Source organism: Ostrinia furnacalis, unplaced genomic scaffold (genome assembly GCF_004193835.3).
Source record: "Ostrinia furnacalis isolate ACB-3 unplaced genomic scaffold, ASM419383v2 OfSCF3206, whole genome shotgun sequence".
NCBI lineage: Eukaryota > Metazoa > Arthropoda > Insecta > Lepidoptera > Crambidae > Ostrinia > Ostrinia furnacalis.
This window is the reverse complement of record NW_021133445.1, coordinates 238395-301115: the sequence shown is the minus strand read 5'-3', so window position 1 is coordinate 301115 and position 62721 is coordinate 238395. Positions and strand designations below refer to the sequence as shown.

At 41.5% G+C, this 62721-nt stretch overlaps 3 protein-coding genes across 10 annotated transcripts; 1 reads left to right on the top strand and 2 right to left on the bottom strand.

Moving 5' to 3' along the window:
• Window positions 1-3048: 3048 nt before the first annotated feature.
• On the bottom strand, window positions 3049-37827 carry LOC114357508 (uncharacterized). Of its 6 annotated transcripts, none has more exons than XM_028311134.1 (21): window positions 37552-37827; window positions 37339-37471; window positions 28861-28973; window positions 28483-28657; window positions 27269-27397; window positions 25464-25734; window positions 23377-23525; window positions 22573-22802; window positions 21287-21320; window positions 19211-19324; window positions 16861-16992; window positions 14103-14239; window positions 13730-13756; window positions 13328-13492; window positions 12280-12370; window positions 10205-10273; window positions 8725-8784; window positions 8392-8535; window positions 5781-6615; window positions 5156-5439; window positions 3049-3251 (listed from the first exon to the last, which is right to left on the bottom strand). In XM_028311134.1, exons 1-21 carry the CDS (start codon window positions 37659-37661, stop codon window positions 3075-3077), a joined length of 3579 nt encoding a protein of 1192 aa, XP_028166935.1. In that variant the 5' UTR covers window positions 37662-37827; the 3' UTR covers window positions 3049-3074. The 6 variants fall into 6 exon arrangements, with proteins under 6 accessions (XP_028166935.1, XP_028166934.1, XP_028166933.1 ...); XM_028311133.1 differs by lacking the exon at window positions 16861-16992 and adding an exon at window positions 15238-15369; XM_028311132.1 differs by lacking the exon at window positions 19211-19324 and having other exon boundaries at window positions 21173-21320.
• Window positions 37828-40240: 2413 nt separating this feature from the next.
• Apf (purine phosphoribosyltransferase family protein Apf) lies at window positions 40241-41116 on the bottom strand. The gene is made up of 3 exons (XM_028311126.1): window positions 40877-41116; window positions 40689-40774; window positions 40241-40535 (listed from the first exon to the last, which is right to left on the bottom strand). The coding sequence occupies exons 1-3, from the start codon at window positions 40986-40988 to the stop codon at window positions 40308-40310; spliced, it is 426 nt and encodes a 141-aa protein (XP_028166927.1). The 5' UTR covers window positions 40989-41116; the 3' UTR covers window positions 40241-40307.
• Window positions 41117-41496: 380 nt separating this feature from the next.
• Window positions 41497-62289, top strand: LOC114357502 (centromere-associated protein E). 3 transcript variants are annotated; one of them, XM_028311122.1, is made up of 22 exons: window positions 41497-41703; window positions 41805-42198; window positions 42964-43152; window positions 43918-44132; window positions 45040-45268; window positions 46212-46309; window positions 46422-47388; window positions 47466-47807; window positions 47956-48053; window positions 48155-50573; window positions 50658-51002; window positions 51475-51804; window positions 51879-52346; window positions 52431-52811; window positions 52895-53338; window positions 53441-54624; window positions 54952-55206; window positions 57778-57877; window positions 58850-59070; window positions 60430-60549; window positions 61763-61867; window positions 62180-62289. In XM_028311122.1, the coding sequence occupies exons 1-22, from the start codon at window positions 41668-41670 to the stop codon at window positions 62222-62224; spliced, it is 8985 nt and encodes a 2994-aa protein (XP_028166923.1). In that variant the 5' UTR covers window positions 41497-41667; the 3' UTR covers window positions 62225-62289. The 3 variants fall into 3 exon arrangements, with proteins under 3 accessions (XP_028166923.1, XP_028166924.1, XP_028166922.1); XM_028311123.1 differs by lacking the exons at window positions 57778-57877; window positions 61763-61867; window positions 62180-62289 and adding exons at window positions 55988-56087; window positions 57002-57165; window positions 59233-59384 and having other exon boundaries at window positions 59014-59070; window positions 60430-60540; XM_028311121.1 differs by lacking the exon at window positions 57778-57877 and adding an exon at window positions 55988-56087 and having other exon boundaries at window positions 41498-41703.
• The last annotated feature ends 432 nt before the right edge of the window (window positions 62290-62721 follow it).

The window sequence follows — 62721 nt, the reverse complement described above, 5'->3', positions numbered from 1 at the left end:
TGCTGCGACTTACTTCTGCGAGCTCCGGTGCGGGAACAAACTCAGGAACGTTCCCTTCAATGAGGGCTATCGTTTTAGCGCTCACCAGTTAGCGCCACTGTAGAGTAAGGTCCTGTCACTTGCTAGTCGCGAAGACAGTGGCACCAACTTGTGAGCGCTAAAGTGGTAGGAGGATTATCGCATTTGCACTCATCAAGATGGCGCCACTGTAGAGTAAGGTCCTGTCAATCGCCAGGGGTGCCAACTGTTAAGTATAAAAACGATAGCCCTCATTACATACATATTGATCTGTCAGCGCCGATGATCAGCGTGCGGTCAGCGCGACTCTAAAACCAGCCTTAAGCTTCATATACTCGAAAGTAATCTATTTTGTGTACACGTGAGTGGCAAGTGCCTTCAGCCTAAACGCATTTCTTGCTTATGCTAGGGCTGCTGCGACTTACTTCTGCGAGCTCCGGTGCGGGAACAAATCGAAGGTATACGCCGCGAGCGCGGGGTGGCCCTGCATGTGCAGTAATAACACACCACACATCTGGCACGGCGCCCAGGGGCCCGCGAACAGGCGAGACAGTTGGCTCAGGATAGTATCGATATTCCATCAATCGCCATACTATCAGTCATCTATCGAGCCACATCTCTTAACCCGCACCATCGCTTTAGTCCAGCGAAAAAAACTGTCAAAACTACACGCTTCTCGCAGCTCACGAACTCGTATCTAGTTTCTAGCTAGGGGTGGGCACTGGGGATAGTGTCTAGGTCTGCTGCGACTTACTTCTTCTCGGGAACTCGTATCCAGTTGAAAGCTAGAGGTGGGACAAGTGGCTAGGGCTTCCGCGACTGGCTTCTTGATGTTCCAGCGCGGGAACAATCCAGCGACAATACTATTAGATAAGGAAGCAGTAAGGCCCGGGCATTTTATGGAGCTTCCGAGCGAGAAAAGTCTAGCTACGATACCAATCGGAACTACGCAATACTTGCTACTCGCGACATGTATCCATTCCTAGCTAGAGGTAGGGTAATTGTCTTGGGTGACTTACTTCTGCGAGCTTAAGCGCGGGAAAAGTCTAGCGACAAAACTAAACAACGCACTTCTTGCTTATGCTAGGGCTGCTGCGACTTACTTCTGCGAGCTCCGGTGCGGGAACAAATCGAAGGTATACGCCGCGAGCGCGGGATGGCCCTGCATGTGCAGTAATAACACACCACACATCTGGCACGGCGCCCAGGGGCCCGCGAACAGGCGAGACAGTTGGCTCAGGATAGTATCGATATTCCATCAATCGCCATACTATCAGTCATCTATCGAGCCACATCTCTTAACCCGCACCATCGCTTTAGTCCAGCGAAAAAAACTGTCAAAACTACACGCTTCTCGCAGCTCACGAACTCGTATCTAGTTTCTAGCTAGGGGTGGGCACTGGGGATAGTGTCTAGGTCTGCTGCGACTTACTTCTTCTCGGGAACTCGTATCCAGTTGAAAGCTAGAGGTGGGACAAGTGGCTAGGGCTTCCGCGACTGGCTTCTTGATGTTCCAGCGCGGGAACAATCCAGCGACAATACTATTAGATAAGGAAGCAGTAAGGCCCGGGCATTTTATGGAGCTTCCGAGCGAGAAAAGTCTAGCTACGATACCAATCGGAACTACGCAATACTTGCTACTCGCGACATGTATCCATTCCTAGCTAGAGGTAGGGTAATTGTCTTGGGTGACTTACTTCTGCGAGCTTAAGCGCGGGAAAAGTCTAGCGACAAAACTAAACAACGCACTTCTTGCTTATGCTAGGGCTGCTGCGACTTACTTCTGCGAGCTCCGGTGCGGGAACAAACTCAGGAACGTTCCCTTCAATGAGGGCTATCGTTTTAGCGCTCACCAGTTAGCGCCACTGTAGAGTAAGGTCCTGTCACTTGCTAGTCGCGAAGACAGTGGCACCAACTTGTGAGCGCTAAAGTGGTAGGAGGATTATCGCATTTGCACTCATCAAGATGGCGCCACTGTAGAGTAAGGTCCTGTCAATCGCCAGGGGTGCCAACTGTTAAGTATAAAAACGATAGCCCTCATTACATACATATTGATCTGTCAGCGCCGATGATCAGCGTGCGGTCAGCGCGACTCTAAAACCAGCCTTAAGCTTCATATACTCGAAAGTAATCTATTTTGTGTACACGTGAGTGGCAAGTGCCTTCAGCCTAAACGCACTTCTTGCTTATGCTAGGGTTGCTGCGACTTACTTCTGCGAGCTCCGGTGCGGGAACAAATCGAAGGTATACGCCGCGAGCGCGGGGTGGCCCTGCATGTGCAGTAATAACACACCACACATCTGGCACGGCGCCCAGGGTCCCGCGAACAGGCGAAAAAGCTGGCTCAGGATAGTATCGATATTCCATCAATCGCTAGACTGTTAGTCAGCTATCGAGCCACATCTCTTAACTGGCACCATCGCTTTAGTCCAGCGATAAAACTAAAAACCACACACTTCTCTCAGCTCACGAACTCGTATCTAATGTCTAGCTAGGGGTGGGCACTGGGGCACTGGGGATAGTGTCTAGGGCTGCTGCGACTTACTTCTTCTCGGGAACTCGTATCCAGTTGAAAGCTAGAGGTGGGACAAGTGGCTAGGGCTCCCGCGACCTGCTTCTTGATGTTCCAGCGCGGGAACAATCCAGCGACAATACTATTGGACAAGGAAGCAGTAAGGCCCGGGCATTTTATGAAGCTTCCGAGCGAGAAAGAAGTCTAGCTACGATACCATCGAAACTACGCAATACTTGCTACTCGCGACACGTATCCAGTTCCTAGCTAGGGGTAGGGTAACTGTCTTGGGTGATTTACTTCTGCGAGCTAAAGCGCGGGAAAAGTTTAGCGACAATTTATTACTATTCAATTAATTTTTAGTCTGCAATCTGTATTAATTTTAACTGTGGAAACTTTGCTGATTTCTGTCCTATTTTTTGTGTGATTATTTGTCTGTATATGAAAATTGTTTGTTTCCCTAATATAAATAAATAAAATAAAATAAAATAAGACAAAACTATCAATACAACGCACTTCTTGCTTATGCTAGGGCTGCTGCGACTTACTTCTGCGAGCTCCGGTGCGGGAACAAATCGAAGGTATACGCCGCAAGCGCGGGGTGGCCCTGCATGTGCAGTAATAACACACCACACATCTGGCACGGCGCCCAGGGGCCCGCGAATAGGCGAGACAGCTGGTTGAGGATGTTGAACTTCTTCTCTTTGTTTGTCACGTGTTCCTGTGGAGGATGCTGATGTGAATGAAAACTTCAACCTGTTAGGCTGGGTTTAGTCACGCTGACGCACGCTGACCGTCAGCGCTGACAGCCGAATTGTATGAAGCGTAGGCGCCGAGCGATCAGCGTCACTCAGGAACGTTCCCTTCAATAGGGATATGTTTCCTGGGTCAAAAAGCAAGTTTTAATTAGTCCGTCAGTTAACTTATCAAAAAATACTCTACACGTATTTTTCACTTTTTCAAACTAATGAAAATTTAAAGAGATAAAGCGCGCCAAAGTTCATAATAAGAGGCCCGTGACGTCAATGCTTGCATAAAACGCCGCACGTTGTGACGTCGTGCGGAACTTCAACGCACCATAACTATGTAATTATTTGTTAGATTGACAAATAAAAATATATGTGTCCAATATTTTTTGATATTAAACATGACGGACTAAAAACATTTTTTTAGGAAACTAGCCTATTACATACATATTGATCAGACAGCGCCGACGATCAGCGTGCGGTCAGCGCGACTCTAAAACCAGCCTTCAGCTTCATATAGGGGAGACCGGGTACAATAGTACCACGGGTCAATAGTACCATCGGCGATATTTCTTCATACAAGCGACGTTAGATTGTGTGCATAGCGTCAGAATATGCGCTTTTTGTGTTTCCATCCGCTCACCAGTCGGCGGCGCTTGTGCTGAGAAACGAAGGTGTACAGGAAGGATTTTTGTTTTTTGCCCAGCCGCAGTAAGTTTTTATGTCAAATATATGAGCCCATAAGTTGCCTAATATGCTATTTGTTACCAAAGTATTGTTGTCAATAGTTNAAAAATAATTTAGATAGATTTTTTTTCTTATTTTTCCTAAAGTAGTCATGACTATGTCCATCCTGCGGCGCCGGCTTATCCTTGAATTTTGGGACACGTTGTATATCATCAAAACCGGCTTGATATATATCGGATATATATCCGATATATATCTTGATATATATCCCTTGATATACAGGGTGTTTGGCGCATTGTGTGCCAAAATGATTTGGCGGATAGAATGGGTCATTTCCTATATTTTCAGCCCCCATAACACGTTCCATGCCAGGCGGCTACTTTTATATTAATTTCACCAAAATACCCAAATCGCATCATTTAATTTCAATTTAAAAAAAAACTACTAGGCGTAGCCTCAAAGTAAATATTTTGTGAAGTTTTTACCTGCTTTGAACTTATTGTAAAGTAAAAAAAAAGTTCAAAATTCAAAATTTGAATATCAGTCCGAGTAGAGTCAATGCACTAATTTAAGGAATTTGTGAAGTTTTTGTTATTATTTAAACAAGATTAGTATACCGGATTAGCGGGGAGCCAGTCGTGGTTGCGCCAAATTTGTCAGTGTGTGCGTGCGCGCCGCATACGTATATTGGCGTGCTCACATACAAACCGCGCTCGGTGCGTTTCTATGAAGATGACCTACTCATTTGTATTTACTCTGCCCAAAGTGAGTCTTGGCCTCCGACAATAAGTCTCCATTTCGGTCTGTTCTGCGCCACCTTTGGTCAGTTATGGTTCAACCTATTAAAAGTAATGTATTTTCTGCCAATAAGCTTTTAAAAAGCGCCTATACATCCCAAGTGTAATTTTAACCCTACCATTGCTTCTGGACAGTAAAGTGGGCGGTATTGACTGAGAAGAAGCAGCTCAAAAGTTATTCTTTTCTACATTGTCTGTTCCTTTCAAGGTCGGGGGGAAAGATTTACATAATCATGTGCAATTGTGACTATACTTAAGATTAGTATGCTAACCTGGAGTTTCACATTTTATTTTAAAAACGTCTTTGCAAAATACTCAGGATCTTTAAATCTAACTGAACTGCAAAAAAAACTACAAATTATAAGAAAAAAGCGCTACTCACTTCAAATACTTACTTCAATCTTCTGCACCAAACCAGGCGCGCAAGTATTCACAAAATAGTCCCTGAACTTCTTTAGCTTATCCGCTTGTTCGGGCGTCAAGAACGGTAGGAATTCCTTGAAGGTGTCCACTAACTCCACGTCGCACAACGATTCGAGGTTCCGTGCTAATACCACTGGGTCGTCGTGGTCTACGTCGAATTTTGTGAACAGACTATTTATCCTTTTTTTCGTTTGTGCATGTTTTGCCAGTATCGCTGACCGAAGTAGTAGTGTTAATTGGAATGAATTCACGAGTTCTGAAAGAAAGTTTCGTGGATATTAGATTTGTTATAATTTTTTTGGTAAATATTACTAATGGCAACATTGTCAATCAAAGAGAGAGAGAGAGAGAGAGAGAGAGAGATTTAGTATGTAAGATGTAAGAAAGGAAATAAAAAATGGTGGATGTGCATGGAATAAAAAGATAAAGCATGCATGATAGCTCTAAAGGTTCTCGGAACACAAGAATTACATTAACATTTTACGATTAATTCAAAATCAAAAATATTATATTCTGTTTTAGCCAATTTTTTTGCACTTATGAACGTCAAAAATAATAATGTGCTTAAGGGACACTTTGTATTGTATGCTCGCTCACCTAAATCTTCTGCGACATTGCTGTTATCTAAATGATTTTCGTCTGTCTGTCGTTCTGATTTACCAGTCCCTTTCAAACGCTCCAGCCTTTGGTTAATATCTTTGTAAATGCAATCAGATTGCCTTTTAAACTTATTGACTAGTAACTTTAACCTATTCGTTATCCTTGGATAACTTCTATTCGTACAATGGCACATTTCTTTTCTTTCATTTTTATTCCTAAAGTAGTCTGTGATTCTCTTTTGCTTTGGCTTGAAAAACCTCCTCATTATGATGCAACATTTGCAATGATTTGGGTCTTCTTTCTGTGTCTTTTCTATATTTGAACTATTTTCCGTGAGGACCTTTTTATTTTCGACTGCACTACTAATGGGCGTTACGTTACAATCCACTGTGTTGGTTTGGAGACAGCGAACTTGTGGAGTTTCGATTGAGTTCATTTTCAATGGTTCTATCGTCATCAATTTCATCCCAGTGTTGCATCCATTTTGTTTCAAGGGTTGTATCACAATATTCGGTGTCGAATCTTCGATTACCGTGTCGAGAGGAACCAAATTGATTCCTTTGCTCGTTTCGACTAGTTTGAAAAGGCTCGAAGCGTTGTGTGCGCCATCAATGGAATCATTTATGGGTGTCATGGGTAGAGTGTTGATTTTGATGTCGAATTTGTCTTTGAATTCAGGCTTCGCGTCTGTGCTAATGACCTGCTCGGTGTAGTTTATTGGTAGAGCTGTTTTGGAAGGCACGACAGGGATGACGCCATTTAGATTTTCGAAGTCGATGTCGACTCCTTTGGGCGCTGTGCCCGAGGCGTGGGCTCGGCGGCGGAGGAAAAGCTGGAAAATGGAACGATTCGAGATGTTAAGAGTTGTTTTGTTGCAACAGCCAATAGGGATGTTTCCTGGGTAAAAAAGCAAGAGTTTAAATTAGTCCGTCAGTTAATGAGGGTTTTCGCGATTGAAATATTCACCGAATTCGCGAAAACCCTCATTCATAAAAAAAACTTGACACGTACTTTTCACTTATTCAAAATAATGAAAATTTAAAGATATAGCACGCCAAAGTTCTGAAGAAGAGGCCCGTGACGTCGAATGCTAAAAGTGTAGCACTTTGTGTCGTCACGTGGAACTTCAACGTATCATAACTTCGTAATTACTTGTTTGATTGACAAATAAAAAAATACGTGTACAATATTTTTTGATAATATAATTGACGGACTTAAAGTTTTTTTAGGTAACTAGCCTATTAGTGTGCTCTTTTAAACGATTGTACAGCCAACAGCACATTCAGACTGGACATTTTGTTGCAAAATAATACCTATTCTATTACATCGAAATAAGATGCCACAGTGTTTAGCTTGATGTGCTATCGTCTGTACAAGGTTTTAATTATTGCCATTTTAACTCGTTGGAATTGTCTCATATTTGGGGTACATGTAAAATTTTTAAGTAAAGTTTTATTTTAAATGTAACGATGCATGTAAATTGATATGTTGTTGGTAAATCTTTGACAATAAATAAATAAAAGGATATCAACGATTTAAAGGACAATGACCAAAAGTGGTCCAAATTTCCACCACCAATGAGACCTATATTGGCTTATAGTCCATTAAATAGAGATTAACTTTCAGTGCCGTGTGGTGACGGCAGAGTAGAATACATTTGTCACCAACCCCTACTCTTCCCGCGGGTGTCGTAAGAGGCGACTTAGGGACTACACATCAAACAGAGAATGGGCAGCAGCGCTCTCTGAAAAACATCAATCTTTTAAACTGCGATCTCCAACCCGCCTGCCTAGCGTGGAGATTATGGCAAAACCCTCCACTATAGTGGAGGAGGCTCATAGTCCAGCAGTGGACTGTAAAGGGCTGTTGATGATGATGATGATGAACTTTCAGTATGGGACGAAAAAAAAAAAGCTGTCAGTAAAAAGTTATGACTGTTTGAAAAATTGTAGTAGTTTACGCGCTAATGTCAGGAACTACTGGTCCGATTTGAAAAAATCTTTTTGTTATGGATAGCCCATTTATCAAGGATGGTTTTAGGATAAATAACATCACCCTACAACCAATAGGAGCGGAGCAGTAAAGACAAATGTTGTAAAAATGGGAAAAATTATTCAAACTATTTTCACGCGTACAAAGTCGTAGGCACAGCTAGTATAATATTTAATAAACTTCATCTATAACCCCGCGCCACATGCGACATGACATAACATTCGTAGATTAGTCCAAATGTGCAATGGATAGAATGATATCAAGAAAATTTTTCGGATGAAAAGGTAAAAAACAGACTTTTCATTCAGTCATAACTTTTTACTGACAGCATATTTTTGATTGCGGTTTGGTTATAATGAATCAGTGTTTAGTAGACTATTTTACTACATTGGTCTCGTTAGTGGTGGACATTTGGACCACACTCCATACATTTTTGGTCATTGTCCTTTTAACCTGTATACAACCCAATCGAGCTAACTACGCACCAATGGAAGCTGGAATATGACTCTCCCTCCCACTTACTCGCACACCGTCAAGCGTCGTACAACGTCGCACAACGACAACGGTTAACTCGACCGGTATTTGAACTGTAGGTTCCTTAAGGTTCTCCACTTACCCTAAATCGCTTGCTGGTCTTGGCCAAATACCGGAGCCATCGCCTCGGCATTTCGTACTCGGGCTGCTGGTACAGCGTCAATGAAGGGTCGAATGCCAGCAGACGATGCTTCACTGGAGTCACCTGCTGCGTTCTGAAGAATACCTGACATAATATTTAGAATAGTTTTATTGTTGCAATGCCAGCTTGAATTAATACATGACTTACTAAAGCTAAAGATGTATTAGAAACTTCCTAGTCACAGAACGTATTGTTTTTTGACCATATCATGTGTCTAATTGAAAATTCTATAAGTATATTCCGCGGTGTATAATTCCTGGTGATCTTACTCACTTGTATAGGGTTGTCCCTTTCAGAAGTCCTGCGCACCTGCTGTAGATGATTGTGCAACAACTATGAAGAAAAAATAACAGAAATTATGGATAAATCCTAATAAAAGAAATAATCGATTTATTAGAGACAATAAATAATTTCTGAAAATAGCCAAGGCGGAGCAAAGCGGAGAAAGGTTTTCAATAACCAATCAGATTTCACCCACAAAACGCATGCGCGCGTCATTTCATATATTAGCTGTCACTAAGGCCGGCAATACACGGACCGCTTGAAGCAGTCAGGGTCGACAGCTTCAAGCTGCGACTGCACAGTGAACTGAAGAGTTCTATGGACGCACATACACGAACCGCTCGAGCAGTTGCAACTGAATCGGGCGGTCGACAGCACGGTGAATTTTCATCGTGCGGTCAAGCAGTCGCCAGCCATACACTGACTGCTCGAGCTGTCGACAGCTCTCGCGCAGTTACCTCCGCCCACTTTCTTCATTTCACGGCGCGCGCGCGTGATTTGTTGAGCAGTTAATACCAACTGCTCGAGCAGTTATCGCTGGCAGCTTCAAGCTGTTGATTCTTGACTGCAAGAGCGGTCCGTGTATGTTGATCACTGACTAACTGCTCGAGCTGTCCGTGTATTGCCGGCCTAAGGGTTTCCAACGCACCGAGCTGGACAGCCAAGGCATCATGTGTTTGACGACCAGATCGACCGCATACATGAGTCCCCAGCGGGCCTTGCTTGGCGGAGTGACACACAGGGACCTTACAAAGCTCTATTCAACGCTGTGCGTTCGACTTCGTATAGCGTTGCTGCTTCACTTAAGCAAGCATCGTTTATTAATACGGGTAGTTTTATGTTAGTTCGGTCGGATGAATAAAATTTTTGCATTCAAAAGTGGTTTTGACTAACGCGCTTGATTAAGTGGTTTTGACCGATTATGAGTTTTGACTGTAACATTAAAGCCATGTATTCATTAGGCAACATTTGTTTATAAACACGTTTATAAACTGTTCATACTATCCGTTCGCGATAAGTTTGCCGCTGGCGATATGACGTCACTCGAAAGAAAACGTCTATAACTTTAGCAAACTATATGGAAATTATTTTTTATTTATTAATATTCATAAAAATTGTGTATTTGCGTAAAATAAAACACTCATTTGCGTATAATCACCAATTATTTGCGTTTAATCGCGGTTGGAGGAGGGGATGCGCATTCCACGGACCGGCAACTTAGCGCGAACGGGTAGTACACAATGTTTCATAATGTCATCTCTGTAAACAGTTTATAAACAGTCCATGAACATAGGTGACGAAACATTGTTTATGATACACGTTGCCGTGCCCCCGCTATGAGTGGAGAGCAAGTGTGGACGGCCAAGTTTCAGAAACCTGTGTTTATGGTAAACTTGTTTCACACTAGTCATAAACAGTTTATCAACAAATGTTGCCTGATGATTACGGCTTAGCACTGTTTCAAACGTACCGAGCCGGACAGCCAAGGCATCATGTGTTTGACGACGAGGTCGACGACGTATATGAGTCCCCAGCGGGCCTTGCTTGACGGAGTGACACACAGGAACCAATCCCAAAGCTCTATTCAACGCTGTACGTTCGACTTCGTATAGCGTTGCTACTTCACTTAAGCAAGCATCGTTTATGAATACGGGTGTTAACCTCGTAAGTCCCCGCGTACTTGTACAAGTACATACTAAGCATAGTAGTTCAGACCTGACATTTAAACTACATAGCAAGAGTAACTGCCTAATGTACTTACCCAAGTACAAATTTTTCTTTCCCCATTTACCGGGTAGTTTTTTTACAATGGCAAAAATTATACGACCATACTCATTCAATACTCTATGGTCAATTCCGCCATGTTAGACAGGTAACGTCAACTGTCAGTGTCAGAGTAATTTTTTCGCAAAATGGTTACGCGGTCGGATTGCTGGCCGACACGAGGATAGTTTATCTGTTTATATCAAAGTAATCTTATGTTTTTTGTCTTATTTTTTAAATGTATCAGTAAATATAAGTTATAGTTTTTGTAAATAAAACAAAATTCATGATCGGTCAAAATAATTTGTACTTGATATAGAACGTTAGGCGTTTGTTTCAAAAATTATTGTATGAAAGTTGTATTAGGTATGAAATTAGCGTTTATTTTTCTTCAATGTTCATTAATATGTAATTTCTTTCATAGTATAGCTATGTCCATCATTCTTTTTTTATTTGAAATTTGAGTTCAAGGGCCTATTTTTGCGTATAAAATGTTTAACTTAATTTTATTTTTTAAATTAGAATTTAATCTTCAAAGACAGCTCGTACTAATTGTCGTCCGTTTCCATTAAACAAAAATAAATTATATTTTTATACAGATACCAATTTTCAAAAAATGTCTTAATTTCTTTTATAGCTTAATGTTGTTTTAATCTACCTACAAAATTTCATAAAATTTTAATTTATGGCTTTTTAAAAAATCCCAAAAAATTAATATGGAAAAATTAATTTTGGTGAAAATCTCCATATAAAACGCTGAGGACAAATAATTTCGTCTTAAAGACTGAATTTAATAATTATTGCTTACTTAAGTGACGTTTAGAAGAAAAATATGATTTATTTTTAATACTTAAATAAAACCTTTGTCTTAGTAATATTATTTTTTTACACTGTATAAAAAGCCTAACGTACTTACAGGAGTACAAACTATTTTCAATATTTTTCTTTTGAAACAGGTGCTAAAGATGCTAAACTTACAGTAAAAAATACAAAACATAAGGTAACACTTAAGAAACTATGTAAACCGTCAATTTTTTATCTCGGTCTGAAGCACATTTCTTAGTTTGTACTTGGTATAGTACATCCGGCAGATATGAATACTGCTGTTGAAAAAACACAGGACTTACGAGGTTAATGTTACAGTCAAAACTCAGAATCAGTCAAAACCACTTTTGAATGCAAAAATTTTATTCATCCGACCGAACTAATTGATAATTTACAAAACTTTTACCTGACGAATACACTGATTTCTTAAAAGTAGTACCTAAGGTAGATCATTTTGTATGCACAAATCACAAAAACGTTACACTTTAAATGGTTTTATAGCACATTTGTATGATTTCCAAGTAATTTTCACTTTCAAGTAATGAATTTTGACTGATTTTTGCCTTTTTTTTCTTGGTGGACTATCCCGCGGATTTATTGCCGCGGCGATTTTGCCAATGTCAAGTGTTCAAGGAGACTGACTGATGGTTAAATTTTAAATCAAAGTCAAAGCCACTTTTGACTGATTTTTGTAGTCAAAAGTGCTTTTGAGTGGATTATGAGTTTTGACTGTAACATTAAGGCTGAGTTGCACCACCTAACTTTAACCGTGACTATTACGATAACTGGTGCATTTTTTATGGATTTTGACGATTTTGACAGATTTTTGACGTTTCTTAATGTCAAAGTAAGATGGTGCAACCCATCCTAAAGCTGTTTCAAACGTACCGAGCCGGACAGCCAAGGCATCATGTGTTTGACGACGAGGTCGACGACGTATATGAGTCCCCAGCGGGCCTTGCGTCCGCACGGCCGCGGCGGCCGCTTGTATATCTCGGGATTGGCCTCCACGTAGTTCCAGAACTGCTCTAGACCTAGGGCGATGTATCTGAAAAAAGTATTTATTTATTAACTAGCTTTTGGCCGCGGCTTCGCCCGCGTGAAATTTAGTTTGTCACAGAAAAACTTAATCGCGCGCGTCCCTGTTTCAAAAACCGGGATAAAAACTATCCTATGTCCTTTCCTGGGACTCAAACTATCTCTATGCCAATTTCATCAAAATCGGTTCAGTGGCTTAGGCGTGAAAGCAAGACAGACAGACAAACAGAGTTACTTTCGCATTTATAATATTATTATAGAAGTATAGATAGTATAGACGAGGCATTGTGCAGGTATAGTTATAGAAGAATTTGTAGTTTGATAACTGCTTGTTCAGTAAAATTACTGGCTAGCCACTAAAGCTAAGCTAAGTAAGTTGCCACACTGGCGGATTGCAAGCATTTTATAAGCGGAGCGACGCAACAAACACGCCGCGCGTGTGTGAAAACGCTTGTAATCCGCCAGTGTGGCAAGGCCCTAAGTTTTAGTGACTTGTGAGGACAAAATGACGAATCCCAAAGCACCCTCGGGTTATCTTTCCCCAGCAACGCAGGATTTTAACTACTGTTCTGTGAAGTTATGGAAGCCGACTATGGCTAAGAAGTAATAACATTTTAACTGAAAGAAATTAAGTGAGGGTAGTCGCAGCTATTGTTGTCTTATGTAGCCCCGCGAATCGAGATACAATAGAAATCAATTGTTACGCATTCTTGTGCGACCGCTAGGAGTTTGATCGGATAGGGTAAATATAAATTTATTTGGACAATCTCATACAGCGCCATCTAGCCCCAAAGTAAGCAATTAATATGCTTGTGTTATGGGTGCTAGCTTAACGGATATACTACTTATATACTTTAAATAGGGTACCGTGCTGAAAGTATAATTTGGGTTATCCTCGACGAGCAAAGCCTTAAGCATAGGTTTGACTAGGGCCACCTTTGAATATTTTCAGAAGGTAGGTACTTACGAATCCTCGCTAGGCATGTATATGCAGCGGCGGTTGTGGTGCGGCCGGTAGGGCATGGGCGGCAGCAGGTGAGGGTAGACGAACACGCAGCTGTTGGCCACTACCCGCATTAGAGTCTCGTGGAAATCCCCGATGTAAGGGTTGTTGTTCGCGTGCCGTCGGCGACTGGAAATTAGTACATAATAAACATTGTTGGAACTAAACCCTGGGTTGCACCATATTACTTTAACTATAACAAACGTCAAGTCTGTTAAACTCCATATATTACATCGGGTTAAGGTATAGTTACGGTTAAAGTTAAGGTGATGCAACTCACTCAGCCTATGTATTGCCATGAAAATAAGATAATCTTTAGAAATATCAAGTTTGTTTAATTAAATTAGATGAAATATAAAGACTTACCATCTATCTGATTCTTTCTGGATGAACCTGAAAGAAAAAAAAACAAAACATTTCTATCGGAAGATATTTTTAACAATTTAAAAGTGCACAAAACTATATGTTTTTATTTTGTGTAAATGTTTCACATTCCTTTGTTGAATTTATGACGTAACTAAATAGGCACAAACTATGAATGCTTCCAAAATCAATCAAAATAAAAAACGTGACAACACATTTTGACACGTGTTTCTGACTGAAAATAGCCAATCTGAAAAGCAAGTTACTATTTTTCGTTGTCTTTGTACTCTTAACACAAGGCAATAAAGTACAAAACAACGTGGTTACTATATTACCATTGACAGATTGTGGGATAGAATAAAGAAGTGTCACTTACTCAACCAGCTCAGTATTTTCCGGAGTGTTCTCCGAGACGGTCTCCGCCCACGATTCGACCAGTTCCATGGCGGGCCGCAGGTTGCATACATTCACCACCGACTTGGGATTCGCGGTTGCCATCTTTGAGAAAGTTTCCTAGGACAGAGGTCAGGTTACGACACTTGTAAACATCGTGGGTAAACGTAATAAGTAAAAATAAAGAAAAGAGATTACGAAAATCTTTGATGGTTTGACAAAGGAATAGGAATAAATATCCTTGACGCACTGTACATTGCGCCATTTGATCCCAAACTGAGTAAGTATTTTGAATGACAAGGATATATCCGGACGTAACCGTCAAACTTTGACGTTTTAAATCAAACATCAGGGATCGAATCAATTCAAGCCTTAATCAGGAAGTCGTTAAATAAAGTCAATTTGAACTTTAGGCCTCAAAGATAAGGTATAATATTTTTTTCCATAGCCTACCGGGCTAGGATGTGCGTCATAGCAGGCCTGTTCATCTCCGCGAGTTTACATCGAAAACAAAACACGCACGACGGCCCACCTACAGGATACTATTCGACAAGGCCTCACATACGAGCGAACATTGACTCACGCACGCGTATTCATGTGTATGATGGAAGAAAATAAAGAAAATGGTGTACTAAATACTGTGCAGTATTTAACTGCCTAAATAATAATAAAAACATAGAATGTACTTTTTTAAGTTGTCTCTAGACACTGAGAGGTAAATAAGTAGTTAATATTATTCATGATAATTCATGCTAAATCATGTATTTCCTCCGCCATTTTCCGCAGTTTGGCACCTCACGTCACATCATTTTACCGAAGTCAGCCCTATAGCTTCGGCGCAGTGCCGAACACTGACGTTTGTCAACAAAATGGTGCTTGACTCTTGAGACAGGCTAAATTACGCCATATTGTTAATGACATTGAGCATACATTTTTTTAAATACCTTCGCGAAGTAAAATTTCTGTACGTAGTACTTATTATTATTCTGTGGTCATAGTAAAATCTTATCAATGATTATAGACGACAAATGAATGGGAAAATCGATAAATTGCCTCGCTAAAAGGTTATCATACCGTGCGTTCTAGGCTTACTGGTCAGTGGTTCAAAATACACTTACCAAATACTCCTTGTAACTTGGCCCGTAAGACCAGTGTATGGGGTGCACGTAAAGTTGCAAGAAGTTGGATGCTGCTAACTGGATGTGCATTCTGAGCTGCTGTTGGAGAATCAGGACTTGCTCGGGCAGTATCTGAAACAATATGATATTTCATTATAAAAAAAAATTCGCTATATAAGAAGAAAAAATACGCATGTGGTGCGCTAGATGGCGACACAGTAGCTTTTTTGTAGCAGTCAGCCCTATCGCATCGGCATAGTACCAATGACTGACGTATGTAAACGAAACGGTGCTCGACTCTTAGACAAGCTAAATTACACCATATTGTTGACGGCATTGGGTAAACATTTTTTAAATACTTTCGCGAAGAAAACTTTCTGTACTAGTTTATTATTATTGTGTGGCAACACTGGCGAATGACAGAACTTACTCTACTGTGGCGCCATCCTGGTAAGTGCAAATGCGATAGTTGCACCTACCGCTTCAGCGCTCACCAGTTGGCGCTACTGTCTTTGCTACTAGCGAGATTTGGCAAGTGCTGAGAAGCGCCGCAACAAACTCAATCAATACTGACCGTCCATAACGCCCCCTGTTGCGCGCCATCTTGACTGGTAGCCTCAATATGGTCCCGGTCAAGAGGGCGCGTAATCCGCAATCTTCATCGTGTTGGTTCCCGCTGAAAACCAGCTTCTCGACATGGCGCTTGTTATGTCGCGAATATAGCTGAGCGGACGCCTCTTCAGCATAGCTTGTAGTTTAATGTTATATGTACTGTATTTTTCAGGGTTCGAAAATATCGGATATTTATTATAAATATCAAAATATCGGATATTTATGATATATATCCGATATATATCAACTTTGATATATATCAATTTTGTATGAAAGCCATAGTATTATCTTATTGTATTATTCATGAATACTATTGCATATGTGTTACATAAACATGTTTTTAATGTTTTTAAAACTTAAAATCAGACAAATAAAGCAAAAACATAAAATATCTTTGAAATACGGCAAAATCAACTAAAAAAATAAAAATCTTATGTCAAAAAGTACAAATACAGTAACAAATTTTTTAAAAGTTGATATACNAAGAAAAGTAGTACGAAAATCGTTGATGGTTTAACAAAGAAATAGGAATAAATATCCTTGACACACTGTACATTGCGCCATTTGATCCCAAACTGAGTAACGCCCGTATTCACAAACGATGCTTGCTTAAGTGAAGCAACAAATCGAACGCACAGCGTTGAATAGGGCTCTGTGATTGGTTCGTGTTTGACCCTGTGCGTCCATGCGCACTGTGAGACCTCATAGTAATGTTTGTGAATATGGGTGTGAGACTTGACAAACTTTGACATTTTAAATCAAACCTCAGGGCTCGAATCAATTTAAGCCTTAATCAGGAAGTCGTTAAATAAAGTCAATTTGAACTTTAGGCCTCAAAGATAAGGTATAATATTTTTTTCCATAGCCTACCGGGTTAGGATGTGCGTCATAGTAAAATCTTATCAATGATTATAGACGAAAAATGTATGGGAAAATCGATAAATTGCCTCGCTAAAAGGTTATCATACCGTGCGTTCTAGCTTACTGGTCAGTGGTTCAAAATACACTTACCAAATACTCCTTGTAACTCGGTCCATAAGACCAGTGTATGGGGTGTACATAAAGCTGCAAGAAATTGGAAGCTGCTAACTGGATGTGAATTCTGAGCTGCTGTTGGAGGATCAGGATTTGCTCGGGCAGTATCTGAAACAATATATTTCATTATAAAAAAAAATTCGCTATCAAAAGAAGAAAAAATACGCATGTGGTGCGCTAGATGGCGACACAGTAGCTTTTTTGTAGCAGTCAGCCCTATCGCATCGGCATAGTACCAATGACTGACGTATGTAAACGAAACGGTGCTCGACTCTGAGACAAGCTAAATTACACCATATTGTTGACGGCATTGAGTAAACATTTTTTCAAATACTTTCGCGAAGAAAACTTTCTGTACTATAGTCTTTTTCACGTAAGATGATCCGTATGACACTTCAAGGTTATCCATATTACGCATACTACATATGCAGAATATTTTTGAAAAAATATTTGTATTTTATTAGCAATATAATAAAAAAAAATTAACTACTTGTCTTGAAATATATAGTAAAATCTGAGTCTATTAATTATATTTTAATTAAATACGATGTAAAAATATTTTTTATTTAATTTACGCAATGTGTGAAACGGAATAGATTTAGTGCTGGGGTANCGCCTGGCATGGAACGTGTTATGGTGGCTGAAAATATAGGAAATGACCCATTCTATCCGCCAAATAATTTTGGCACACGATGCGCCAAACACCCTGTATATCCTCGAACCCTGGTATTTTTATTTTATTTTTCTATGCTGAATAAAGTATTCTTATTCTAAGTGAAGTGTATAAGCTCGTCTTATTTGCCCTCTTCCTGAACAAGACTGCCCTTTTTCTGTTCCAAAAACTGGGTACGCCCATATAGGCTCACCGTGTTCGGCAGCTGTCTGAAGGAACTTATTTAGCATATCTATAGTATGTTTGCATGAGATTCTTCACTAGACTTACCGGACCGACGACCTCATAAAGGTAGCAGGAAGGCGCTGGATGCAGGCCGCTACTAATCACTGAGGGTGGCCTATGTTCAGCAGTCCAGTCGACGTTCTATGACTGAAATGATGATGAGACTCACAGTGTTTGTGTCGTTGACCTCGACCTGCATGCGGTGCTGGGCGGGCGGCGCCTGCAGCCCCCGGACGGAGGGCGGCGGCGCCACGTCCAAGATGTCCTGCGGCGGACGCTGCTCCTCCATGCATAGGCTCACCACTTATAGGGCCCTTCTTAGGTCAGTCTGCCTCTCCTTAGGCCAGACTGCCCCTTCTCAGGCCAGACTGTCCCTCCTTAGGCCAGATTGCCCCTCGTTAGGCCAGTCTGCCCCTCATTAGGCCAGACTGCCCCCACTGGCCCAAGCACACGGCTGTCTAGAACTCACTCACTACATATTACTCGTATAAGCTAGTGTTCCTTCACAGACTGCGGTCATAAGCTGTGTGGACCGCACGATGCAAGCTTCCGCCCACCGTCTTCCTCACCGCGTCTGACCATCTCGTCGGTGCCCTGCGATGTGTTTCTATGGGACGCTTGACAGCTATAGTCTGGTCTGTGAGCACGTAGAATTTTATCGCACACTCACTGCGGGCGCCCGTCGCACAGTCGCGACAGCAATATAATTACGCGCGAGCGATAAGGATGGGTAGCTTGGGGTCATTGGACAAAAATTCTACGTGCTCACAGACCGGGCTTCAGACTCACCGTGTTCTGGTCGTTGACCTCGACCTGCATGCGGTGCACCGCGGGCGGCGCCTGCAGCCGCCGGACGGAGGGCGGCGGCGCCACGTCCGAGATGTCCTGCGGCGGACGCTGCTCCTCCATGCAGAGGCTCACCACTTATAGGGCCCTTCTTAGGCCAGACTGCCCCCACTGGAGATTGTAAGCCACTAGCTACCTTATGTTCCGTTCTGAAGTGTCTAAGGTCGTCTTATTTGCTCCCTCTCCTGGTCCAGACTGCCTCCCCTAGGACAGACTGCCCCCTTTTTGGTCCAAAAGCTGGGTATGCCCATGTATACTCACCACTTTCGACTGTTTGGAAGAACTTACTTAGGCTATGGTCTACTATAAACACCGTAGATCACGTAGAGCGTCACGCCATAGGCTGTGTTACAATGCTTACTATAGAAGTGTACTGTTGTGGTCTCTTTCAGACGTTGACGTTGGCATATGGACACTTTGGACGTCAGCGTATGGACACTTTGGACGTCGGCGTATGGACAATTTGGACGTCGATAGGGACGTTTGACTCTGACATCCTAGTATGCGTACAATAGCGTTTAAAGGAGACCGTAGCCTTAGCTTATAGTATGTTCGTATGAGATGCCTCACCGCTAGACTCACAGTGTTTGTGTCGTTGACCTCGACCTGCATGCGGTGCACCGCGGGCGGCGCCTGCAGCCCCCGGACGGAGGGCGGCGGCGCCACGTCCGAGATGTCCTGCGGCGGACGCTGCTCCTCCATGCATAGCCTCACCACTTATAGGTTCTTTAGGCCAGACTGTTTCTCATTAGGTCAGGCTGCCTCTCCATAGGTTAGACTGTCCCTCTTTAGGCCAGATTGCTCCTCGTTAGGCCAGTCTGCCCCTCATTAGGCCAGACTGCCCCCACTGACCCAAGCACACGGCTGTCTAGAACTCACTCACTACATATTGTAAGCTAGTGTTCCTTCACAGACTGCGGTCATAAGCTGTGTGGACCGCACGATGAAAGCTTCCGCCCACCGTCTTCCTCACCGCGCCTGACCATCTCGTCGGTGCCCTGCGATGTGTTTCTATGGGACGCTTGACAGCTATAGTCTGGTCTGTGAGCACGTAGAATTTTATCGCACACTTACTGCGGGCGCCCGTCGCATAGTCGCGACAGCAATATNACTTTAAAAACGCATTGAAAATAAATTAATAGTTTTTAATTTAGAGAAACAGAACCAGTACTTTTTAGGAATCGTTTTTTTGAACACGAACCATGAAATTTGAATATTATCAATAAAAAATTGTTACAAAAATTGTGTAATAACAAATTACAATTTTTTTTTTTTTTAAAAGATTATTATCTTTTAAAAAAAAAAAAAAATTGTAATTAAAAAAAACATGTTTTTTTTTGTTAAATAACACCTATACAAAATATTTCTCTAAAAGTAGGTTATACTAACTCTTCGAAAAAAATCGATAGATAAATCGCTATGGTTTAGTTATGTGACTATGGCTAGACAAAGTGCCATTATAATCGCAAACCAGTCGAAAAGTGGTCGAAAAGCCCCTTTTTTGTATGGAATTTGACGGATTCGATTTTCGATTCGATCAAAAAGTGCGTTTTGTCTAGGGTAGGACATCTCTAAATCTTTCAAACTCGAAACGTCATACGGATCATCTTAGGTGAAAAAGACTATAGTTTATTATTATTGTGTGGCAACACTGGCGAATGACAGAACTTACTCTACTGTGGCGCCATCCTGGTAAGTGCAAATGCGATAGTTGCACCTACCGCTTCAGCGCTCACCAGTTGGCACCACTTTCTTTGCTACTGGCGAGATTTTGCAAGTGCTGAGAAGAAGCGCCGCAACAAACTCGGTTAATGCTCAATCGTTTATTACTTTCCACATTAGCGTATTCACATTCGGTCTTACAATTTAGGCAGTTATACAATGTAGACCCAGTAATCACTGTCTGTCTGTAAATAGAAAAAGTAAGGGACTCGTATTTTGGGAAGTATGTCAGCTGGCTGATGATGATAACCAAAACTTTTCAGACTATGCCTTCTTAGGCCAGACTGCCCCTCATTAGGCCAGACTGACCCTTCTTAGGCCAGACTGCCCCCACTGGTCCAAGCACACGGCTGTCTAGAACTCACTCACTACATATTATAAGCTAGTGTTCCTTCACAGACTGCGGCCATAAGCTGTGTGGACCGCACGATGCAAACGTCCGCCCACCGTCTTCCTCACCGCGTCTGACCATCTCGTCGGTGCCCTGCGATGTGTTTCTATTGACAGCTATAGTCTGGTCTGTGAGCACGTAGAATTTTGTCCAATGACCCCAAGCTACCCATCCTTATCGCTCGCGCGTAATTATATTGCTGTCGCGACTGTGCGACGGGCGCCCGCAGTAAATGTGCGAGCGCGACAATCCTNCTATGGGACGCTTGACAGCTATAGTCTGGTCTGTGAGCACGTAGAATTTTATCGCACACTTACTGCGGGCGCCCGTCGCATAGTCGCGACAGCAATATAATTACGCGCGAGCGATAAGGATAGCTTGGGGTCATTGGACAAAATTCTACGTGCTCACAGACCGGGCTTCAGACTCACCGTGTTCTGGTCGTTGACCTCGACCTGCATGCGGTGCACCGCGGGCGGCGCCTGCAGCCCCCGGACGGATGGCGGCGGCGCCACGTCCGAGATGTCCTGCGGCGGACGCTGCTCCTCCATGCATAGGCTCACCACGTTCGGTGGCTGTCTGGTGGATGAACATTAAATTATCATCATTTTAATAACGAACGTCCGACCGGAGAGGCCGCGCAGCAAGAGTTGTGGCGATCAACAAGCAAATATATACGACTAGCGGCCGCCCGCGACTTCGTACGCGTGGATCCCGTTTTACTCCCTTGTGGGTGGAGTTTCGTAAAATCCTTTGTTAGCGGATGCCTACGTCATAACATCTACCTGCATGCCAAATTCCAGCCCGATCCGTCCAGTGGTTTGGGCTGTGCGTTGATAGATCACTATGTCAGTCAGTCAGTCACCTTTGAGATAAATATATTTAGATAAGTCATAAGTCATTTTTTATTTTGATTTTGATTGTTGCACTGACGTCTTAGGCCCGGTTTCCACCAAGACGGAGCCGTGCGGAGCGAAGCAGAGAAATATTTTGAATAACCAGATTCCATTATTTACACATCTCTGCTCCGCTCCGCTTCGGTGGAAATGGATCGAGAAAAACAGCTAAGAGAAAAGTGGAGAAGTGTCGGGCGCACTTGTTTTTCTATAGAATTTGACAGCAGCCGCGGCGCAGTGCGGAGCGATGCGGAGAAGAGCGGAGCGGTACAGTGTTTCATAGATAACAATAGACTGTTGACAGCTACGCACAGTTCACACATCTCTTGTGTCCGCTCCGCTCCGCTCTTTTCCGCTCCGCTTTGGTGGAAACCGAGCATTAGGTATTCCTACTGATTTGTGTGTTTTAATTAATATTTAATTTATAACGTCAGTGTGAGTATGTGTTCGCCTCAACTTTCGTTGGTGAGTTACTTATCCGGCAAAGATGGGTTATTCGGTACATAGCCACGATAGCCGAACGGTGAAGGGGTCGGACTAGCGGACTCGTGATCCGGGGAACGTGGGTTCGGTCCCCGCCGCCGCTCGACTATTGTGGTGAGCTCACTCGTGACACAAGCATATTTAGCTTAGTACGAGGGGCTAACGGGAGTACATATTAGTAATTTGTGTAATAACGAATTACCAATATAATCTTTAAAAAAATTTAGCACTGCATGGGGATTTGTGCAATAATAGTTGTTAAAAAAAGCCATGAATCCTTACAAGTAATACATAATTTTTTTGTTGTTTTCAAATTGCCTGACTATTGTTACCTAAATGCCTTTCCTAAAATAACCTCAGTGGATAATCTTGAGTTAATTTAAAGTAATTTTCAGAAACAAATACCCACAATAATTATGTTCTAGTAAGTAAGATAATTGAAAACAACTTACTGTATGACAATACATATCGGCTGAGCCTGTACTTCGTCACCATTCTCTCGTACTACTGCCGTCTCGCTCTGATCCTCGTACTCGTGGTAGGTGGTGTCGTCTATTTCCATCTTTCCTACCGACAACTTTGTGGAAGAGCTTTTTTTCTCAAACACTATTCTGTCCACCATTTTCACTGACGTTTCGTCGTCTGAAGCCGCTTCTTGCTTGCCATCCCATCGGTTTGAAGTCTGCAAAAAATGTTCTTACATTAAAAACATAAATAAACAACCTAGTAGATGGACGAATACTGAATTTTGTCGAAAATAATTAATCTAAAAATCCTTTTAGATTAATTATTTTCGACGGATGTGAAATAGGGGATTAAAGTATGAAAGTATGCGAAAAAATTCTCAATTTCTATTCATACTTTTGGTATGAAACAGCAATGCCTTTTGCAGCAGTCACGTTAATGTGTTCGCTCAGTAGAATAAGTACTTCAGTGTTGCGTCAGTGATTCAAGTCACCCTCATGAATGTCAGTACCTACTCAGTTCACAGAGCTTCAGTGATACGTCCTTGATAGCCGGTTCGTGACTGAACTGAGCGAACACTTCATAGATATGTGTGAATCGACCTTAAAGCATAGAAATTCATATTCAAACTCTTTATTGCAAATTAAGTGTGGACCGACTATCTTGTGAAGGTCGGGAGGTGCCTGAATGCGGGCGGCGCAGGACTCGTCTTTGTGGAAATTCTTGGGGGAGGCTTTTGTCCAGCAGTGGACATCATTCGACTAAAACGAACCAAGTATAGAGGAACGTACCCGAAAATCATCGACAACTCCACTTATATTAGCCAGCTCGTGGTCCACTGACTCCTCCGGCATGATATTGAACAGCTCCGTGACCAGGTCGTTCAGCTCCTTCTTGGATATCTTGATGAGGCTTCCCTCCAGCTCGTCGTCTTCGTCCGCTGTAATGAAACAGAATAAATACTTTATTGGATACAGAATAGAGGCGGTATTTAAACGACAGGAGTATTTTTTGCTAATGTAAATTTTGTCACAGATATTGATTGGAACTTGGTGGACATAGGGCACTTCTTGTAACGAAAATAAAAGTTGAAGTGTGAAAACGGAGTGAAAGTAATCTCTGGAAATACTAAACCGATTTTGAAAATTCTTTCACTAGTATAAAGATACATTGAATATGCTTTAATACTCAGGAAGACTAATGTATCTTTCTGTGACAGAATGAAATCACGCGTTCGAAGCCGCGAAGAGCGCTAGAAAAGCTAGTAATAAATTGTTTTGACGGGCAGAAGCTACAGATCGTTTCATCCACGAAGACGCGCCCCACCTATTATTTTTTCGAGGGTAGCGCGGGGTGCGGGGAATTTAATCCGAGCAATCCGAGCGTCATCATTGTAGTGTGCGTGTGCACTCATGGATGATTTAGCGTGTACCGATAACACTCAAACATTAGCGGAATAATGGTGGCGCGTCTTCGTGGATGAAACGATCTATAATATTTCAAACTTACGAGCATCAGGATCAGCAGCGACATTGTACTCGGGGTCAGTCTCATCGTCGTCTTCGTTCTTCGACACCGAAGCTGGGTTGAGGCACTCGTTCAGGAATTCGTTCCACAGGTGGTCGTCCACCACTGGCACTGGCAGATCGTCGGGAGGCACGAACGAGCTCTCAATGTGTTCTATAGGTGTCTCTGAGAGGCACAGTTTGGAGCGAGTGCGGAGAGCTATGGTCGCCTCTTCTTCTAGATTGAGTTTTCTGCGGGCTGCTACTGGCACATCCTAGACAAGGAATTCACTTATGTAAGCCTACGAAAAGTGACCCTAGCAATGAGAATAACTTCTAATAGCTTCATATCTTCTATATCTATAAAAGCGAAAGGTCACTGATTGACTGACTCATTCATCACGAAATCTCAGAAAGTATAATTTTGCATAGGGATTCCTTTTAGAACGTATAAGCTCACTAAGACGGGATTTTGCAAAATACTCCTAAGGGGGTAAAACGGGATCCACGCGTACGAAGTCGCGGCCGGCCGCTAGTACTGAATAAAATAAACGTCAATGAACGAATTTATGATCAGCCCTATTCCTCCAGCACGACACTATTTTTTCTTATAACGAATNGATTGGAATTTGGTGGACATATTATAGGGTACTTCTTGTAACGAAAATAACAGTTGAAGTGCGAAAACGGAGATGAAAGTTATCTCTGGAAAATAGTAAATCGATTTTGAAAATTCTTTCACCAGTAGAAAGATACATTGAATATGCCTTTATACTCAGGAAGACTATAATGCCCGTTTTCACCATCAATCCCTAATTTGTAAGTGACCCCTATGGTAACACTTAACATTAATTTTGTTTTCATAGGGATCACTTAAAAATTAGGGATTAATGGTGAAAACAAGCATAAATATCTTTTTGTGACAGATTGGAATTAACGCGTTCGAAGCCGCGATTAAAAGTTAGTAATAAATAAAGTGTTTTTGATCGGGGGATTAGACGGGCGGGCGCGATGTAGTTTTTCTGTATGACAGATTAAAATCTAAGCGGGCAATGTGACAAAGGACACAAGCTTTTAATAAATAAAGTGCCTTTGCTTTGAACGGGCTACACGCTCGTAATAATAAAGACTGTAGGATATCCTGATCCAAACATGACGGGCAAAAGCGATAGATCGTTTCATCCACGAAGACGCGCCCCTCCTATTTTTAGCGGGTTGCGAGGAGTTTGATCCGAGCAATCCGAGCCTCATTATTGTTGTGTGCGTGTGCACTCATGAATGATTTAGCGTGTACCGATAACACTCAAACATTAGCGGAAGAATGGTGGGGCGCGTCTTCGTGGATGAAACGATCTGTAGTATTTCAAACTTACGAGCATCAGGATCAGCAGCGACATTGTATTCGGGGTCAGTCTCATCGTCGTCTTCGTTCTTCGACACCGAAGCTGGGTTGAGGCACTCGTTCAGAAACTCGTTCCACAGGTGATCGTCCACCACTGGCACTGGCAGGTCGTCGGGAGGCACGAATGAACTCTCAATGTGTTCTATAGGTGTCTCTGAGAGGCACAGTTTGGAGCGAGTGCGGAGAGCTATGGTCGCCTCTTCTTCTAGATTGAGTTTTCTGCGGGCTGCTACTGGCACATCCTAGACAAGGAATTCACTTATGTAAGCCTACGAAAAGTGACCCTAGCAATGAGAATAACTTCTAATAGCTTCATATCTTCTATATCTATAAAAGCGAAAGGTCACTGATTGACTGACTCACTCATCACGAAATCTCAGAAACTACAATTGCTAGTCTCTTTTGCATGGGGATTCCTTTTAGAACGTAGGTGCTCACTAAGATGGGATTTTGCAAAATACTCTTAAGGGGGTAAAACGGGATCCACGCGTACGAAGTCGCGGGCGGCCGCTAGTACTGAATAAAATAAACGACAATGAACGAATTCATGATCAGCCCTATTCCTCCAGCATGACACTATTTTTTCTTATAACGATCTATCACGGAAGCTGGGTTGAGAAATTCGTTCCACAGGTGGTCGTCCACCACTGGCACTGGCAGGTCGTCGGGAGGCACGAATGAACTCTCAATGTGTTCTATAGGTGTCTCTGAGAGGCACAGTTTGGAGCGAGTGCGGAGAGCTATGGTCGCCTCTTCCTCTAGATTTAGCTTCCTGCAGGCTGCTACTGGTACATCCTAGACAAGGAATTCACTTATGCAAGTCTACGAAAACTAACCCAAGAAATGAGAATAAATTTTAAAAACAGCTTCACAATCTAACTTCTCACAGACAGACAATACCCCCTAAAAAGAGATTCTAGTGTACTATATATACTATTTATCTAGATATGTTAAGTGATTTCCAAACTGGCTGATATGGTAGATAGATTCAACTACAAATATTAATAGTCGCCTTCCCTTTTAGGCTAAGAACTCATGGCGCGATTTTCACCCGCGCCCGCGGCGGTTGCGGGCCCGCAGCTTCTGTAGAATGCAGATGTAACAACAACAACAGCGGGCGCGGTTGTAATCGGGTCCCGGCGAAAACCGCCCGATTGGTTACCATTTTGTACCAGTGACTTAGCACGCGGAGCGATTTAAAATCGCGCCGTGAGTTCTTAGAATATCTGCGCCAATAACTGCTCCCGTGAGTTTTGAAATAAAACCGCAATTTCACAACCGCCGCGGGCGCGGGTGAAAATCGCGTCGTGAGTTCTAAGCCTTAGCTGTATCTTTCTGCGAGCTACCATTGGCACATCACTCATCTGGCTGTAATGCCACTCTAACTATAGTACTCGACAGTGAGCAGATGACCACCTTTAAAATTAAAAATACACAGAACAGTTTTATTTTGTAGAGTATGTAAGCGTCACTGTCGACGCAGTGTATCGTACTAAAGCCCGGTCTGTGAGCACGTAGAATTTTGTCCAATGACCCCAAGCTACCCATCCTTATTGCTCGCGCGTAATTATATTGCTGTCGCGACTGTGCGACGGGCGCCCGCAGTGAGTGTACGAGCGCGACAGCAATATAATTACGCGCGAGCGATAAGGATGGGTAGCTTGGGGTCATTGGACAAAATTCTACATGCTCGCAGACCAGACTATAGACGTACGCGTCGTAGTCGTAGACCAAGTGTACGAAGACGCGTACGCTACACTGCTGTGGTAGACTTACCGGTGGCACTTTGAAAGGTCCATCTTTAACGACTACAGGGCTGCTTTTGCTCTGACTCCTGGGAGTGGCCGGTGTGCGAGGCTGGGAGTCCAAGTCACTGCATGATTCCAGGCCTTGATCGTCATCACTCTGTGACAAATAACATTATTACCTACGACTAAGCTTAAAATAAAGGAAAAAAAACTGAAAGACATTAATATTAAGAGAGCTGACAGACAAGCGAAATTGTTATAGTTATACAGGGTGGAATTTTGTAATGCCCCCTGGACTGGAGGGAAAGTACCCTTAATACTGTAGATAGAAAATTTTACTCAAAGAAAACATTCTTTTATTTTTTTAAAAAGAAAGAGAACTGCATTCAAAGATTTTTGAATTTTTTTCAAAAATTTACCACGTTACCTTACAATTTTCTGTAAATAATAACAATAATTTAAGATTTCATGGTTTTCCTTTAATTTGATTTATCAAGTTTGTTTGAGAGATTTCATCCTTATACTCAACCCTAACGATCGACGCAATAAAAATACAGGGTGTAATTTTTAACAGATTTTAGTTGATTAGATTCCCGAGTGCAGCAAGCAAATTTTTGAAAATCTTTGAATGCAGTTTTATTTCTTTTCAAAAATAAAGGAATGTTTTCTTTGAGTAAAATTTTAAGAGTACTTTCCCTTCAGGTGGCAATACAAAATTCCACCCTGTATATAACAGTGATAGGCGACAACAGATATCTGTGTAGGCGACGGTCAGCGACTAGGCGACTGTCAGCGATAGTTTCCGTGCGAGTCGGACATTCGCTGTCATGAGATGTTCACACTCTCTGATACTATGTTATATTAGAGACTGTCCGTCTTCGCGAGTCGCGATGATCGACTAATTATGTCGCAAGCAGTCGCCGATATACTTTCGTTCTGAGTCCGTTAAAGGACACCAAATATTAATATTATTTATTAACTAGGTAGGCTTTGTTCATTCGTTTCAGCCGAAAGACGTCCACTGCTGGACAGAGGCCTCCTCCAAGGTTTTCCACAAAGACCTACGCCGCGCGCATCCAGGCACCTCCCGCGACCTTCACCAGATCGTCGGTCCACCTAGTGGGAGGCCTGCTGCCCTAGGCTACCAATTTATTAAATAACATTTGTTAAGAATTTGTTGGGGTGATGAAAGTTCTTTGTATGGTCCTTTTACTGTTCAGTATAAGTAAAAACTATACTAACCGGTACATCATCATTTGTAGGCTCATATTCTTCGTCATCTTCGTCTTCTGGCAGTTCTTGTGCGATGAGCGCTTTAACTTCCGGCCTCGTCTTCACCGGTATGTGTTTGATGGGCGTCAATTCCAAGTTTTCTAGGTTCCATGGGGCTGTTTTAGGCGACACTTTCATCAATTCCCTGTAAGTAAATTAACCAAAAGATCGTAAGCATATTTTCTGGACACAAATGATATTTTTTGTTCTACTGTAAAGATAGATACAAACTCAATAGCAGAAATAGATCTCATTGTTTCTTCATCTTTGCCCTAGCCATTTCCCATTATTTCAATTAATTAACCCCATTGTTTGCTGATTTGATATTTCTATGGTTTTTATACTCACTTGACTTTAGCCCGAGTGAGTTTGGGCTGGAGCTTGCTGTCTTCCGTACTGGACTTTTCTTCTTCTTCCCGCAGCTTGACCAGGGCCAGTACGTGGTCATTTGTCACTACTTTCTGCAATATTGATAAGATAAGATATTTATTTATTTGCTTATAATATTATTATGGCATACATAATTGAATATTGGTGTCACATGTTTTTATTGTTGAAATTAGAATATAACTGCTGTAGAAGGCTCTAATGAAATGACTCTAAAAACTTGATCAAAACCCAAGCTTAAATCTAGAGATTAGTTGAATGACAAACCACTATTAAAAGTGAAATAAATGTTCTTTTCTGCTTTAAATAAGCATTACAGGCCATTAAAAATAATACAATCATTTTTGGACCAATCTATTCATTGAAAATATCTATTCTAATCTANATGTAAGCTTACGAAAACAGACCCTAGCAATGAGAACTTCTAAGAACAACTTCATATTGTAAATGAAATAAACGTTAATAAACGAATTCATGATCAGCCCTATTCCTCCAGCACGACACTATTTTTTCTTATAGCGAACTATCCATCACGGAAGCTGGGTTGAGACACTCGTTCTTTAGGTGGTCGTCCACCACTGGCACTGGCAGATCGTCGGGAGGCACGAACGAGTTCTCGATGTGTTCAATTGGTGTCTCTGAGAGGCACAGTTTGGAGCGAGTGCGGAGAGCTATGGTCGCCTCTTCTTCTAGATTTAGCTTCCTGCGGGCTGCTACTGGTACATCCTAGACAAGGAATTCACTTATGTAAGCTTACGAAAACAGACCCTAGCAATGAGAACTTCTAAGAACAACTTCATATTGTAAATGAAATAAACGTTAATAAACGAATTCATGATCAGCCCTATTCCTCCAGCACGACACTATTTTTTCTTATAACGAACTATCCATCACGGAAGCTGGGTTGAGACACTCGTTCTTTAGGTGGTCGTCCACCACTGGCACTGGCAGATCGTCGGGAGGCACGAACGAGTTCTCGATGTGTTCAATTGGTGTCTCTGAGAGGCACAGTTTGGAGCGAGTGCGGAGAGCTATGGTCGCCTCTTCTTCTAGATTTAGCTTCCTGCGGGCTGCTACTGGTACATCCTAAACAAGGAATTCACTTATGTAAGCCTACGAAAAGTGACCCTAGCAATGAGAATAACTTCTAATAGCTTCATATCTTCTATATCTATAAAAGCGAAAGGTCACTGATTGACTGACTCACTCATCACAAAATCTCAGAAACTACAAGTGCTAGGAGTCTCAAATTTTGCATGGGTGTGCCTTTTAGCACGTAGTGCTCACTAAGACGGGATTTTGCAAAATACTCCTAAGGGGGTAAAACGGGATCCACGCGTACGAAGTCGCGGGAGGCCGCTAGTATGAATAAAATAAACGACAATGGACGAATTCATGATCAGCCCTATTCCTCCAGCACGACACTATTTTTTCTTATAACGAACTATCCATCACAGAAGCTGGGTTGAGAAATTCGTTCCACAGGTGATCGTCCACCACTGGCACTGGCAGATGGTCGGGAGGCACGAATGAACTCTCAATGTGTTCTATAGGTGTCTCTGAGAGGCACAGTTTGGAGCGAGTGCGGAGAGCGATGGTCGCCTCTTCTTCTAGATTGAGTTTTCTGCGGGCTGCTACTGGCACATCCTAGATAAGGAATTCACTTATGTAAGCCTACGAAAAGTGACCCTAGCAATGAGAATAACTTCTAATAGCTTCATATCTTCTATATCTATAAAAGCGAAAGGTCACTGATTGACTGACTCACTCATCACAAAATCTCAGAAACTACAAGTGCTAGGAGTCTCAAATTTTGCATGGGTGTGCCTTTTAGCACGTAGTGCTCACTAAGACGGGATTTTGCAAAATACTCCTAAGGGGGTAAAACGGGATCCACGCGTACGAAGTCGCGGGAGGCCGCTAGTATGAATAAAATAAACGACAATGGACGAATTCATGATCAGCCCTATTCCTCCAGCACGACACTATTTTTTCTTATAACGAACTATCCATCACAGAAGCTGGGTTGAGAAATTCGTTCCACAGGTGGTCGTCCACCACTGGCACTGGCAGATGGTCGGGAGGCACGAACGAGCTCTCGATGTGTTCGATAGGTGTCTCTGAGAGGCACAGTTTGGAGCGAGTGCGGAGAGCTATGGTCGCCTCTTCCTCTAGATTTAGCTTCCTGCGGGCTGCTACTGGCACATCCTAGACAAGGAATTCACTTATGTAAGCTTACGAAAACAGACCCTAGCAATGAGAACTTCTAAGAACAACTTCATATTGTAAATGAAATAAACGTTAATAAACGAATTCATGATCAGCCCTATTCCTCCAGCACGACACTATTTTTTCTTATAGCGAACTATCCATCACGGAAGCTGGGTTGAGACACTCGTTCTTTAGGTGGTCGTCCACCACTGGCACTGGCAGATCGTCGGGAGGCACGAACGAGTTCTCGATGTGTTCAATTGGTGTCTCTGAGAGGCACAGTTTGGAGCGAGTGCGAAGAGCGATGGTCGCCTCTTCCTCTAGATTTAGCTTCCTGCGGGCTGCTACTGGCACATCCTAGACAAGGAATTCACTTATGTAAGCCTACGAAAAGTGACTCTAGCAATGAGAATAACTTCTAACAGCTTCATATTCTGAATGAAATAAACGTCAATTTATGACCAGCCCTATTCCTCCAGCACGACACTATTTTTTCTTATAACGAATTATCTATCAAGGAAGCTGGGTTGAGACACTCGTTCCACAGATGATCGTCCACCACTGGCACTGGCAGGTCGTCGGGAGGCACGAACGAGCTCTCGATGTGTTCGATAGGCGTCTCTGAGAGGCACAGTTTGGAGCGAGTGCGGAGAGCGATGGAGCGATTTAGCTTCCTGCGGGCTGCTACTGGCACATCCTAGACAAGGAATTCACTCATGCAAGTCTACGAAAACTGACCCTAGCAATAACTTCTAAAAACTACATATATTCTATATCTACAGGGTGGAAACGATAAGTGATCTCATTGGATTATTTCTTAACTATACAAGATATCGAGAAAGTGGTTACTGATCCTGAAAGTGCTTCACGAGCTCTATCGAACGGTACCAATAATAGGTTACAGAATTAACTGGATCTATCCGAAAATTAAATGTTTTCAGCCTCCATACTAAATGTATGCCAGCCAAACAATATTTGAAGTATTTTTTTTTATTAAATAATAAACACAAAATGAACTCGCAAATTGCATTCTTATTATTGGTTTTAGGCTTTACTTGCTATAATAATATTATCAAGACATGAGTGCCATGACTGTGGCTGTACTAAATGTATGGAAGCTGGAAACATTGAATTTCGGATGGATCCAGTTTATTTTATAACCTATTATTGGTATCGTTGGATAGAGCTCGTGAAGCACTTTCAAGATAAGTAACCAGTTTTTGAATATTTTGTATAGTTTTTAATATTACGTGGTTTTAACAAATGTATGGAAGCTGGAAACTTTGAATTTTCGGATAGATTCAGTTTATTATGTAACTTATTATTGGTACCGTTTGAAAGAGCTTGTGAAGCACTATCAGAATCAGTAATCAGTTTTTCGATATCTTGTATAGTTTAGAAATAATCGAGTGAGATCACTTAACGTTTCCACCCTGTATAAAAGCGAAAGGTCACTGATTGACTGACTCACTCATCACGAAATCTCAGAAAGTATAATTTTGCATAGGGATTCCTTTTAGAACGTAGGTGCTCACTAAGACGGGATTTTGCAAAATACTCCTCCTAAGGGGGTAAAACGGGATCCACGCGTACGAAGTCGCGAGCGGCCGCTAGTTATGAATAAAATAAACGACAATGAACGAATTCATGATCAGCCCTATTCCTCCAGCTTGACACTATTTTTTCTTATAACGAACTATCCATCACGGAAGCTGGGTTGAGAAATTCGTTCCACAGGTGATCGTCCACCACTGGCACTGGCAGGTCGTCGGGAGGCACGAATGAACTCTCAATGTGTTCTATAGGTGTCTCTGAGAGGCACAGTTTGGAGCGAGTGCGGAGAGCGATGGTCGCCTCTTCTTCTAGATTGAGTTTTCTGCGGGCTGCTACTGGCACATCCTAGATAAGGAATTCACTTATGTAAGCCTACGAAAAGTGACCCTAGCAATGAGAATAACTTCTAACAGCTTCATATTCTAAATAAAATAAACGACAATGAACGAATTCATGATCATGATCACATGATCACGGTGAAATGCGAATAGGTGAAAAGCTACAAGGATTTTTTGATTTCGAGGTATAGGACTAACAAACGCGTCCACCACTGGCACTGGCAGATCGTCGGGAGGCACGAACGAACTCTCGATGTGTTCGATAGGTGTCTCTGAGAGGCACAGTTTGGAGCGAGTGCGGAGAGCTATGGTCGCCTCTTCCTCTAGATTTAGCTTCCTGCGGGCTGCTACTGGCACATCCTAGACAAGGAATTCACTTATGTAGGCCTACAAAAACTGAACCTAGCAATAACTTCTAAAAACTTCATATCTTCTATATCACTATAAAAGCGAAAGGTCACTGATTGACTGACTCACTCATCACGAAATCTCAGAAACTACAAGTGCTAGGAGTCTCAAATTTTGCATGGGGGTGCCTTTTAGAACGTAGTGCTCACTAAGACGGGATTTTGCAAAATAATCCTAAGGGGGTAAAACGGGATCCACGCGTACGAAGTCGCGGGCGGCCGCTAGTACTGAATAAAATAAACGACAATGAACGAATTTATGATCAGCCCTATTCCTCCAGCTTGACACTATTTTTTCTTATAACGAACTATCCATCACGGAAGCTGGGTTGAGACACTAGTTCCACAGGTGGTCGTCCACCACTGGCACTGGCAGGTCGTCGGGAGGCACGAATGAACTCTCAATGTGTTCGATTGGTGTCTCTGAGAGGCACAGTTTGGAGCGAGTGCGGAGAGCTATGGTCGCCTCTTCCTCTAGATTTAGCTTCCTGCGGGCTGCTACTGGTACATCCTAGACAAGGAATTCACTTATGTAAGCCTACGAAAACTGACTCAAGCAATGAGAATAACAATGATAGCTTCATAATCTAACATCACACAGACAGACACAATACCCCCTTAGAGATTCAAATGTACTATTTATCTAGATATGTTAAGTGATTTCCAAACTGGCTGATATGGTAAATAGATTCAACTACAAATATTGATAGTCGCCTGGGAAGGCGAGATGCGAGAAAGATACAGGTAAAAGGGATTTTACCTGTATCTTTCTGCAAGGTACCATTGACACATCACTCATATACACTCGCGAGCAAAAGTATGGAATCACCATAGTTGTTCCGAGCGATCGTAAGAACTAAATGACTAATAGAAGATAATTAAAAATGGCACTATTTTAAAGGTAATGTTTTACACTTTAAATTGATACTATAAATACATACATAATCATTCAGTTCTTAAGATGGCTCGGAACCAAACACAACGGCGTGATTCCATACTTTTGCTCGTAAGTATAGTTATAATGCCACTCTACCTTTAGTACTCGACAGTGAGCAGATAACCACCTTTAAAATTAAAACTACACAGAACAGTTTTATTTTGTAGAGTATGTAAGCGTCACTGTCGACGCGGCGTATCGTACTAAAGCCCGGTCTGTGAGCACGTAGAATTTTGTCCAATAAGCCCAAGCTACCCATCCTTATACGGGTCTTTAAGGAAATGTATGTACAACAATGCAATGTAAGCAATGTAAAAAATGTTAAAGTTGTTAAATAAACTTTTATTTATTTATTTACTTATTAGTCGCGCGTAATTATATTGCTGTCGCGACTGTGCGACGGGCGCCCGCAGTAAGTGTACGAGCGCGACAGCAATATAATTACGCGCGAGCGATAAGGACGGGTAGCTTGGGGTCATTGGACAAAATTCTACATGCTCGCAGACCAGGCTTTAGACGCGTACGCGTCGTAGATAAAGTGTACGAAGACGCGTACGCCACACTGCTGTGGTAGACTTACCGGTGGCACTTTGAAAGGTCCATCTTTAACGACTACAGGGCTGCTTTTGCTCTGACTTCTGGGAGTGGCCGGTGTACGAGGCTGGGAGTCCAAGTCACTGCATGATTCCAGGCCTTGATCGTCATCACTCTGTCAGAAATAATTTCTTATTAAGACTAAGCGCAGACCACCGACTTTTAGTTGGCCGATAGTTGGGCCCGATTTTATTTTGTATCAAGAATCGGCCGATATCAAACCAAAACGGTGTAATGTGCGCACATACTGAGTAACTGCCCGACTAAACTATCGGCCAACTAAAAATTGGCGGTCTGCGCTTAGGCTAAGATTAAGTTTAGATCACAGAAAATAAAGTAAAATAATAAAAAAAACTGAGACATTTTAATAAGAGAGCTCACAGACAAGCGATATTATGTCGGCGACTGCTTGCGATAGTGATAGGCGACGGTCGGCGACTAGGCGACTGTCGGCGAAAGTCTTCGCGAAAGTCTCTGTCTTGACATGTTTAGGCGATTATCACACTGCACCGCGCTCCGGCGCGGTCCGCGTGGCGACATATAACGAATACCGCGCGCAGGACGCGTTGTCAGTGTGTTGTGCCGCGCGTGTTTTCTATACAAATTGAGGTACTTGCATATAATGATTAAATCTGTCGTCCCGCGTACCGCGGCGGAGCGCGGTGCAGTATGATAATCACCTTACACTCTCTGACACTATATTATCTTAGAGACTGCCCGTCTTCGAGAGTCGCGATGCGTCGGCGACAGTCGACTAATTAAAACGCAAGCAGTCACCGATTTACTATCGCTCGTCTGTGAGCTCCGTTAAAGGACATAAAACATTAATATTATTTATTAACTAGGTAGGCTTTGTTCATTCGTTTCAGCCGAAAGACGTCCACTGCTGGACAGAGGCCTCCTCCAAGGTTTTCCACAAAGACCTACGCCGCGCGCATCCAGGCACCTCCCGCGACCTTCACCAGATCGTCGGTCCACCTAGTGGGAGGCCTGCTGCCCTAGGGTACCAATTTATTAAATAACATAATATGTTAAGAATTTGTTGGGGTGATGAAAGTTCTTCATATGGTCCTCTTAGGCCCAGAACAGACGGTGAAACGCAACTGCAACGAAACTGCAACTTTCTGATGATTCTGATGAATGAAACTGAAAGTTTCAAACTGGTCGCGTCATGTGTGGTCTCTCAACGGACGCTATGGCAGAAACTTAGATGCAACTCAAAAGTAACTAGCAGTTGCAGTTTCGTTGCAGTTGCGTTTCACCGTCTGTTCTGAGCCTTGCTGTTCAGTATAAGTAAAAACTATACTAACCAGTACATCATCATTTGTAGGCTCATATTCTTCGTCATCTTCGTCTTCTGGCAGTTCTTGTGCGATGAGCGCTTTGACTTCCGGCCTCGTCTTCACCGGTATGTGTTTGATGGGAGTCAATTCCAAGTTTTCTAGGTTCCATGGGGCTGTTTTAGGCGACACTTTCATCAATTCCCTGTAAGTAAATTAACCAAAAGATGTTATTACGAATATGTAAGAAAATTAAGAATTATTCGATAAAATCATATTTTCTGGACACAAATGATATTTTTTGTTCTACTGTGAAGATGGATAGACTCAATAGCAGAAAAATTGATCTCATTGTTTCTTCTTCTTTGCCCTAGCCATTTCCCATTATTTAAATTAATTGACCCCATTGTTTGCTGATTTTATATTTCTATGGTTTTTATACTCACTTGACTTTAGCCCGAGTGAGCTTGGGCTGGAGCTTGCTGTCCTCCGTGCTGGACTTTTCTTCTTCTTCCCGCAGCTTGACCAGGGCCAGTACGTGGTCATTTGTCACTACTTTCTGCAATATTGATAAGATAAGATATTTATTTATTTGCTTATAATATTATTATGGCATACATAATTAAATATTGGTGTCACATGTTTTTATTGTTGAAATTAGAATATAACTGCTGTAGAAGGCTCTAATGAAATGACTCTAAAAACTTGATCAAAACCCAAGCTTAAATCTAGAGATTAGTTGAATGACAAACCACAATTAAAAGTGAAATAAATGTTCTTTTCTGCTTTAAATAAGCATTACAGACCATTAAAAATAATACGATCATTTTTGGACCAATCTATTCATTGAAAATATCTATTCTACACTGTAATTTCTTAATATAGACTTAAGAATACAACTCTAAATATATTTTTAAACTACATAGGTAATCATTTTACTTCAGTTTATGGCAAACAAAGTCAGCCCCCCTAGACAAAACGCACTTTTTGATCGAAAATCGAATCCGTCAAAACTCCATACAAAAAAGGGGCTTTTCAACCACTTTGCGACTGGTTTGCGATTATTATTTGCACTTTGTCTAGACCCACAGATATCTTAGAAATGTCTGAGTTAATACCTTCAAAATCTTCTTCACGCTGACATCATCTAGATTGTTTTTCACAGCTGAGGCTATTACATTCTTCTCAACCTCAAATGCATTTTCTGGAAGCACCTCTTCTGAGTGAGTACTGCTATTGCTACTATCTCTCCTGGTGAACAAACAACTTACTTTTAATAACCTAGAGATACAAATAAACCGAAATTTCAACAAATATAATGTTTAATTTACCTTTTACGCTTTTTTCCACGACTTCGCATTTTATTTTTTGGGCTGATATCTGAATTGCCGCCTTCGTCTTCATCTGAAGGCTTTTTGGGGTCACAATCTGGCTTCTCCATGTTACTATTTTATCAAAAGATACATAAAAATACAATAAGATATTAGCACAATTATTTATTCAATCTAAAGCTGTAATTATTTCACAAATTAGAAAATAAAAACATTTTTTCGCACTCCGTTGCGATTGCTAAATTTTTAGATTTGTTTTTTTTTCTGCAACAATGACATTGACAGCCATACAACATGACATTTTACTTTTTTACGATAACCCCAAATCGCTTCGTTCTGAAAGTTCTTGTTCACTTCTAGCAAAAAGTTTTGGAAAAACAATTTCATCATACCAAAACGGGTGATGAAATGAACAATAACAATAAAATTATTCTTGTTAGATATTTAAAAACATTACCAATCGTTATCTCAGAATTGCTAAAATCAAGTGGCAGTGGGCGGGGCACATAGCTCGTAGAGACGATGGCCGTTGGGGCAGAAAAGTTCTCCAGTGGCGGCCACGGGCTGGAAGACGTAGCGTGGGCAGGCCTCCTACTAGGTGGACCGACGATCTGGTAAAGGTCGCGGGAAGAGCCTGGATGCGGGCAGCGCAGGACCGTGCATTGTGGAAAACCTTGGAGGAGGCCTTTGTCCTGTCCAGCAGTGGACGTCATCTGGCTGAAACGAACGAAGGGGTAGGTACTTTGTTGCCAAAAAGATTAAGTAATAAATTAATGATTGCACACATCTGCAACCTCTGCCTTTCCTTAGGTTGCTTTCCGGATGCTTTTAAAAAGGCACTAGTTCACCCAATCTACAAGTCTGGGGATCGAAACCGTGTCAATAACTACCGTCCTATATCGGTTCTGCCAGCCTTGTCGAAAATCTTAGAGCGGTTAATAAACAACAGACTGATCAAATTCATTGAGGAGCGGGATTTCTTGTCTCCTGGTCAACACGGCTTTAGACAGGGTAAATCTACAGCTGATGCGGTTCATGAACTTACCGACCACGTCTCTAGAAATCTGGACAGGGGCAAGAAATGTCTTTCGATCTTCCTAGACCTGGCCAAGGCTTTTGACACGGTTTCCATCCCCATCCTGCTGGCCAAATTGGAGGCGATAGGTGTTAGAGGCAACCAGCTTTCTCTATTCCGCAGTTACTTTACAGGTCGCTCTCAGTCGGTCGTAATAGACGGAAATGTGAGTTCTGAGGTCCCTATAGAGTACGGTGTTCCCCAGGGAAGCATTCTCGGCCCCACGCTTTTCCTGGTGTACATCAACGATCTCTGCTCCCTTCCCATCCCAAACTGTAAAATTATTTCCTTTGCCGATGACACAGCCCTCGTATTTGCAGCCGACTCATGGGGTGACACTTTCCGGCGAGCACAGTCTGGATTTCACCAGGTCTCCTTATGGTTACAAAAAAACCTTCTAACGCTCAACGTAAAAAAAACCCATTATATGACGTTCTCTATTAACAAAATCCCAACAAATACCCTTAGTGGTCTTCGATTAATTGCCCATACTCACCCCCTTCTATCTGACCTACCTTGTAACTGTTCACCACTGTCTTCGACTGATGAAATTAAATATCTAGGCATAACTATAGATTCGAGACTAACTTTTAAATCCCATATCGTAGCTACAGCCGGGAGACTCCGCAAGCTTATGTTTGTCTTTCGTAGGCTTCGCCACGTAGCAGACCCCAGCCTTGTCAGGACAGTCTATGTAGCCCTCTGCCAGTCACTTTTGATTTATTGCATAACCTCTTGGGGAGGTGCCTGCAAGACTGTCCTGATAAAGCTGGAACGAGCTCAAAGGGCCATCCTTAAAATTTGCACCTTCAAACCGCTGCTTTTCCCTACGTATGAGCTCTTCCAATACTGCCAAGTTTTAACCGTCCGCCAACTCTTCATCTTGTATATTGTCTTAAAACAACACCATCTAGCAAATTTCGATCCCTCTGTTGTCCGACGTAATCACCTGGTAGTTCCCTCTTCTTCTTTTAAAACTTACTTCTCTCATCGCTTCTACTGTTTCTTGGGTCCTTTTTTGTATAATGCTCTTCACCATAATTTAGATCTCCACTCCTTGCCCAAATTTCATTGTAAGTACAAGGTCTCAAATTACTTGCAATCCTTGACGTATGCTGAAACGGAAAACCTGCTTCAACCAATTAGGTAACTTTAATACGGGCAGATGGTTCATTACTAACACACACGCACACTCACTCACATACACCTACACTCACATACACTCACACTTACATACACCTACACTCACATACACTCTCACTCACATACACTCTCACTCTCATTACACTCACTCTCACATCACTTACACTTCACCTTTTACACACTCTCTTTCAATACTCGTCTAGTTTTTGTCTAGTTTTTGTCTAGTTTTAAAATAACTTTAATAAATTCTATGTGCTCCGGCCATTATCGAGAGAGGAGAGTACTGGCGCTCTGTAGTACAGGCTTCTCGCCTAGTTCAGACTCCAGTTCTCTCACAATCTTACCCTGTTCAATTAGTACATAGCAATTTGTGTTTCACTGTAATAATGGATTGTGAAAGAAATAAATAAATGCTTTTTATTATTTTTATTATTTTTTTTTTAATGATGATTGAAGAAAATACATGGGAACAAATCAATATAATTACTTATTTATTTTAAAAATATTCACAGAACTATGAAAAATATATTTCAATGAATTATAGCAATTTCTGAGCCTTTTCGTTAAATTCAGCTAAGAGCTGCTTCATATCTTCATAACCTGACACATCCTGTGCCTGCTGCAAGGGAAGCCACTTCAAATCCTGATGTTCATCTGAGAGCTTTACTTCTTTGAGAGGATCTCTCAGTTTGGCAAGCCAATAAACTACAACTTTTGGCTTGTTTTTCACTGTGTAGTTCAAAGTTTTGGAAATGTCCTGATATATCTAGAAAAAATAATATTAATGTCAATAACAGAGTTGAAAAAATTGTAGTAAGTTATTACAATATGTTATTATTTCTGTAGAATTTAACCACTAGGAATTGCATTATGACTAAATTAGTTTTGCAATAATAATAATACTAAAGTAATATCTGACATCTAAGTCCTCTTCTGCTAACCCAGCTTCCTCCTTAGTTTCTCTGAGAGCTGTGACCCAATCTGATTCCCCTGGATCCACATGACCTAAAAGTAAAAAAAGCCCGTATGTTTCAAGACGTTTCACTTAAATTGACAATATTATTTGATTATTGTAAAGTTCTTATGAGCATTCATAATTAAATTAACCTTTAGGAGGAGTCCAATGATGTTCTCCATAAGATGTTTGCAATAGTAAAAACTGTACAGCTTGGTTCATATTTCTGAAGATAACCAAACCTGCCGCTTTCGTTGGTGACATATTAAGTAGATATCTTGTTGGTCAAATAATTAACAAAATAACTTAGGTAACTAGATTTCTAGTAGGAAATTAATTTAAGTATTGCAAAACAATAAGTCAAAATCAGCTGGCAATGCAGAAATCAGCCGGTTTGTGACAAAATGTCAAAGTCAAACAAAATCAATGTCAAAACGTTCCAAACATCCAGAATCGGTTTAAAATTCAGACCAAAAATTAAGTTTAAAATATTGTTTTGCTTCAAATACGCACCATTGAAGCCATTAGACAGAATAATTATAAAATGTTTTTTACTAAAAAAAGTTTGAAACTACTATAGTGTGCAATTTTTCATTTGTTGAAATAGTTTATTTGATCGAAAATACTTATTAAAATTGTACTACTTTAAGTACTACAAACAAAGATTATAGAGTATCATCGCCGTCTCTTCACTATTACTTCAGTAGTACCACTACCAGAAAAATAAACTGAATGATTGAATGAATGGTTCTTTGCATGAATGGAACGACAGCTGTCTTTCTTGTCAAAGTTTAAAAAACAAGAATTCAAACTGCAACGGCGATTAACTACATTTTTAAAACATCTGTTATGAAATTGTTTGTTTATTTGTTCTTACCTAAACCTTACAAATAGTGAAAGTGAGGGATTAATGAAATCCTAGTGATATAAATTGTTCTTCAACATGTTACAGAAATGGAAAGACATACTCACAAACTGGGTAAGTTTGATAGACGCCAGGCGTTTTTGTATGAGCGTTACTTCGATGTTTAATTTTAATAAAATACGTTTATCTGTAACGAATCAATTTCCTTCACTTAGATAAACTGCTACTTCAGCGATTCCGATTCAAGAGAGGAGCGTGTAACTGCAGAATCGTTGCTCAACATCATATCGCATTTACGCGAAAATCTCAATTTGGACGAATCAAAGTCTTCGATACTCGAAGCGCATACGATCGAGGAGTTTGTGCGGGAGAAATACCCTGATTTTCAGTTCAACAGTGGCTCTGTAGAAGCTTCGAATGAGGACGAGCTGTGCTTGACCGCGTCCCTGCTCCTGTACTTTGTATGTGTGAACTCTAAGGACGTGAACATAAAGCACGCTATGTGCAGCCAACTGGGCAGCGAAGATCAGGAGGTCATACTGAAGTTCAGTAAATGTTTGATGGAGTGTGCCCCGGTAACTTACAAAGATGTCCAAGCAGCTATTACTGGTGAGTGAATAATCATACTAAGATACACTATTTCAAAAGATAAATTATCTAATTACCTAGATTACACATTGCTAGATAAATAGGTTTACTCCTTATAAAACATTACTGAACTATTGATTGAGTATTCATTCAACACAATTTAAGTTGGTAAAATATATAATTGCCTTTATTGCTCAATATGAATCAATTCATGTATTTCACTATATTCTATAATACTATCTATACCTAAGAACAAAGGTTTGTTCTTATAATGAGCTTTGAAAGTTATTATTATTATTAACACAAAGCAGCTGCTTGCATTTGCTGTATTCAAATGAACTGTCTGGTATTATTAAACATTTATTAATAATACCTTGTTTCACAAGTTATTTGGTATTATTAAAAACATGTCCTAACATGGCTCTTTTTTCTCTTATTAGGGGTCCATTATCTCAAAAAGATAAAATGGAACCCTTAGTTAGTTATTTATGTTATTACAGTAGAACTTTTTCAAAATGATGCGATTAATAAATTGAAATAAACTTTACTGATCTTCCATGGACTAGAGGACTAGTTTTCTGACCAGAGAGTTTACAAAGTTTTTTATCTACTTGCATGTTTCCCATGTTTCTGTAGGAGTTTGTTTATATTTTAAAATAAAAATTTACATGAACTGCTACTGAGTTGTGTACATTGTTTTGAGTTTAAATTAATCTGTTTTCTCTCAAATGTAGATCTGTCTACCTGAATTGAAGAAATAATAATATTAGTATAATCCATTCACAGAAGCCTGCGGTCAAGACCTGGCAGCTACCGGTCCGAGCGGCTCACGAATGGTGTCTGAGACACCTCCAGCGCTTCGTTCTCTTCATGGAGAAGTGCGACGCCTGCAAGCTGCATTGGACGCTGAGCGGTTTGACCGCAACTACCTTCAAGAAGAACTGGCTCGGACTAATTTAAGGGTGGAGACTTTAGGTAGGACTTTTATCTTTATACAATAGGGTAGTTGATATGATCTCTTAAAGTGCAATTCTTCCATACATTTTTGGCGGACTTGAAGGACAACCTTTACTTATTGTGTACAAACTAGATAAAATAATTTAAAAAAAGATAACTAATCAGCTAGCCAGTATTTGATTCTCTGTTTCTTTGTGGTAAACATTATCATAAATATTTTTATCAGTTGTGCCCCTGTTGCACATGTTTCTGAGCCCTCTAACTACCCAAGGCTACTACTATTACGTCACGCTCGCTCTCTTACTCTCTAGACCAGCGGTTCCCAAACTTATTTTGTCTACTGCCAACTTTGAGAATAAATTCTTTTTAGCGCCCCCATTTGTAGTCGAGTGTCGAGTGCTCAGTCGGTGTCTAAGAGTCCTCCTAGTAAATGACGCCTCCCAAGCCTCTACACAACGTCACGATTTTTTTTTTCTGGGTCTCTTACTGCCCCCCTTTAAGCCTGCAGCACCCACAAGGGGGCGTTATCGCCCACTTTGGGAAAGACTGCTCTAGAGCAGGGGTCTCCAAACTGAAGCCTAAAGTCCAAAATATTTTTTTCGGTATGTTGCAAAGGCCATAAAAAATTTAATTTTTCTGCCCAGATATGCAAACATAGGCATTAGCGTTTAGGTGTCGCGGGCCGGATTGATGGCATTGACGGGCTGAATATGGCCCGCGGGCCGTAGTTTGGAGACCCCCCTCTAGACAATACTGTATTGTCTTCTGAAAAAATCTTTCCAGTAAAAGACAAAGAACAATACAAGCTGGAGATAGTGAACCTCAAATCGAAGATATTCTTATGCTGTGGGCAAGAATCGGACGCCCGGGGCGGTGATGCAGGCTCTGACGGCGTCTCCAAGCTGACTCGCCAGCTTGAGGAGATGGAGGAGCGATTGGTGCATACTCAAGGGCAGCTGGATGACGCGCAGTACGAAAGGGACGCTTATAAAGCCAAGGTTGGTAAAAAGTTTGACCACCATTGAGTTTGTATAGCTGAGGACTATTGTAGTGTCGGACACGAGATTTTAAGAGAGTTTTGAGTCACCTTTTAGAATTTCCAAATAAAGGTTTGAGAATTTACAGCTTATCAGCTCTCATTTTTTTGTCTGGATGAAGTTTCATGTCCACTGGTAGGTGGGGATTGTTCTCTCATTCCTAGGTTGCTATTTTGGTTCAATAAATTATGTATGTAATTTAAATTGTGTCAAACGTTTGTTTGAACCAAATAAACTATTTTTCTTTCTTTCTTTCTATTAAAATTTGTCTGGCCTACGAGAACTTACACGTACGCTGAGACCTCTGTTCTTATACACGAGCGGCTCATAGCCGACGGCAGTGGCAACGGCAGCCGTCGTCACATCGATAACTGCCGCCGATAGGTGGCGTTAGCCGCCAGTTAGCTCTTTGTACAGGATGCGACAAGTTACAACTGCAGCTAACGCCACCAGTCGGTGGCAGTCGTCAATGTGGCAACAGCTGCCGCCAAAAGGTGGCGACAGCTGCCGTTGCCACTGCCGTCGGCTATAGACCCAATATAGATGACCCACGCTGAACTGTCCCACCAAACTCAATGACAGGGGGGCGCTACTATCGTTCAACTTTATGGTTTCCAACATGGCAAAAATCGGAACCAGCGATCCGGTATTGACGGTGGCGCCCCGCTGTCAATGTCATGGATAGGACAGTTCAGTATTTTAGAACTATATGTTGTGTAGTTGAACGATGGTGGCGCCCCTCTGTCAATGAGTTTGGTGGGACAGTTCAGTTTGGGTCATATATGAGCCGCTCGTGTATAAGAAACCTTATGCTTCACGGCACCTAACATTCAAAAACTACTTATAAAAGTACACTTAAACTCTTCAGATTACCGAACTCAAACAAGAGCGCGACAAGTGGCTGTCCCTCAGTCAGCAGGAGAGCGCCCGAGCCAGCCAGCTGTGCGACGAGCTGGAGGCCGAACGGGGCCGCGCGCAGTCGCTGCGAGAATTGCTGGCCGAGCTGAAGGAGCATCAGCAGCTTAACCGGCTTGATTCCAGCCAGCTGGAGTGCGACGACCCGGATGCCAGTATGCACTCGCTGCACCACAATTTGTGTAAGTTGTTATACAGGGTGTGGTTTTGTAAAACAACGCCCATCTCAGGAGTGGTATACACGACACTGATGCCAAAAAAAAATTATGAAAAAATCCATGAAATCAGGGAAATGTTATTATTACGCAGGCGAGCTATGAGTCAGTCCCCCCGCTCTCCCGGGGCGGCGGCCGCATGTGCCCGGTGGTGTAGCGGGGTATGCGGGGGTGGTGCGGGCGGTAACAAGCACCGTCTCGAAAGTTTTAGGAGATGTTTGTTTGAACAAGGTTTTTAACTAATAAAGTAATAGTTAACATTTTTTTTAAATTACCTTCATGTGTACTACTACCACCCCTCAGAGAGATGGGCGTTGTTTTACAAAACCACACCCTGTATTTTTAAAGAGCAACTATGACACATCACTCTCTACGTCTATTTTCCTCTCAATCGCGGGCGTTCGCTTCGGACGTCCGACCCTCTCCGGCGCAAGTTTTAGCTCTCATAAAACTCATTTTATTTTTGCAAGTAGGTTTTTAAAAAGCAATTTTACACGTCCCAGTATTAATCCTACCACTGCTTCGGGACAATAAATGAGCCAGTGCTAAGAAGAAGCAGCGCAAGAACTCAGTCACCATTGCACTATTCACTAGCGTAGGCACTTAACCACCGGTGTCAGGCGATGATGTTGCCGTCGTTGAATAGCTGTTTACGTGTAGCGTTTACAGCATAGCACAATATTTTACCGGTGGCGGCCACTCGATATAAATCACACTTAACACAAATTGTGACAATATCTACCGACCACCTTCGTTTGAGTCGTTGCGCGCGACTGCTACCGTCAGTTTTAGATGGTGGCCCGTTTGTGAGGAACCTTAGAAAACACGGACATTACTTCCTTATTCTTAACAAGTTTATTCAGCTACAATTTCTTAAAAAAAACTATATGACTACACGATTTTTTTACAGCTGTTTGTAGCGAAGCATGCGCTAACGTAGTGGAGGTACAACTCGGCGAAGAAAGAGCCAAAATTGTGGTGCTCAAACAACAAATACAACATTTGCAGGTAAGTTTTACATATTAGGGCCACTAAAGCTTTGTATTTACATTGTGTGTTTCTAAAAAAATCTTCACCAATAATATTTGTATGTCACATCTACATCCCTTAATTATTTTAGGACCAACTAAACGATTTGACACAGAAAACCGAATCCGAAAAACAATCCCTAGAAAGAGTGCTCTCTGAAAGAGAAAACGACATCTTCAATTTAAAACACAGAATCAACGAAGAGATAGAAGAGAAAAATAACATGTCCATACATTACAGTATTGAAATGACAAAATTAAATAACGACATAAACGAATTGGAACAAAAACTGAAGGATAATAACAATCAATCTCGAGTAATAGTCGAAACTAAAATGCAGGAGATACAAACACTTCAAGAAGAGAAACTTTCTCTCTTACAAAGTCTGAACGATGAAACTACCAAGCTGGAAAATGTTATTACAAATCTCAAATCTGAATTAGACGCGGAAAAGGCTTCAAAAGCAAAAATGAGAGAAGAATATGACAATCACATCATGAAGTTAAATGAAAAAGTTCTCAATAGGAATAATGAATTGGTTGAACTGCAAAACGATGTGTTTGAGAAGAGCGACAGAATTGAAGCTCTGCATTTAGAGCTGAGAAAAGAGAAACAAGCCAGAGAGCAACTCCTCGCGAAGTATAACAATGAATGTGAGCAAATCAATGAAAAACTTGTTGATGCAGAAAATGTATTGAAACTGAAATGTGAAGAAATTGAACGGTTGACAGACAGGCTGAATTATAGCTTCGACTTTATCAGAGAAATGGGTCGTGAGGTTGATGAGTTGAAGCATGCCGTGTCTGAGCAAACTGAAAATTGCACTTTTCTTACAAACGGCATAAATTTAATGACCGTTGAAAACAAATCGCTGTATAGTTCCTTACAGGAAACCAAAGTGGCTCACGAGGAAATTGAAATGGAAAGAAATTCGCTACTCAATTCAATTGCAGTACTGAAACAACAAAACAAAAAACAAATTTCGGAATGGAAAGACAAACAAGAGGAATTGGACAAAGTGAAATTAGAATTGACAGTTGTGAAGACACAAAAAGAGAGTAAGTAAAATTTAATATTATAGTCAATTTGTCCCAGCTTCAAGTGTGTCATAATCATAGTGTATATTATTTTTCAGAAAATGAAGAAGCCAATGCGCAATTATCTGCCGTTCTATTGAATAGCGTAGATAAAGTATTGGACAAATTAAGGAGAGATAACATCTCTAATGAAGTTTTGAAAGAGTTACTCCATGTTGATAGCACCGACATATTGTCTATGGAAGAGAAGTGTGATCTCATCGTTAAGATGGCTGATACTCTGACAATTCAGGGTCTGGGAGGCGTGGATGGAGAGGAATGTCTCATGGAGCCACTCAAAGATCTGGTTGCAGAGCTACGATGTCAACACCCTTCTATGGATAATCAGTTGAATGCCGATGGGGCAGAAACCAGCATGACGTTATTACCCCATAACTTATGTAAGACCCTATGATTTTAGAAATTTAAGATTTGATTACATTTTGCTGAACTTATATCGAATACATCTGTGACGAATTTAAAAATGTACTGTATCTAAATGTGTGTCTATGGCCTATTAGTTTACGATGTTATAACTTTCATTTACAGCCATTTGTATTGAAGCCTGTGCTAATATGGCGGCGGTGCAACTGTATCAAGAAAAATCCAAGATTGCGGTTCTCCAACAGCAAATTCAATCCTTGCAGGTAAGCTTCAAAACAATTTGATGACCTTGGTTGGTTTGCAATGCAAACTGCACAAAGAGTTTCTAAATTTCATTATTATAATTCTATATTTATCATTTAAGGATCAACTCAGTGATTTGACTCAGAAAAGTGAATCTGAGAAGCAGATTCTGGAAGAGAGAAACATCGAAATTATCAATCTAAAACAAAGAGTAAATGAAGTGATCAAGGAAAATAATGACATGTTGACAATGTTCAATAATGAAGTTCTCAGACTCAAAAATGAATTGGAAAAAGAAAAAGAAAAATATGATTTATTGAACAAGACCTTGAGTGAAGAAAAACACGCCAAAGATAAACTTGTAAAAGAGAAAAACGATTTGTCAGAGGAAATTGAATCTATTAAACAAAATCTCGAAGATGTTAATGTGGCAAATGATCATCTCCAAAAGGAAATAAATCTTGTGTCTATAGAAAAAAAGTCGCTTTTCACTTCATTGCAAGAAACTAAAGCTGCCCATGAGGAAATTCTGGCGGAGAAGGATACTTTAACGAATTTAATGGCAAAATTAGAAGAACAAATTGAAAAACAATTACAGGATATTTCGGATCTAAAACAAAGAATGAATGAAGAGATCAAAGAAAGGAATGACATGGCAACAAAGTATAATAATGAAATGTGCAGACTCAATAATGAACTAGAAAAAGAAAATGAAAAATATGATACATTAAACAAGACTCTCAATGAAGAAAAACACGCTAAAGATGAACTCCTGAAAGAGAAAAATAATTTGTCCGAGAAAATTGAATCCATCAAACAAAATCTCTATGAAGCTAAAGTGGCAAATGATCACCTTCAAAAGGAAATAAATCTTGTATCTATAGAAAAACAGTCGCTTTTCACTTCCCTTCAAGAAACTAAAGCTGCATATGAAAAAATAATGACGGAAAAGGAAACCTTCTTGGATTCAATTGTAGAATTAAAAGAACTCAATGAAAAACAATCAGTGGAAAATTCCGATCTGAAACAAAAAATACAGGAAGAGATCAAAGAAAAGAATGACATGTCGATAAAATTGCATAATGAAGTTCTTAGACTTACAAAGGAATTAGAAAAAGAAAATAAAAAATATATTACACTGAACAAAACTTTGAGTGAAGAAAAACACGCTAAAGATGAACTCTTAAAAGAGAAAGATACTATGTCTATGGAAATGGTTTCTACCAAACAAGATTTAGAAGCGGCTAAAGTGGCAAGTGATCATCTACAAAATGAAATAAATCTTATTAGCATAGAAAAAGAGTCGCTTCTCAATTCTTTACAAGAAACGAAAGCCGCCTATGAAGAAATACTAATGGAGAAGGTAGCTCTCTCTATTTCAATTGCAAAAATAAAAGAACAAAATGAGCATCAAATACAAGAAATCGTAAAAGAGAAAGGTGACTTGTCTGATAAAATGGAATCTGTTAAACAAGATCTAGAAGAAGCTAGAGTAACAAATGAACATCTTCGACATGAAATAAATCTTATGTCTACAGAAAAACAGTCGCTTTTCACTTCTTTACAAGAAACTAAAGCTACCCATGATGATGTATTGAAAGAAAAGGAAAGTCTGTCGAATTCAATTGCAAAATTAAAAGAACAAAACGAACAACAGTTAGTAGAAATCGTAAAAGAGAAAGATGGTTTGTATTTAGAAATTGAATCTATGAAACAAAATCTAGAAGAAGCTAAAGTGACAAGTGATCATCTACGAAATGAAATAAATCTCAATACAATAGAAAAAGAGTCGCTTCTCAATTCTTTACAAGAAACGAAAGCCGCCTATGAAGAAATACTGACAGAGAAAGAAACCATCCTGAATATAAATGCAAAAATAGAAGAACAGAATGTAAAACAATCGTTGGAAATTTCCGATCTGAAACTAAAAATTAATGAAGAAATCAAAGAAAAGAATGACTTGTCAACAAAGTATAACAATGATGTGCTGAGACTCAATAATGAATTAAGTGAAGAAAAACTAGCTAAAGATGAACTCGTAAAAGAGAAAGATATTTTGTCTTCAGAAATAAAAGCTGTCAAACAAGATCTAGAAGAATCCAAAATGGCAAATGATCACCTTCGAAAGGAAACGAATCTCATTAATATAGAAAAAGAGGCGCTTCTCAATTCTTTACAAGAAACTAAAGCAGTCTATGAAGAAATACAGACAGAGAAAGAACAAAAACTAGAAGAAATCATAAAAGAGAAAGATAACTTATCTGTGACAATTGAAATTGTCAAACAAGATTTAGAAGAAGCTAAAGCGGCAACTGATCATCTTCGAAATGAAATAAATCTTATTAATATAGAAAAAGAGTCTCTTCTTAATTCGTTACAGGAAACTAAAGCTGCCCACGAAGAAATACTGACGGAGAAAGAAATTCTCGAGAATTCAGTAGTAAAGATAAAAGAACAAAATGAAAAACAGTTAGTGCAACTAAAAGAAAAACTTGACAAAATTAATACAGAGTTTGCAAATGTAAAGACAGAAAAAGACAGTAAGTATTTAATTTTAATTTTTAATATTTTGACACTTATTTCAAAACTGAATAATATTAATGGTATTTTTGATGATTTAACAGGATATGAAGAAATGCATGACCAGATGTCAACCATCCTACTGAATGGCGTTGACAAATTACTAAATAATCTCAGAAAAGAAAATGTCACTAATGAAACTCTTAAAAAGCTGATAAGCGTGGAATCTGCTGCATTAAGCATGAACGAAAGGTGTAATCTTGCTATAAATTTAGCGGAAACTTTAACAACTGAACTGGCTCTGAGAAAGAATCTAGAAATGGCTCTAGAGCATGAAAACACGGCGTTGAGTGAAATGAGACAGATGTTGGGTCAGAAGGACATTAAAGTGCTGGAGTTGCAGACGGAAGTCAACAGACTGCAGCAGGTCATCAATGATAACAAAATTGGTAAGTGTATAATAGATGGGGCAAGTTGCAGATCATAAATGTGGTATTCTGAATATTCATTTTTTCTTTTTATCTAGCATTATCATTACAAATCATCAAATTTTAAAAATGTCTATAATATCTGAGATATTCGAAATATCATTTGACACGTTAATCTAATGAAATATACAGTCTCAAAGATATCAAACTGCCACCTGTTGGAAACTGCTTTAATACGAGTATGTCCAATGTCCATCCTTCTAATATTATAAATGCGAAAATTTGGATGTCTGGATGTTTGTTACTCTTTCACGCAAAAACTACTAAACGGATTTTGATGAAACTTTACAGTATTATTGTTTATAACCCAGAGTAACACATAGGCTATAATTTTTGACGATCTGTGACAAACTAATTTTCACGCGGTTGAAGCCGCGGGCAAAAGCTAGTTATAAATAGTTTAAACCACCCAACACAAAATTTTCTTTTCCAGAAATGTCAAAGCAGAAAGAGTTATACGTCACCTCTATAGACACAAGAAACAGAGACATACAGACACTAGAAAAAGAAAACGAGTCGCTCTCAAACGAACTCAACGACGTGAAAACGCAGCTGGAAATAAAAGTACATTCTCTGAAAGAGAAATTAATTGACAACGAACATTTAACCGATAAGCTGAAGAAAACTTACGAGTGTCAGATTGAGAATTTAAACGTTATGGTGGCAAAATTGACGAACTATTTGAAGGACAAGACGATCGAGTTGGAAGCGTTGCGAAAGGATAAAGAGAAATTGCAAGAAGCAGTTAATGATAACAGCAAAGGTGAGTTATTAATTTTTTTTTTGCTTAGAAGTCAAGCAAACATACTACAGTTATATTAAATATCCTTTTTTCAGTTGTAAAATCGCTCGAGGAGGAAGTTAAAGTTCAAAAACATAATCAAGAAAAATTACTTGGAGAATTTGAATCGGAAAGACTAGTTCTCAAAAACATGGTCACTGTCACCGAGTCAGTCATGGAAGACCAGAAACTTAGCTTGAGCAATGTTATTGCTGAACATGTTAAAGTTAATGACACGTTAAAAGAAGAAAACAAAGCATTAAAAGAAGAATTAGAATCTAAAATAAAGAATACTGAAGTAAAACTTCAAGAAAAGGAGACTTTATTCGAAAATGCTCTAAAAGAGTTGACAGTAATGAAAATTGCGAAAGAGAGTAATAAAAAAGAATTTGAACATGCAAAGGATCAGTTAGTAAATGAAATCACAGCGTTGAAAAAAGAGCTAACTTTGAAAGTATCTCAAGTAGAAATATTGGAATTGAAAAACAAGGAAATGACTCAAGTTGTGGAACAATGTAAAAGTGGTGAGTATTACAATGATTTTCGCGTCGTATTTTTAAAAATTTACGAATATTAATAATTTAATAACAACTATTTATTTGTTTTAGAAATTGATAACATGAAAAAAGACAATGACGAATTAAAAATTAAAATGGACTTGCAACAAACAGAAATGACGAATAAAGTTGACAAATTAACTAAAACAAATGACGAACAAACTGAACTCAACAAGAAACTCGAACAAGAGGTTGAAGAAGAACGTCAAAAAAATATAGCAGCAGAAGAAAGGGTTAAAGAGCTGTCTGATCAACTAAATGAACTTACTGTCACTAACGACAATCTAAGACGAGAAAAAATGTATTATCTCAACAAAGCAGAAGAATTGAAAACTGAATTCGATACAGTTGCAGATTCGTTGAATGAGGAAATTAAAAAATTACGTGTTGAAAATACAAACTTGAAGAAAACTGTGGAAGAAAATCAAATCGGTAATACTAAAAACTTTTATGAAATAATTTTACATTTATTTATTTTTAACAGGTGCCTAAATTAATAATTTATTTCATTTCAGTGATCACAAGACTAGAACAGTCAGTACAGCTAGAGAAAGAACAAAACAATGAATTACGACTGGGCAATGACAACGAAAGGCTAAATTTAGATAACAAGTGCTCACTACTACAAGAATATCAACTGAAAGCAGAAAGGCAGATGGAAGACCAACAAAAAGACATCGACCTGTTGCACAAAGAAATTAACACGTTAAAAACTATCGCAGAACTACAAGAAAACGACTTGAAAGAGAAATGTGACATAATTCAAGAAAAGGATGAACAAATAAACAACATCAATAAAGATTTGGTCGAAATGAAAGCCGCTAAAGAAAAAAATCAAGCAGAATTGGAATCCAAAATTACTGAAGTTAATTACTTGAAGCAGAAGATGACTAACGATGATGTTCAAAGGGCTTTGAGAAGCGAGGAGTGGGTCAAAGCTATAGGACAGAAAGACACGTGTAAGTAATGTAACAATATTGTTCAATGTTTCANATGTTTCGAATGTCACCATCAGTGATTAGTGTAATTTGGATTTAAATAACAACAAAATCTTTTTCCAGTTGCCGTTGCCGTTTCTGAAAAGACCGGAAGTCATAAAAACTCATGTAATATCGAAAAGGATTACCGCGAGTTCCACCACCAGGTAGATAACACCACCTCTGACCTTACTCACTCATCAATGGAGAGCATTAAGACCATTTCAGATTTAGAAAGGATCATTCACGACAAGAACAGGACTATCACCGCCCTCCAGAGCGACATAACATACCTCAAGTCGCTCATCGCAGACTCGGAGAACAAACTATTGGACGTCACCAAAGAACTAGAAGTCAGCAAGGAGAACTGTCAGCAGTTGTCAGGGCAGCTCAAGAAAATAGTCCACCAGAAGAATGAGGAAATCGCCGAACTCAAAAAGCAATTGAACAAAATGAGCGTCACAGAGAACAGAGCCAGTCAGATCATCAAAGTGTCGGCGAAGTACCAGGCGATCATACTCAAGAGGATCGCCGAGATCAAGTCCAATACCGTATTGAAAGAGTTGACCAACTTCGGCAACTCCGCGAACGGCGACAACGAGCTTCGGCGAAGCTTAAACGCGGGCACCGTCACTATGGAAGACCTCGAGAATTTCTTGGAGACCACGGACAAGCATCTGAAACGGTGCTCCGAGAAGCAGATCGCCCTACAAAAGGAGAGGGACAGGTTGACCGAAGTGAACCGAATAAACGAGTCGGAGATAATCAACTTGAAGAAGTTTTTGACGGAGCTGTCGGTGAGCTTCAAGACGTTCAGCACAGTGAAGGAACTGTACGCGCAGAAGTTCAGTCGGGTCGTGTCGGTGCAGCGGACGGCGAGGCGAGAGGTCCTGAGTCTGGAGGGGCAGATAAACGACGCGACCATGTGCAAGCTGGAGAGAGCCTACGCGGCGGCCATGCAGGACCTGGCCGAGTGCGCCATGAATATGGAGCGCTGGGTGGAGCGGTGCATCGGCCGCACGATCTCGCCCGAGAAGATCAAGCAGGCGTTCACCAACGACGAAGACCGCGCGTCCTTCGCGTCGACGACCTTCCAGAACGCCGGCTTGGAAGTGCAACTGGAGGAGCTAGAGAGCTCCTTCCAGAAGCTTCTCGAAGAAGTGGTCCGCGCGCAGAAGGGCGAAGGCTCGCGCGACGCGCAGGCGGCCACGGTTCTGGCGGTGCGTGCGGAGTACGAGGACAAACTCAACCGAATGAAGGCTAAAATGGTCAGTATACTCCCCATCCTGTCTCTTATATTGCTGTATCAGGTCGTGTGGTGGTTCTATCTCCAGATGGACTATTGACGGTGTGGCTTGTTAATGACTTGTGAAGTCGCCTATTTATTGAATAAAGTTGTTTACATCGATGATTTTTGTTTTATTTTTCGCTTAGTTTTTTTAGTGTTTACGTGTGGTAGTGTAGTGTTATGCTTTGAGGAGCGTTCGAAAAGGTAATTATTTAGACGTTATGCATGTTTAGACGGCATGCGGTGCATGGTGCTTCCCGTTAGGAGACGTCGACGTTTCGGTGGTTTATAAGTTTGGTGTTTTCAGAAACAACTGTACCAGGAGCAAATCGCGGTTTATAAGGAGAAGCAGCGGGAGGAGGTGATGATGCTTGAGCGAGAGTTGGTCAAAACTCGGGAGAAACTCGCCGAGTCGAGCAAGGCGTATGAGGAGCATATTCGCGCGCTGACGACGGAGCTCTGGAGTGTTGGGGAGAAGTTCCTCACGAAGAAGGACGAGGCGGACTGGCTGAGGAAGAAACAGCGGTCCGGCTCGCTCATGTCGCTGCAGCACGTGCATTCGGTGAGTGTACAGACATCGTCGTTTCAGCCGAAAGACGTCCACAGCTGGACAAAGGCCTCCCCCAAGGATTTCCACGAAGACCGATTCTGCGCCGCTCGCATCCAGGCACCTCCCGCGACCTTCACCAGATCGTCGGTCCACCTAGTGGGAGGCCTGCCCACGCTAAGTCTTCCAGCTCGTGGTCGCCACTCAAGAACTTTCCTGGCCCAGCGGCCATCAGCTCTACGAGCTATTTGCCCCGCCCACTGCCACTTGATTTTAGCGATTTTGCGGGCTATGTCAGTCACTCTGGTTCTCCCACGTATCTCCTCATTTCTGATTCGATCACGTAGGGGAACTCCGAGCATAGCACGCACAGACATCAGCTGTAGCTAAACACTGCTTCACTTAAATGTAGTTGTAATAGGTGCGATTTTGCAGCAGCAAGAAGAGTATCTGTATAGTCTGGTCTGCGAGCACGTAGAATTTTGTCCAATGACCCCAAGCTACCCATCCTTATCGCTCGCGCGTAATTATATTGCTGTCGCGACTGTACGACGGGCGCCCGCAGTGAGTGTGCAATATAGTCTGGTCTGCGAGCACGTAGAATTTTGTCCAATGACCCCAAGCTACCCATCCTTACCGCTCGCGCGTAATTATATTGCTGTCGCGACTGTACGACGGGTGCCCGCAGTGAGTGTGCGAGCGCGGGCGATAAGGATGGGTAGCTTGGGGTCATTGGACAAAATTCTACGTGCTCGCAGACCGGGCTTTAGACATTATATGAATGATATGTTTCCAGTCCGGGCTAGTGCCGGCGCCCCCTGAGCCATCGCGGCCGTCGGATACACACTCCCTCCGTTCTCTACCCGTCCACAACAACACAAATACCAATAAGCGAGGTAAGTCTAACAATCATTTGATTTAAGTTTTATTCTCTTTTGACCCCCACTTTCAGCTAGTCCAGTCATAGATTTTGGATGGCATAGACAAACTATTACGTCACTAACTCTCTTTATTTTTGTCCAATAAACTACATATTTATTTATATCAAGAGCTGCTAATGTTTTACAGCAAATTGAAAATAAATAGGATGTTCAGACTAGGCGTTCGGCAACAGTTGAAACTTCTTCAAAATGTGACTGTCTACAGGAGACTAATAGACTACCAGCCCGGCTAGGATACGTGTCACAATCAAACCATCTACGATTATCTACGATTTTAGACGGCAAATTTATTGGCTAAACTCGATAAAATGCCTCGAAAAGATTATATTGTTGCGCGCATCTTAACCCTAAGTTCGTTTTCCCAGTCTTCGGTCGTGGTTCGGGAGGCCCGCAGGCAAAAAAAGTGCCCGTAGTCCTCCAAAGTGAACTGAGCAGGTGGACCACTACCAAAGACTGAATTTTTTTCATCACTTACTAAAGTACGGCCAACGAGAAGCGATACCAAATGTAAACAAACCCAATGTCATGGTCATTTGGAATAGCAGGGGTTTGACTTTGACATATTTTGGCGGAAGAACGAGACATTACGACGAATATACAACATGGGAAGAGATAGAATAGATTTTCAGTACGGCTAGCACGAAAAACTTTCGAGTACGAATCGTTTGCGTATTCGAATCGCCATTTAGTACGAAAACTACTACAGCGCCCATGTGAACGTGTCGTAAAGTGAACTTAGTATGAGAAATGGTTGCACGAAACTTATTTTGAGAATCAAAATTGTCACGTTATCGTTTAATTCGAAGGTTGAGTATAGAGTTATCGCTGCTAGTTGCCGTACTTTAGAAGTAAACTCAAACTGTTTCTAGACAAAGAAGGCCGCGGCCTTCACATGTCTGACGAGGAGGGGGAGGTGTTCGACAACCGCTGGCTCAAGGAGCTCGCCTCCACCCCCCGCGCGTCCCCCCCGCGCGACCCCCGCCGCCTGTCCGAGCTGCGCTGGCGCAACTCACTTTGCCCGCCGCATCTCAAGANTGCTGGACAAAGGCCTCCCCCAAGGATTTCCACGAAGACCGATTCTGCGCCGCTCGCATCCAGGCACCTCCCGCGACCTTCACCAGATCGTCGGTTCACCTAGTGGGAGGCCTACCCACGCTACGTCTTCCGGCTCGTGGTCGCCACTCAAGAACTTTCCTGACCCCGCGGCCATCAGCTTTACGAGCTATGTGCCTCGCCCACTGCCAATTGATTTTAGCGATTCTGCGGGCTATGTCAGTCACTCTGGTTCTCCTACATATCTCCTCATTTCTGATTCGATCACGTAGGGAAACACCGAGCATAGCACAGGCATCAGCTGTAGCTAAACACTGCGGCACTTATGTAGTTGTAATAGGTGCGATTTTGCAGCAGCAAGAAGAGTATCTGTATAGTCTGGTCTGCGAGCACGTACAATTTTGTCCAATGACCCCAAGCTACCCATCCTTATCGCTCGCGCGTAATTATATTGCTGTCGCGACAGTACGACGGGTGCCCGCAGTGAGTGTGCGAGCGCGAGCGATAAGGATGGGTAGCTTGGGGTCATTGGACAAAATTCTACGTGCTCGCAGACCGGGCTTTAGAAATTATATGAATGATATGTTTCCAGTCCGGGCTAGTGCCGGCGCCCCCTGAGCCATCGCGGCCGTCGGACACACACTCCCTTCGTTCTTTGCCCGTCCACAACAACACGAATACCAACAAGCGAGGTAAGTCTGACAATCATGTAGATTAAAGTGTTATTCTCTTTTGACCCCCACTTTCAGCTAGTCCAATCATCGATTTTGGATGGCATAGACAAACTATTATGTCGCTCTCTTTATTTTTGTCCAATAAACTACATATTTATTTATATCAAGAGCTGCAGCAGCAAATTATAAAATAGGATGTTCAGACTAGGCGTTCGGCAACAGCTGAAACTTGCTAAAAATGACTGTCCACAGGAGACTAATAGACTACCAGCCCGGCTAGGATACGTGCCACGATGAAATTTTATCGATAATTTTAGACGACAAATTCTTGTCTTAACTCGATAAAATACCTCGAAAAGATTATATTGTTGCGCGCATCTTAACCCTAAGTTCGTTTTCCCAGTCTTCGGTCGTGGTCCGGGAGGACCGCAGGCAAAAAAAGTGTCCGTAGTCCTTCAAGGTGAACTGAGCAGGTGGACCACGACCAAAGACTGCATTTCTTTCATCACTTACTAAAGTACGGCCAACGAGAAGCGATACCAAAATGTAAACAAACCCAATGTCATGGTCATTTGGAATAGCAGGGGTTTGACTTTGACATATTTTGGCGGGAGAACGAGACATTACGACGAATACACAAGATGGGAAGAGATAGAATAGATTGTCAGTACGGCTAGCACGAAAAACTTTCGAGTACGAATCATTTGCGTATTCGAATCGCCATCAAAAGATTTAGTACGAAAACTATTACAGCGCCCATGTGAACGTGTCGTAAAGTGAACTTAGTATGAGAAATGGTTGCACGAAACTTATTTTGAGAATCAAAATTCGTCTCGTTTAATTCGAAGGTTGAGTATCGAATTTTGTCGAATACGCAAACGATTTGAAGACGAAAGTTGTTCATGCTAGAGGTACTGTTCACAGTCGAATCCACCTTTTGTATCGCTGCTAGTTGGCCGTACTTTAGAAGTAAACTCAAATTGTTTCTAGACAAAGAAGGCCGCGGCCTTCACATGTCAGACGAGGAGGGGGAGGTGTTCGACAACCGCTGGCTCAAGGAGCTCGCCTCCACCCCCCGCGCGTCACCCCCGCGCGACCCCCGCCGCCTGTCCGAGCTGCGCTGGCGCAACTCGCTGTGCCCGCCGCATCTCAAAAGCTCCTACCCCGCCGAGACTCAGTTCCAGCCCGTGGCTGACGAGGAGGACATCAAGGTACGCGATTGTGGACTCTCTCTCTTAGACAGTAAGAGTCGCATGCGAGTGTAGCTCGTGGCTGATGAGGAGGACATCAAGGTGAACGATTGTAGACTCTCTTCCCTAGGCAGTAAGACCGCCGCCGCCTGTCCGAGCTGCGTGGCTGAGGAGGACATCAAGGTGAGCGATTGTGGACTCTCTCTCCTAGGCAGTAAGACCCCCGCCGCCTGTCCGAGCTGCGCTGGCGCAACTCACTTTGCCCGCCGCATCTCAAGAGCTCCTACCCCGCCGAGACCCAGTTCCAGCCCGTGGCTGACGAGGAGGACATCAAGGTGAGCGATTGTGGACTCTCTCTCTTAGACAGTAAGAGTCGCATGCGAGTGTAGCTCGTGGCTGATGAGGAGGACATCAAGGTGAGCGATTGTGGACTCATTCCTAGGCAGTAAGAATTGTATGCGAGTGGGCGTTCCTGAGAAACAAAATAATTGACAATCGCTCTTCGTTTGTCGCTGTCGCTCATAACCACGAGAAGGACAGCAAGTTAATGGGTTGTGAAGTCTCTTTCCTAGGATGTAAGCGTTCTAAGCGAGTGGGCGGGTGTAAGGAATAATGCAAACAATTGACGTTCGCTCTCTTCGCTCGCATCATTCAGTAAATTATTAATCCAATTTTATAGAAAGGACTTCCATAACCTGCCAATGGATGTCGCTACGCATCCCTCGTAATATCATACCAACCCATCCAACCCGACCACACCATTAAGCCGAACGTCCACCGCCGGCTAAACTAAGTTAGATTAGCTTAGCTCGCATAGTTGAGCCAGTTTTTCGTACATGTGCGTCCACCGCAAACTATGCCAGCTAAGCTATGTGAAATGCCCCAGCTAAGTGGAACTAACTTAGCTCGGTTAACTTGACGTTCTAGCATAAACTGACCATCACTAACGCAGGGCCGTCTTTAACCTACTAGGGGCCCTGGGCATTTAAGGATTAAGGGGGGCCCTTATCATCTGGTAACAGGTCTTATTAGCAGATGGGGGGCTTATTCATCAAAATGTCCACTTCTCGAAATTACAACTTCTTAAAATGTCAACTTCGCTAAAAGACAACTTCTCATAATAATATTGTCTATTTCGGATATATCGATTATTTGTGGACATTTTGCGTCCCGGTTGTCATTTTGATGACTAAGCCAGGGGCCCACTCAGTCGCGGGGCCCTGGGCACGTGCCCAAAGTGCCCAGTGGGAAAGAGGGGCCTGCACTAACGTAGTTTTAGCTTATTTATTGGTGGACGGACAACGTAGTTCTAGTTTAGCTTCGCTTAGTTCACTGAGTTTAGTTTTCATTTCGGCTTTACAAGTTTGTTTCGTCCCACAGTTCAGCCTGGGCAACATGAGCTCGCTGGGGCGGCAGCACCGCAAGGAGGTTGGCATCACCGCCTACAAGAAGCCGGGCCCGCCCACGCCCAGCAAGAACGCGGGAAGGCTCTCCGCCACGGTATGTTCACATTTGACAGATTCTACTTCTTCTTCTTTTTTGGTGATGTTGGCAATACACGTCGAGGTCGACTTGATTTGTGCCATTTTCAAGTATTTATGTGATACGAGTTACAAAATGAGATCAAGTAATGATATAATGAAGGATGATAGATGTTACCCCTTCCCACCCTTTGAGTCTCAGTAAAGTTGTGGTGCTTTACTGTGACCTCCTATGGACAACTTGAGAGAACCAGAAGAATCACGATGCACTGTTTTGCTTCACTTGCCCACAGTCATGCACGTTCACGAACACGCCGCATGTCTCGCGTCATTTTGCAAGCATTTTGGCGGCCGCCGTTTCGCTTGCAATCCGCCAGTGTGGCAATGCCCTAAGATTCTACTTAGAATCAATAATTATTAATCTCACGGACAGTCACGGATCTTGAGCCCTAAGGGAAACATACTATGAATGCCGTTTCCATCAAAAAAGATACTTTTATAGACCCGCTTGAGCGGAATTCGCGTTTGAATTTCATTACAATGTAACCGGATGCATTATAATGGAACCGCGAAATTACGCGAAACCTTACAGCACAACTTTAAAAACAAACAAGATTGTTTTTTGTTCTCAAGATTCATCCCACTTGCCTTAGATTTGCATCTACCCTGTCGCTTGGATAGAAAGAGCACAACTAATACTAAATATAAAAGTTGATGTAATTTTAACAAAAATATTTAAGTTTTACAAAATGTACAGTCGCGGAATGAAAAGGTTCGTCACCTTAGTGTCGGTTTTCGCTTGCACTAGGTACTGTAAGAGTCAAACCTGCCAACATAACAGTGCTGCTATCATTTAAATAAATATGACGTTTACTAACGAATAAGGTTTTGCTTGTTTAATTTTCTATCCCTTGCAATGTTACAAAATATAGTTTTTTTTTATTTAATAGAAATAATAATGGCAGGTTGAACCAACAAAAAGGTTTTAGTTTATAGATAAATCGTCAAACAACTTTGATCTGAATAATTTTGAACTTTACTGACGAACAGTTAAAGATTATTTTCTCTAACTCGAGATTATTCTGTAACATGTTTCAAAAGGTAATATATTGTGCTCGCGATTCGTTGAAGGAATCAATTTGAATCAATAAAACTGACGAACCTTTTCATTCCGTGACTGTACTTGCTAGTGAAATATAATGGAAATAATATGCTATACTTACTGTATTCAGGATTCCGAGTTGCGCGTGGAAGCCGAGCCGCAGCCCTCCCGCAAGACAAGCACTCCGTCGCGGCTTCGCTCGCTTTTCCGCTCCAATAAAAACGACACCGCCGAAGTAAGTACTCAACAAAATTCTCTTTATATTTTTTTTGGGATGGACTGTCCCGCTGAAGTTCTTTCTTATTGCTTGGTGGATTTTTTTGTGTAGCTCAATATGTCTTTTAGGACGTACGCGCGTTTTTTGACAGCTTTAAAATACTGGTGAAAGTGTAGGTAGTTTTTTCTAATTTCTAAATTATTATAAAGGTAGACTGACATCTGATTTTTTATGTGACACCACTGTCTAGTCAGTTGACATACTTTTTTACGATAATTAATTAGATGATTATTAGTGAATTGACTCATTAACAGAATGTTTTGTTTGCAGGGCACACCTCGCAGCAGGAGATTAAGTATTTTCCGGAAAAAGTAAAGGATAAAATAGTAATATGATGTTAACAAAATTATTAAATACATCCATTAATTTATTCTTTTAAATGTTGGGTTTTAATTATGAACCACTTCCCTTCTATTTAGTAAGTAATATCTGTCATACGCATATAGTACGCAGAACTGACGGCCGATGGGGCAGCAAGGTTCTGGAATGGAGGCCGCGTACCGGAAAACGCAGCGTGGGACGTCCACCTACAAGGTGGACCGACGACATCGTAAAGGTAGCAGGGAAGCGCTGGATGCAGGCCGCTACCAATCGATCAACGTGGAAAGCATTAGGGGAGGCCTATGTTCAGCAGTGGACGTCCTATGGCTGAAATGATGATGATGATGATGATCTGTCATACATATCTCTAGGGATAGTAATTAAACTCAAAACCTTATTAATATTTTATATTTCACGAAGTACACCACATAATCACTGTAGCACCGAACTTTACATACAAATGTACAAAATTGTGCTTACGTTGATCACAC

Bases quoted from the DNA above. Each gene is read 5' to 3' on its own strand.
- LOC114357508 (XM_028311135.1), bottom strand. From the start codon at position 37,661: ATGGAGAAGCCAGATTGTGACCCCAAAAAGCCTTCAGATGAAGACGAA. The intron at 14,240-16,860 runs GTAAGTGTATTT...CCTCTGTCCTAG, and splicing joins CGAGTTACAAGGAGTATTTG to GAAACTTTCTCAAAGATGGC. The intron at 8,785-12,210 runs GTACGTTTGAAA...TTTTCTTCATAG, and splicing joins TGCCTTGGCTGTCCGGCTCG to TTGTTGCACAATCATCTACA.
- Apf (XM_028311126.1), bottom strand. From the start codon at position 40,988: ATGTCACCAACGAAAGCGGCAGGTTTGGTTATCTTCAGAAATATGAAC. The intron at 40,775-40,876 runs GTTAATTTAATT...TTTTACTTTTAG, and splicing joins TCATTGGACTCCTCCTAAAG to GTCATGTGGATCCAGGGGAA. The intron at 40,536-40,688 runs GTCAGATATTAC...TATTTTTTCTAG, and splicing joins TAGCAGAAGAGGACTTAGAT to ATATATCAGGACATTTCCAA.
- LOC114357502 (XM_028311122.1), top strand. From the start codon at position 41,668: ATGTTACAGAAATGGAAAGACATACTCACAAACTGG. The intron at 44,133-45,039 runs GTTGGTAAAAAG...TAAACTCTTCAG, and splicing joins GGGACGCTTATAAAGCCAAG to ATTACCGAACTCAAACAAGA. The intron at 54,625-54,951 runs GTCAGTATACTC...TGGTGTTTTCAG, and splicing joins ACCGAATGAAGGCTAAAATG to AAACAACTGTACCAGGAGCA.